Genomic DNA, 72,089 nt, shown 5'->3' with positions numbered 1-72,089 from the left:
TAAAAATATGTTAATAACCGTTTTTATTACAAGTTGGTATAATATTTGCACGCCTCCGTTTTTACTACTCAAAATCCTACTTGGATGACTAATGGCTATGATCTGATGGACTAGATGTCATCATAATATCACGAAAGTACAGATAATGACTCAATTCAAATAATGGATAACTTCCTCTAATAAAACTATTAAAAGTAAACCTATTTTGGTAATAAACTTCGTATCTTAAAATTAAACTTATATTAACTGATTAAATCTGAAACTATAAATCAAAAAATGTCCCACAAGACGTTAGGTCCCGCGACAGCTTACCTGTAACACAAAAAATCGTTAGTACCGTTTCGCAGAAATCAAATATACGTATTTGTAATTACTATTAACTGACAGAACTAATAACGACTGATAAGAAATATTGTAAGATTTCCTCGATAAAAGTTTAGGATCAGAAAATGTTAACGTTATTAGTCAGTTTTACAAACCCATTTAATAGAATAATTGAGTAAATTAACCGTAGCTTTACATTTTGCGCAAAGTGTACTGGACGGATTGTTATGGAATTTGGTACGTGGTTAGAATATAACCTGGAAAACACATAGGGTATTTTTGAACCTTCCCATTAAAAATTCCCGCAGAAACGAAGCCCCGAGGCGCAGCAAGTTATAAATATATTTTATTATTTTTACACAAAAATGAATCGTCACTTCTATGATTTATTTATTTGACATAATCAAGAAATAGAAACAAGTATACAAGTGTATTGAACTCTCATGAGAGGTTGATTAATTGTTTGTCTTTTCCAAATGCTATGAAGACGATTAGGTGAAACGAGTCAAGATACCGTGATGTGAAAGCGTGTTAATATTACAGTTTATCGTAAAAACATATAACGTATAAATATACCTTTCATACAATAAAAATCTCACTCATCTGGGCGTGTTCCTGGATGTAAACCTGATGGTTCAACTAGGATCAGCTACCAACGTGGGAACCTCTCAATGTTTTTTTTTATACATTTATTATTACTATCATCTAAGAGAAATCATTTATTTATTTAAAATAATAATGAGTATAAAATATATCTTCAACATTTTGAATATTCTTGTGACGCGTCAGAATAACATTTTAAGGATAGGCTACCATTATGGTCAAGATAGCGGAACCACGCCCACTGGCAATACAAGTGCCCAGCGTAACAGGGAAAAAAACCTGCACTTCCATTTAAAGTAATAAAGACAATGTAGCTCATTAAGTTTGGATCTCATCCTACGCAATCGCTTCGCTCGTTTGGACTTGTGATGCCTGAGCTAATTCTAATAAAATATAAAGAACCTACAAGAATTAATAAAACCTGTATAACTAGTCCTAGAAAAGGAAACCTTGGCTAGTATGTGACAGGCACAGGCCAAAAAAAATAGCTGTTCTACTCATTCGGCCTGCATGATGGAAAATGTTCACACATTTTCATGTCTATGCATATAATATACATTAATATATTTGAAAGTATTAATAAATTTATAAAATTTATAAATACTTTCAAACGGACATAGGTATGCAATACAATAGTATTGCATACCTATGTCCTTTCCTATCATGAAATTACAGACATATAATACCTGTAATTTCATGATATCAACGAATCAAACAGTATGCATAGGTACTGTAAATCGTATATATAAATTAGAATGAACAGTAAACAAAGCAATGGGACCTGATACATACACACTCCCGCCTTCTGACCACGATGTCACAAACTGGCCAGTAGAAGTTATTTACTTTCTCTCATTTACTAGAAAAGAGGTTTCCAAACGGCTGAACTCACATTTACAAACATAGCTAGGAATACTCTCGATGAAATTATCTTTTTAATAAAAAAAAAACTATATCAAATTCGTGCAGAAACACAGATACAGACACGTTAAACATATTACTCATAATTCTTCACCTATCGTCGGGGATTAAAATATACACATCACATTGAATCTATAAAATATATGTCTCTTTTCAAATGAAATTATAGAAACAGAGGCGAAACCTTGGATAGAGACATTTACCATTTTGCCTAATAAGGACAAAGCCTTCGGGCCCACTCGGGTTGTTTTAATACGTGTAATTGCCGTCTTATTAAGAACTGTACCGCTCCACCCACGTCGGTTAGCCGGCTAATTTGTGGTGTTTGTTCTCTGTGTGCTCATTTATTGTTGTATGAAACTGCTCAACTCATGTCGTACATGACAAGATTTCAATTTAAGAAATACTAAATCTATTTAAAAGTAAATCTTTTAAAAAATAAATGCTTTCATATAAAATCACGATCCCAGGAGTGTCGCCCGCGTTTGCGTTGGTAGGTAGGAATCAATTGTCTGGCCACGCCGTTTTTGACTGGGCCTGGCAGATGGGACATACCCAAAATTTGCTATCGTGATGTCGTCATATAAGACATGAGGACGGTCTGACGACGACCATTTAAAGTGGGGAAGAAACAGTAGGAAATCAGATAAGTGATAATCACGATCGGCTGTTAGAAATAATTATCTAATTGTCCCATTCTCCATTTGACGTCTCGACGACAAAATCTTATTCCAGCGATTGTAAAAGATTTACCTAGAAATGATGTCATCCCATCTTAGCTAAGAGACAACTCTATGTAAAGGTCGGTAGATGGTCACAAGCGAATCTAATTACGCAGCCAACCGTACTATTACGCAAAAACCAGGTTAGATGGCCTGTTGTGGGCTTTCGCACTATAAACAAGTGCTAATATTTGTAACAAGATATTAATCTATTACTACACAACTATTAGGTAACGTTTTGATTTTGATATGAGTCTACATGCAATAGGTAGTTATTTGATGCATAATAATACAGACGAAATAAATGAATGTTAACTAATCGAAATCGGTAGTTATCTTAAAGATTATTTTGCGTATTATAATATCCTACTTTACGCCTTATACCTTTACTTTAAATAAAAATCTTAATATCTTCTGGTTATATAACAACTACATTTTGTACATTAAAACTTGGACTAATGCTTGGAATATTTTTTATGACATTGGAAGCGGATCCCAGATTGGAACGTCGCTGTTTCAACACAAAAACGTACAAAACAACAATCGTGACACACATCGTAACTCAAAGTGCACCAATCTAAGACCGAAAACCAGTATAAAAGCATCGATCACCAAGTGGTCTATTTATTAAGGCGGCGGCATGTCGGATCAGTGTTGTGAGTTATGCAGCCGACGTGTGCGTCGTTTTGTGTCATTACCTGCGGACGCGACCCACGGACGACGGACGACCGAGTCGTCGCTGTCACTCGCTTCCACACTGGCGTTTTAACCGCTCGAAAAACGCAGCGGGGCAACTGCTTTTCAGTTGTTTTCAAGGTGCAAATTGACGACATCTGTAGCCTAATATCTTGTTGGTTACATTGGAGGTTTCGGGTTCGATATCCGGACAATTCTATTTGCTGTGCTGACATTATAATGACTACATAATAATATACGTTTACTGATAAATTCATGCAAACTTTCTGGTGCTCATGTCAATATTATCAACACAGTTTCAAATCAAAATAAATAAAGGATAACACGACCGTTACAACCCGCTCGCGTTTTGTCAGCGTTTATATGCGTCAGTGCGTTGATTCTGAATTTGTCTTATTGGGCAATGAGAATGATATGCAGCAACAAAAGAGTTCCAAGAAGCACCCGTCCCGACTTGTTCCATTGACTCACACGTTTAATAATAACCACGTTTCCTTTTACAGTCATTTTCGTAAGTTAAACTTGCGTTCGGTCAAGAATTTCGATATTATTCTGATTGTCTAGGTTTTGTTCTAATAAATTGACTTTTTGTATTGCACATCTTAAAAAGATACAACTTCGTTGTATTGTATTGCACATCTTAAAAAGATACGACTCACAAAAATATTATTTAGTGAACGTAACATTCAACACTCTTTATTTACTATTTTGATCACAAATATTAAAATTATACTTTTTGCTTGCATTCATAATTAAAGCTCCTTCTTCGTATCTAATATCGCATTTTGTAATTTTTGTATGTTTCTACATATTTCAATGCGATAAAATATCCAACTTTCAAATGTTTAGTACCGATATGTAACCTCAAGGGTCTGATGGTTCACGGTGAACCAGACGTATGAGTTTTTAGTATATCAAAACAGGTTTTATCTGATCTAAATCGAGTCACATGTCCGTTTGACCAAAAGCAATCAGTCATTTTATGTTTAAGTGGTGTTGGCTTGTAATTTAAGTTATACATATTTAAATAACTGACTGACAACATAAATGTTAAAATATAAATTACCTAACCAAAGACCTACTGTTACTTTATGTTCTACTTTTTTGGCAGTTTGAAGGGCACTCTCATCGCGCGTCGTCATCGAGCGTCTTTCCGGTTTTCTACATAGTTATGGAGCGTCGGAGCCCAGGGTCCACGTTTCTACTTTTTTCCTTCGCTTCATACAGTTTGCCAGGGGTTTGTTTATCATGCACTACTTTCTTATAGGCTAGGTCAGTCTAGTAATAGCCAATCTGTGGACTCTCACCGCATGCGGTGAAAGTGTGTTGCGTAAGCATGCCCTACCGTGTATACACCGCAAATCTGGCAATTGACATCATCAAGAGTAGGTATATACTCCTAAGGAATGGACATAACGAATTTCGTAACCCTCAGCCGTCAATAGGCTGCGGTGACCACTTCCCATCAGGTGGACCAGATGACTGTTTGCTAGTTCTGTAGTATAATAAAAAAATACGTGCCTTCCGGCGCTCGTAATAATAACATTTTTGGTCATACCCATACAATTATCGACTTTACGAAAAGTACTTACCAGTCCTTGTTTAATAAATTACAATGTACTTGTCATGCTAATATTTTAAATAGATAACCGAAAAATTGCACTTTAATAATTCTGTAATTATAAAAGTACAATTTTTTATATTCTACTAAGCTAGTTAACAAGCATGTGGTCTACCTGATGGGATATGGTCACTGTAGCTTGTGGATGTCAATTGAAAGCACACACATAAATTTTGTTGCCAAAATACATTTTTATAATTAACACATACTTATATTATGGGTTAAGAAATGCATTGACCAGCAAGTCCAATCCAAGAAATCATTGAGCAATTATCAGGCAAGTGTGTCCGAGGTCAGTACCGAGATATGTGTGGTTTTAATAATACCTCTTGAGCGTGAACGTTATTGTAATACATGACAGAAATAACAGGTCGATTAAAAGACAAAGACAGGTAATACGATACAACAAGTGTGGTCATTGATAATACTCATAATATAAAATGCCTTAAGCGTTTACTATAACTATGATAATATTTATAGATATCGTTATTTTTTATTAAGGCGTGTGGTGCCCGTCCAAGAATAGGTATAAGTCGTCTAAAAAATAAAAATCTTTAGAGTTGATAGGTAGGTACAACAGTATTCCCGAAGAGGAATGATGTGTGGCAGTTGGTTTGTCGTAACATTACAGCTGAATTTTAATTTATTTAACATAAACATTTTAAAAAGAAGGTCATGTTTAAGTTACATTAGGACATCTTATTGAAGAATAGACTCAGCTCTCAAAGATGATTCATTTGTGCGTTATTGTCTGTTTGTATATGATGCAATTGTAAAGATACTCATTATTGTGTTTATTGCCTTGATTATATACCAAAAATTTAAATACATATTACCTTCGAAAATCTGGGTGCAGTATGACTTAAAATTCAACTACTTTTTCTTCATGTTTATTCATAAACGAGAAACAAACATAAAAACATCGTTGCTGGTGGCGACCTCTGTGCGGCGAACAAGGCTGTTCCGCGCATCTCTGCAACATGCCATGAGTAAATACATAAATAACCAATTTTAAGTCATTTATCTTTTTTCCTTATTTTTTCTTTACAATATCTTTTTCCTTCCAACCAGTCTTTGTTGAGATATAAGATTTTGGTAATTACAACGTCGACGTTTTGTGGCTGAGGAAGAAACCGGGATAATGCTCAGTAATGATTTAACTTAAATAATTCTGATGAAAGAGAGAGAGAAAAAGATAAAGTAACCTGTTAGTCAGACTTCAATTGACATGGTATTGTGTTAGAGAATTTTCATCAATCCACAGTTGAAATGAACTAACAATTTAAATAAAAAATATATATTCACCCACAATAAACCAACAAAAAAAGTAAACGGCAGCAATGAATTCTATAATTAATAAAGAAGAAGGCGTAGTTCATTTTCAAAATCACAATGCACAAGCAAGTCTATAAATAAATTTGCTGGTTGTAACTTTTCATTATATAATGAATTCTTTATAAAACCTGTGTTTACTCATGCGTGGTGTCAGGAAGAAGGAAAGATTGCAGTCGCTTCAGCCTTGAGAAACCGGCAATAGTGATGCGCTTGACACCGCTTCTTTATTTGGGTAAAGGCATGGACTAAAGACCTCATGAGTTATCAACAATGGACAATATTTTTATAACAAAATTAGGTTTGTAACATTACAAACCATGTGAGGACAACCTCAAAAACCTTTGCAAATTTGATTGCCTCATATTCGCCGTCAGATTACCACGTAGAAAAATGTGATAGACTGATATTTTTTTATTGTTTTCAGTTTTTCAAAATAGAACAACTTCAAACCATTCTAATTAACAAGGCTGAAAGCAATAAAAAAATCAGTCAATTAAATTTTTCTACGTGGTAATCTGACGGCGAATATGAGGCAATCAAATTTGCAAAGGTTTTCGGTAGGTATTAGTTATATGCAGTTGACAACTTATAACATACAGAAGAAACAAAACCAGAAGATCATCATCATAGGCAGCGAAAGGTTTTGTTCTCAAAAATATTTTCCTCAATCTAACAATGAATAGAATAAAACATCTACAGATGTTTCGAAGCCCGATATAATTGCGACCGTTACTCAAATCATCGCCACCTATTTTTATTTGTCAATACTTATTTACTGTTGGTGGAAGGTGATTGTAATCTGATACCCGTCGAAATCTTTGGAGCATGACGACTACCGCTTTTTGTACAAAGACCGGGCAATAAATATTAAAACGCTTAATCGCAATGGGAACACAGCGTGAAAATTACATTTATATAGATGTTTATACATAGCGAAACAGTACAGTAAAAATTATTTAAAAAACACAATGCGTTGGTCGTGCCCATGCAACTACTGCAAAAATTGTTATTGGTAGTACAATTAGTAAACTCGATATGAAGATAAATGTTAATTACTAATTCTAGAACAGACATAATATTTAGCCAGAATTTGTTCCATACTCACTCATATAGAAAAGAAATATATTCAAGAAATCGTCAATGTTTACTCACTTCTTTTACTGCCGTGTATAGAGGACCAAGCAGGGTGAGAGGATATACAGTTGACTGTCCTATTAATGCACAATGCACAGTAAAATCAAAATTCTAGATACTCACACTCTCACAGGTACGTTAAGAAGGGACAATGCTCTATTTGAATATGCGTAACAGTGGCTTTGTGTCGCTTTTAATAGCATGTTGAGATTTCTTCCTGGACAGCCTGTTCTACTAATTACACTAGATTTAAGTTCTTGCTTGTTTTATGCCATATACATTTCAACTCAATGAGTCTTCACTAATAGCTAATAATAAACAATCAAAACAAGTCACATATAAATTCTGATGACTAGATTCGATTGCAGCAGAAAACCATTTTCAAGTACATATTCTGTAGATTTTTTACAAGGCGCTGTCGAAAACAAAGATACACACACATCTGTTTTTCTTCCGTTGAAGAAAAAGATATGTGGGTGCTTTAATTATAACATAATACTTATACTGAAATACTGTGACGTGACATTCATTATTTATTTCGAAACTTGCATGAGCATAATGTATCGAAAATACATAAAAACTGACACGCAAGCTTCACACGGCCGGGCCATAAAATATATTGCGTACCTTAAATAAAATAAGGTATGTTGGCATGTTTCTCGTTATTATCGACGCGACGGGATTCGGGATTGGAGGAGTTTCGTACCCGGAGCAGACTATGTTACAGAGACCTAAAGTTTAATATTCTGTGAAGGTGCGGCGAGGTAGTCAAATGTAGTAAGATCATTGTTAGGGTCCCGTACTTCAAAAGAAGTTTTTCCTTACGTACCTCTATCACATAAATAATACTTAAACTACAATTTTATTAAGACTTCTTATTACTTACAACAAATTGCCCTAATCTGATAATAGTTTATACATTTTTAATTTCCGATGATACAAAATTTGACTCTTATACCTGCATATGAAAACATTTTGTCATTTAAGAATTATTTCAAAGTCTTGGGATATAATATTCGCCAATGATACGTCGAAGACAAATGGACAAATATTGTTGGGAACCCTTCAATGATTTAAACAGCATGGTTTTGTGGGTTTAGTACACAGCCTTCAAGCACAACTTGAATGCTTTCTTCGAAGTTGTCCCGTAAATTAATGAAGTGCGTTCGTAAAACCAAGTGAATGGACGCTGATGCGATCCCTCTTCATGACTGTCGAAGATATTTTCTGACGCCTCTGAATCATCTTTGTATTATTATTATAATTTTTACTGTTGCTTTATCTCCGACAGGCTCAAGACCAGGATTTTTTACTACTTCTACTTTTAACTACATCAACAGTCATAATATTAATGTCCCCACTTCTTTAGCCTTTATTTTTATATGGATAAGGACTATCCGTAAAGATGACATTTACATTTAGTCCATAACCCATGTCATAGTCATAGACAGGTATGACTCACTACTCAAATCCATACATCGGGTCAAAGTGATGGATCAAAGTCATAGACGATACACAAATATGACATTTGGATCCAATGCAGTTAGAATTTAAATACTGCAAATGCAGTCGCCTACCGTCACAATAGTCAAAAGCATAGAGGAGCTCAAAACAAAACATTTTAGGTCACCCATCCCCTGTTTAGATATGACATTGTTATAGTTTATACGATGCCAATTTTTGAATAGCACCGGCCTAGTATGTCACTTACTATATCATTGCGCTTTCTTCTCAGCAGTGGTCATTCCGAAATGCTAGTAGTTGGTAGCTTTGGTAAATATTATTTAATTTAGAATATAATTTAATACCTATGATGGTAAAGGCCTAATTTCTGAATAAAATATTTGATTTTGATTTTTGATCTTCTCAGTTTATGCTAATTTAATAATTTCTAAATTAAGCCTTTTTCAGTCGATAAGTATGATAAAACTGTTTAAAAACTCCACTCTGCTTCATGGCAACGCTATCACAGGCGGTGCCCTGGCAGCCTTCCAATAATTGTCACATTTTCTGCAAACCGAGTACAGGCTTTGACCTCAGCGTCTAAATTATATCGGAAAATTTTGATAGCATTTTCGCTTTTGGTTATCTCGTAAACCTGTTCGTTTGCTGTGTAGACAAAAGAAGTTCTGCTTATTCTTCTTTAATTCAAAGAGCATTTGTTTCTCATAAAAACATAGAAATACTGAAACATAGAAATAATGCCGATAAACATAGAATCAGTACATACACTAGATAATGGATAATCCTTACTGATGAATTAGTTTTTCTTGGCTTCTTTTTATCAGCAGTAATCATTCCGAAATGTCAGAAGTTTGTAGCATTATGAAATATTTTAATGACGTGAAAAAGCGCTTGATATGGTACTGATTTCTAAATAAATGCTGCGACTTTGACCTCTTTTCAACTATGCTCCTCTATGAATTAATAAATTTATTTATTTTCAGACAATAAAGGTATCATGTGAGTTATCACTTGCCAAACATCTCACATTTATTTATATAACTAGCTGCACCACGAGGTTTCGATGGGAATTTCGAGATAAAAGTACTCTATTTGTTATTCCAGTCATAACAATCAATCCAATAAGTTTTGCGTGAAAGAGTAACAAACATACACACATACATCCTAACAAATTTCCGCATTCACTTACTCAAACAATCACTAGTTGACTGGAAGAGACCACTTAAAAGGATAAATCCGCCATTTTATATTTACGTTCTTGTTATGAATGTTTAATGTGTTCTTTGTACAATAGATATTGCCTACAAACTTTTAATCCGGCAACGAAGTCTGAGCCGCAGCTAAAAATTATAACCACATTACATCTATGCAATATCACACCTAAATGGAATCCATGTAATGTAGTAATATTCCCTTCGTATTCCCAGCTCCAACAATATTTACTACAAGTATGTACCCCTACATATAGGCATGAAATCGGCCACGATTATTGCTTGCATCGAGGTAAGTGTGTGGGTGAATATTATTGGCAGGTCTCCGAGACGCGACAAACATATAATTCCGCCATTCAATGGCAGACATCCTGTTGCTCTTATATTCGTCTTGAAGTAGTGATGATCCATTGGTTAAAACGCTTGTGATTATAGGTTCGAATACTGTTTGCAGCACATGAGTTTGTACTGTATATCCAATAATATCCATCTGACATTTTAAACGAGATTCTTTTGGCATTTCTTCTCTGCAGTGGTCGTTAGGGAATTCTAGTCGTTTTGATAAATATTCTTTAATTCGGAATATGCCGTGAAAAAGTACCTGTAAAGGTGTAATAAAATCCGAAGCCATGCTTTGACTTTTGACTTTCGAGTAAACTTTTATAGACCGCAGCACTTGCTTCCGGTGAAAGAAATCACTAGGAGAAAATCTGTAACCAGTGATTTAATAAATTATGTGTCTACAACTACTAGCCACTAGATTATGGTAGTTGCAACAATCATGTCAGATATATTTAGGCAACATAAATAAACTCTCACATTTTTAAGAGTAACACATTCAATAAGAAAATATCACGTCAGCTTTCTATGCCAGAGTAGGTAGCAATAGGAGTTTACAAATGGAGTCTACTGTAATAAGATTTTCCTAATTATTGTTATATCTGAAAATTGTGTTCATTAAGCATTGTTTTCTTGAGAGGCCAATCCAGATTTGTACGCATAATGTATGGGTGGCCTTAAAGCGCTCTGGATGCAGGAAGGCTCCACAAATAAAATATGTGACTCGAAGGCGACGGCGAGGTGCCGGCGAGATGAGGCTGCGAAGGGCGGGACAGAGACGAACGATGTTTTACCTAAACGTTAGACAAGGATAGAAAAGCACGCTTGGCTATCTGGAGAAACGCGAGCACCTCATTTAATCGGTACGCTTCGTTCTGTAGAATAGGGGAAAATTTGCGATGTTACAGATCCTTTAACATGTGGTGTTAAATCGATATTGTTATTGCCTACAATACTGTGTAGGCAGTGGCGACAAAAACGTTAGGATAAGTTTATGATTATAGCTATATTATATTCTTGTATAAGTATGCCTGAATATAATTAGTGTCGAGTGGATTCGTTTAGAGAATTTTAAAAACCAATACACACACAATAAATATTACTCATAGTCAAAAACATGCAAGTACTCAGTTTATATCTTTGACAACCTCTTGATAGCTGTCAAATCATGTCCAAGCTGGCTTACTTTTTGAAGTAAAACATCAAAAATTGATATCAATTTAGGAAATGTTAAGTTTGAATTTACTTGCCGTGAGGTTAATGTTTTACACGAAAGTAAAAAAATATATATAAACTGTTATAAATGTAGGTCTGTTTGTATAAGATCAAACAAAACTTCAGAAAATACCAAATCAAAAAGTTTTGACATACATTAGGACAGGTACTTAAATAGATAGACATAGACATGGTGTTTTAAAATTAAAACGACTGGGTCATAGGAAATTTCATAATTAATAACTAGAGAAATATGTGACTATTTTCCATATTCTATAGTTTAAACGCTTACAAACAAAAGTAACTTATTGCTAGCCGGCGCGGGCGGCTCAGCACAGGTTACATGTTGTCATAAACTCACACTCGGCCCGGTATTATCCGGCTAAATAGGGATACCAGAGAGGATACCAAATCACCGTGGAAAGCCCGCCAATTCACAGCGGTTGGATTGCACTTGATGTTGTGTTGTGTGCTAAGTCGGAGACCGTGTGATCTTCAGTAGTTATGTTGACAACATTTTCTTATTATATTTTATTTTATGAGTTAAACTTCCCGCTATCTATTCATTTAAATAAACCTTGGAATGGGCAAAATGCAATACTCACAAATTAGACTAAATATGCATAGTACTTATGGTTAGATAAATGGTAGTAAGTTAGTTTGGGGTTGGTTTAATTGGCACCGACTGTATGTATGAGAATGTGACTTTAGCTGATGTCACAGATCTTTATTACAACCATAAAATGCGAAATTGTAATAATAAACATACAAATGTACGAGTATTTTTTTAAGTATCCATCGTCACCAATATTAATATAGATTCCGTCAACTAGTGGCGATGCTATAAATTAGGACGGTCGCCTGGTCTATTTATTACAAGCGCTATAAATAAACGCAATTATAAATGCGAACAAAGATGTTCATCAACTGGTTGATGCACTGCGCATATATTTGCAAAGAGTAACATAGTCACTAGTTTAACGCCTTGGGAACAAAATAAAAAGACATCTGTTGCCTTAACCATACATTTTATAAAGTAAAATCTTATTGACAATTTAATTCTTCCTCTAGCTACGACCACAAACCAAGAATATTTAAATAACAAAGAGAAGACAATATACTAAGCGCCACATTTAATACAGACTGATAAAAAAGCAAAAGCTGAGTGCGGCGAATAAAGTAAATTATATCTTTTTGTCGAATTTGGTTAAGAAGATTCCAAGGAACCGATGGTTTATTCTGCTTTGTGAACCTGGCTGATATTACACGGGTGAACAAAATGTAATCAAGTACAAGAAAAAGAAAAAATCTTTTTTTCAGAGATTACAATAGTACGAGTAGCATACCTTTAATTATTTATTAATTTTATTTCTATCAAGGGCGGTATGCCACTTTGCAAACTTCTCGTCTATGATCTTCAGGACTCTGACTTTAGGACGGAATATCGGATCTGACTTTTTGCGAACGATCTGCAAACATGTTCGATGCACCGCAGAATCGAGGAAGCCTCAAGACGTCTTTACAGTTTTAAGAGCTCAGCGCGTCGGTAACAGATCCTAACTCGCGATTCTGTTCGTTCCCTGGATCCACCCGGGTCACAACGTTCCCTCGGGCAGCAAACCAGTTCCAACATTTCAATATCACCGATATACGCCTTATATGCAACCCGTTTATTTGCCGCGAATATTTATCACACTCCAAGCTGCTAGTTGGCTTTATAAAATAAAATATTCGCTGCGTAAATCAATATACTTTCTGGAACGAATTAAAATACTTATTATAAATGATGATGATATCACTATTAATGTGAATACATGACAATGCTGTATAGTCTACGTAGTAGTTTAAATGTCAGTTCCTACTAATTGCAAATAATTACATTGTTTTACGAATGTTTCCAAACCTCAAAATAAGTAGTTATTTATGATTAAATTACGCATGTGTATAGGTAATAAATAAAGTATTACACTATTAAATAGAAAAGAAATGTATAAATGCCATATACAATCAAAAAGGTAAACCATATAAACATGACATTAGACAATAATTTTCTGAATTATTTATTGGATACAAAGACCACAAAATTTGAACAGCTCAAGGATTTTAGAAGTTATTAAACACTTATTTGATCAAATTCCAAACCAGTTTGTGATTGTTAACGTTAATCTCAACGGTACTCTAATAGTTTAACTCTATCTTCCTGATAACTGTTTCTCAGTTTTTATAATAAGTAATAAACTAATCGTTTGTGGTCAAACCGTAGCGTTTTATTGTTCCCATCGGAATTCGAACTCGTGACCTCTGTATTCTTAAACAACTGCACCGTTAGGCTTAAGGTAGGCGATCTTGTTTTCCGTCTATGGCAATTTACGGAGATTTTGTATTTACTATTTGAAGAGCTTAATAAAGTAAGGATATGTAAATTGTTGAAGCTATGGTGGTCAAATGGTTAAGACCGATTTATCGAAAGGTCCCGGGTTCTAATCCAACTTGTGGCATTGTTTTGTTGTCTGATTCATGTATAGTAATTCTCATAGATCACAACTTGCTTGGATACCTGCACACTGGTTGACAGCTTAAGTTCACTAGTATGTATGCGATAATTTGCTTAGGTAACGTAATTGTTTTATACCAAATTGTGCATTTATGCATTCACATACATGGGTAGGTATATATTTATACTAGTTATAATATTTAAAACTATTTTAGTAAATTATTGTTATTATTATTTAAGTATTATAACGAATATATCTAGATTTTTTAAAGCATGAATGTACAACTTGGTATAAAACAATTAGTTACCTAACTCATCAGCAATTTAAGATTCGGAAAAAAGATACAATTTTAAACTTATATTTACGTAGGTACGTCAACAATTATGAATTAAATTTTTAATTCTGAATTCTATTTATATGATGCAATTCTCATTGCATATATTTTCTCATAGATTCATATCACCAGAAACTATATGCATCCGATCTCATGTAAAACTAGTCAGTTCACAGACAAATGTTAACCACAAATCACAATGGTGTTCAACCGATTCCATAATAGTGAATAAACACTGCGATGAGTTATCGACGATCTCAGGTCGTCGGCCCCGGTACCGTTCCACTTGCTTCGCGACGAAACTAGTGCCGTGGAGCTCAGAAACTGTGCGTACTACGTTTTGGAGGCGGCATGTAGTTATCCAAATAAAACTTCTTCTCACTCACCACACATATGAGACCACACGGTCAGCATAGTATATTGATTTACTCCATTTAGCTCTGTCACTTCCATTAATCTTTGTTACTTTACACTTAACTTTAATTTCCATATTTTCTTTGACGTAATCAATCTATCTCTTCTTTGATTTTTCTCTATTTCTGATACCTTTAACTTCCATTTTCCATCAAAACGTTTGAAATTAAATATTTGAAATTGTAAAAGTTAATCAAGTATTTCATTTGGGTATTTACATTGGAAAGAAAGAACATAGGTTATAATATTTAGCGTTAAAATGAAAATTGGAATAGATAACACAGCATAGCAGTAGAAGGTAAATGCAAAAGTTATACATAAATAAAAGACGTTGTAAACTATTATGCTTATGAGTATTTGATAAGATAATTATGAAGTTAAAATTGGATTGGAAAGAAAGAGTTAATGAAGGAGATGACAGTAACAGCAACAAAGGAACCCACAAACATAATGAACTCATAACATTGTCATCAGTGTCCAATGATATACACGTCCTTAGATAACATACTAAATTTTCATTATTAACTTCAAGGAGGAAAAACACGTTACCGATCGTTTTTCAAAGTATTATTCGTAATAATGCCGTATCCACGCGACCTCGTACTTTCTAAATCCTAGCTTAGACGAATTCCAACGTGACTACTCCGCTAATCAAATTTTGTAACTGAGGTATTGTAACCATTACATTTTTTCAGACAGTACAGCATCAATTATGTATTACCGTTAAGTAGCTATGTCTGCGATTTCACTCACGATAAATTGCCAGAAAAACAACTCTTTTGAGTGCCGATTCCGGTGCTCATCGTATAAATGATTGAATAAATCAGATTTTAGAGATAAATGTAATTTATTACTTGTTCGGTGTACATAACAGTGAATAAAATAATTAATGAACGTAAAGTTCTAAGTTAACTAACATATATGCCACTAAAATCTGCAAGATATTAAAAAACGAATAAGTTGTTTAAATAAAAAAATATGAATTTATTCCAATTAACTTTTTTAGCGTCTCTTTGAAAATCTTGACGATTTTTTCTTTATAGACACTAGCTTCAAGTTAGCAATAAAATAAATTGAAAACTATTAAAGATGCGAAGTCAAACAACTCTGTGGATAACTTGCTAAAAATAAACAACATAAATAATTTCATAAAAGAACCAAGGTATTGCACGAGCTAATTAGTAAGATAACTAGGAAATTGTAGATTGCATTGACGACAATAATTGTTTATGAGCACATCATCTGCTATTGATTTTAAATCAGACGGTGAAACAAGCACATTTATTAAAACAGATAGAGGTTTTAACAAATGTTTAATTTACTTAAAGTTGTATAAAATGTTGATTTGTCTATACTTTTTTTAAATAATGATAAAAATAAATAATTTTAACATTTGAACAGTTTCAATTTCAGAATCACTCGTTCAAAGTCGTAAACTAGAGACAACCTTAAATGGTTCGTCCTATCGTCCACTCAGGTTCATATTAGACGAGACGAATATGGCGTGCAGAAGACGGGACGAAACGAAAAACGCAATGCATCTGACGATATATTGGTGTAAAATGCAAATAATTATGCATGAATCTCTTTATAATATCATGCACATTACATATCAAAGGTAGACAGACCATGGTACATAGGTCGTTTGCATAGGAACCCCACTCTTATCCATTTCTGCTGCCAAATAGCAGAGCTTGCATTGTTTTGTTTCAGTTTGTAAGATGAGACTAATTACAGAGTACTGCGATGACAAAAGATCGCAGGCCACAGAGAGAGCGGCTTGCCTGTTTGCCTGCTTGGGAGTATGAAAAACTGCTGCTGATTTCACTCCTGTCAGAAAGTGCAAACTAGTGCTGGCTTGATGTTGAAGAAGCATATGCGAGTCACTGGTCTAGACGCCGAAAATTTTGAAAAGTGGGGAAGAATAAGTAGGAAATTGGACCGTGTACTTCGACGTTCTGCATGAAGCAATGCACTGAAATGATCTCTCATGAGAGAGAGGGAGAGAGATACCACTGGTCTAATGTGAACTAGTGTAGAGGAGTATAACCGTGACGCCCGGGGTTTGATTGAGGATTGATTTCCGCGTTCTGAGTTGTGAGGCCGAGGACGGATCTGATTGCTTAACCGTAAACTTACGACCATACAAATCTTCTCAAATGTTTCAGCTATAATTTTAATTTTATGCCTTTATGTGTGGATTGACGATCGTCAAAGTAAACTGGAATAGAACATTTAAAAAAATAGGAATATAATGATGAGATTTTCGTAACATAACTTCAATCTTTTCGTTTCTTCTTATTTTATGGGTACAAACGATATTATTTTAGCCGATTTACACAGTCACAATGATTGTCTATAAGATTGAAGAAATTTGACCTAGCCCTTTTCTGATCAAGGTTCTTCAATTCGTTCGTTCGTTCAAATCATCTTGAAAAAAATGTCACCACTATTTTCAACGATAAAAAGCAACAAACATTGACTGAACTTAATACCTATCTAGCATTATTCTGATAGTAAGAAAAATAAAATGAAATCTTTCCATATAACTGTCAAAGTCACGAATCTAGTAAGACAAACTAACTGTGCCCCACAATGGGTGCATTGTACATCTAATAGTCGGTATTACCAGCAAAAAACTTTGAACGTTAGCAAATAAAGTAATCAAATAATCCCCCGCAGTCGGAGAGGCTGTCATTCGCTTTACCTCCTTTTTTCTGCACATATAAAGGAAGTGGACAGTGTCACGCTTTCTCAATTCGATGCCATTGTCCATCAGTTATGATATAAATTAAAGATGGCTGCAAACACGACACATCATATCTTATAGCGTATTCTAGGAAAATTTAATATTTTGTTGTAATTATTGGCAATTTTTTTTGTAAATTTTTGTAGAATGATAAATATACCCCAAAAGATCATGTAACAATAAGAATCGCATAAATTAACACATAAGGCACTACACATATAATAATGTGTTTTTTTTATACGATCGAATTTCAGTCTGTAAATCTTGTTTCATTTTTATGTACGGATCATTTCAAGGTAGTAACAAAAGCTTATAAAACAAAAACTTAGTTAATGTCGACATCTAAGAAACCATCTAACGCCCAAAACACTTAACAATTGGCACCAGTAAAACTTTCAAAAGATTTGTTATTCAACCACTTCTTTTGTGTAGACGAACAAGACGCAAGTACTACTTTATAATTAATACTTTTAAAGTTGACGCGTCTACAGGGCCATTCATTATTTGGACACAAGGATTATGTGTCCACTTAGAAATCCGAGTCCGTATATTACACTTGAGAATATAAAGGAATAGGCTTTATTAGCGCAGGCTAATAAGGCCTATTCCTTTATATTCTCAAGTGTCATATTAGCCTATAATGACATAATTATTTACAGCTATCCCTAAACGCTCTATGATGCTTTTAAATATATAATCTGTGATGCTCACTACGCGCACTTGTGCATGCACAAATGTATTTTAAGACTCTTTATTTCAGTTCCATGATGCAAATATTATTTGGGAAATGAAAATAGTATTTCATAACGAAAAATGTATATGCTTGGAATTAGACTGCTGAACAATGTCTGAAACTACCAGAAGCCTTAGCTTAGGAAAAGAGTTGGCAGGAGAGACAATGGAAAGTGGATAGAGTAAATGGAGGATCAAGGTACAAAATTTACCGATGACATAACCCTTATTAGACCTTCGTGAGAATTACTCGACACTGAAAGTAATGGTGTGTACATGAGGGTGAACAATGGTTGAAAAAGAGGACAATTTTATAATGCTTTCAATTATTTTATAGCATCATTTATTCATTCCATGGCTGTTTAGCACAAGATAACGCAAGAACGCATGAAAAATCGCGAATATAAGCCCTGGAGTGCTGAATTTGAATATAAGCGTTTTTTTTGTTACAAGGTATCAAATATTGCACAATTTCTGTCGTAATTTATTGGAAATAATTATCGAACCTTACAACTTTATCGCGTGTAAACTATTCTAGCCTTATCATAGCAATCATTACGACTTACGACACAATAATTTACGAACTTAACAGAATAAATTAAAGGCCAATTATTGGTATCGCTGAGTCCTAACAATGGCTATACTAGCCATAAACGTCACGTTGTTTGGCATGTCAGGGTAGATCTGTTAACGAGAAGAAAACGCCTAGTGTAGAACTTCCGTCAAAGATTATGTTGTCACAGAGGGGATTGGAAAAGGTACACCCTTCCATAAATGACGACATCAGCAGGTCTACCATCAACTTTTACAGAACGATTCCAAAGCAACTAAACAGTTCAATTTAAGCACCTAAAATGAATCGCATTCATACTAAAAATTAAGTAAGATGGTACGAATTTGCGATGCGGTTCAGTTTAGGTCGTAAAGTGGATCGCGTTAAGGATGATGGTAAGCCCCCAGGCATAGTTGGGACTGAAAAAATATTTTATGTACATTTACTGTATTCCCATTTTTCTTTCTTTAAAACTATTTTGCTCCCAGATCGCCTTATATCATGCCTACGGTGATATCTACGCTACTTAATCGCGCTAGTTGGTGTGGTAGGGCGACGCGCGCGCAGGTCGCCCGGGGGTCATCGACCGGCCCGTTACACGGTTACGTAACAAACGTAGCTTACGGCAGCGTAGCCTTCAATCGCGCATACAACCCCGTAGTGTGACCTCGTCATTCAATAAATACAACTTTTAAAAAATTGTGTAATTTTTCCTAAATAGTTTATTTTAAGTATTTTTCAATTGTTTTACGTGCGGTTTGTTTAATTGCCATGCAGCTAAGCGGGCCTTCGAGTTTCGCATCTGTTGACTCTGTCTGCCCCATAGAGAATATAGACGTGACACTTTATGATTCTATTGTTTTCCCATTAAAACGTACTTTATAGGAAACTTAAAATTAAAAATATGAACTCTCTGTTTATTTATGGCGTCAAAATTATTATTAAAAAAATATATGTATTTGTATATTCTATTGCGGTTATGGATGATTAATAATAAAAAAGCAGTAACTATTTTACGCAATGTTCAAATCAATGCAATCGAATTATTATGTAACTTTGCTACTCAAAAAGTTATAAATTCACAGTGCTCTAATATTTAATGGTGTTAACATTAATACAATCATCAATTTTATGTGTGGTTTAAATTTTAAACGGAAGTGGTTGTATAACTATAAAGTCAATTCACAGGTATTTATATTGTATTACAACAATTTAAATTCACACATTTCGCTCGCACAAAAGATGTATAATGGTAATTATTAAAATTATAACATCTTTGTTAGAGTTAGAGCTACTTAATTAGCAATGAACGATATAAATCTAATCTTGTTTTATTACGCTAATGCCGGCTAAACGAGTATTATGTTTAACTATATCATACAACAAACATTTCAACGGTTAGTTATCGCATAAATTAATCGGTGTTCAACTTTTAATCGGATCATTCAAACTGTTGAATAATAGTTACTTGATTTAAGTAACTATAAAATTACTTTTACGAGGCATTGTGGGTTTATGTGGTTCCGTTTGTATGTAGTCACTGCTGGACTCAAAATACAGACTAGTTTACTTTAATTGTGCAAATAAGGAACTCATTCTCATTCATGTGGCGCAGTGGTAAAGTGCTTGCCTCTGAACCGAGAGGTCCCGAGTTCGATCCCAGGTCAGGTCATGATGGAAAATGATCTCTTTCTGATTGGCTTTATGGGTCTTGGATGTTTATCTATATATGTATTTGTTATGAAATATAGTATCGTTGAGTTAGTATCCCATAACACAAGTCTCGAACTTACTTTGGGGCTAGCTCAATCTGTGTAATTTGTCGTAATATATTTATTTATTTTTATTCTAACGGAAAAACTAATATTTTCCATGAATTTTCACAAGTGAAACCGCGGAAAAGCATATAGTACGAACGGGCGTTGAACATGCATCACTCGTCCCTCTTATTAAGACACCACGGACCAGCTCAAACTATTATGAGGATCAATATCGGATACAATGGGATTGTAAAGGGGGCTCATATTTTGATATTCACAAAAAAACTAACTCTTCCACAGCGCCTAAACAACCAATCTGTATTGTTTCACCTTGACTTAAAGCCGATTATCCTTTGACAGGATATTTGTTGTGAACATTGTCTGGAAAAAAACCCTTTTTTATCAATCGGAAAATGTAACCTTAAACCTTTGAGGTAGAGTGCAAATTTACATGGATGGTTGGGAAGAAAGCTTTTACATCTAGTAACGTGTATTGATTGAAGTGGCTCCCGTTAGATTTTACATAATATCTGTCTTTCATCGAGGGTGGGAGTACATACGAATACATGTTTATGCTCTGTCTCTTTATGGGTATTTTGAACTCGCAGATTTTCAAGCAATATATCAAAATAAATACGCATTTATGCATTGTAATCTTTAAAAGATACGATAAGCCTCTTTTTATCGAGATCATTCTGCCTTCTTTACTTTGATAAATAAAAATATCAAAATATAGTTATAATGGTATATATTTTGGTGGACACAAGCCTGCTCTTGTACCACTTATACATACATTCTTTTTAGCCTTGTCGAATGTCTAAAGTTTTATTTCACGTAGACGTACATACCCTATTAGAAAAATATCTATTCCAAGAAATTATTTTTGATGAACTCGGTGGCGCAGTGGTAAAGTTCTTGCCACTGAACCGAGAGGTCCCTGGTTCGATCCCAGGTCAGGTCATGATGGAAAATGTTATTTTTCTTATTGGCCCGGGTCTTGGATATTTATCTATATATGTGTTTGTTATAAAATATAGTATCGTTGAGTTAGTATCCCATAACACAAGTTTCGAACTTACTTTGGGGCTAGCTCAATCTGTGTGATTTGTCCTAATATTTATTTATTTATTATTTTTATAAAATACATCAGAAAAGCTAGCAATTTTTCGTATAAAGATACTCGAACCTGAGATCAAGCTGACGCAAGAAGCATCAAAATAAATCACACATCATTGAAAATCATTCTCAACTTACTAACAACAAAACGCGTTCAAAAAGGGGGTGACCAGTAAACATACGTGATATACCTACGTACAACTAGTAATATGAGCTGTGAGGGAGCCACCGTCGAATTTGCCTCGTATTTTTTATTGCCCCTTTATTTATTACAGAGAAGATTGAAAGGGGCTCCATTGTGGACGCGAGATGATGGCGACGAGCCCTCAATAGTCGTGTGTGCAAAATAATGAGAATGCAAAATAGACATCATAAACTTAAAGAGATCTGGGTCTGGATCATATATCTTATATGTCGAGGGAAAAGAAAAAAATAGGTCAATTATTTTGAAATCAAATCTTTAAAGGAATTATTTTGAGAAATAAGCCTATTAATTAAGACGTCTGTGACTGTGTTCGAAAGGACACAGGTTCTAATCTTACTCGTGATGAGAAATCACAGCATTTCCCTGAAAGATAATTGTTTCTGTTTCCGATATAGAAAACCATCGTGAGGAAACCTGCACATTGGATGAATATTTAGTTCGCTTGTGTGTATGCGAATAATGTATATTTAGAACTTCATGTAAATGTATATTTACAACTATATACATTTACATGAAGTTCTAAATATACATTTACATGAAGTCCCTTAAAGGCATCTGTCATGACATATACATGTCATGACAGATGACATAAACATGTCATGACAGATGCCTTTAAGTGACTTCAAAGAAAGAAGAATCAAATGCTAATTTAAATTTAAGAGAGTGGAAATTTAAAAGAATATTTGATTTATAGTGAAGCACACTTTCTATTCGATTCCTATACTCGTAAATAATAGCTGCAACCATCGATCGCATGAATTGATTATACTACTCGTTTTACCTTTCCATAAAAGCAGTGTTCTTCCACAATTTATTTCTGAGGGTGGCCCCCATAAAGTTCACATGTGCAATAACGACTCGGCTAGTTTAACCGATATTGCACGTCGATATGAAATTTCGATATATTCCGGCGCGACCACGCAACTTGCAGTCAATCTATTCCGTGTATTGATAGTGCTATCCCTTTTAAAATTATTGTAACAAAATCAAGTAGTTCAAAATAAATATTTTTACGCGTCGTACGAAACTATACAAAATCAAATGAAAAATTGGTATCTTATTTATTTATTAAATCAAAATAAATATCGCTTACATTATGCGATAGAGTACCTACTAGGAAGCTGGCGTGGCACTTATGATGGCCAAAGTGAAATATGCAATAATTATGTACAGATATATTGTGATAGTGATTGTTTAGATATATGAAAATAAATATCATTGACACTCCATTGAGATGTCTTCATTTGGTAATAGAAAACTAAGTAATAAACGCTCATATAATATTGCAATATTGAATCTTAGTCTCAAATTATTTTATATGAATATTTCAATAAAATTTATTATGCTCCTTGGAATAATATTAGCAAACATGATAATGTATTTGCTGCATCGGCAGTGTTCGCGCGTAGAGCCGGCAGGTTCCAAACGCCAATACCGATCCTCTCAAATGAAATATGGAGGCAATGCGTCCAAAGATTATTTAGGCACAGAACATCAACATTCAGGCATCATTTCAGTTAGTTTAAACCGGACTAAAATTATAATCATCTCTCCTCTCACAGGTAGCAGTAAGCATTCGTAATTTAGGTATATCTATATATAAAATATAAACAACAATTGAGGCAGGTTTTGGCTTGGTCTTATTTTATTGAATAGTTTTAAAATTTGTAAGATTTATTGTGGCTATCTGTATTTTTACGCTAATGAGACTTGCAATACCACAAACGACACGCTAGCAATATCTTCAAGAGCCTGTCTTCGACAAATAAAATGTAATATATTTTTTGTATTTACGTCAAATTTTAAATTTGATTAAACCATGATACATTTCTTATTAGATCGAAACAAAACAATGATCGAGATGAATAAGCATAACAACAAGAAATTTCGGCGTATAAATAAACAAGTGACGTTGACTTTCTTCACTCACAGAGTTGAAATATTAGGCATTTCAACACACAGAAGCTTAAGCTTCTGAATTGTCTCATCTTTGTGATGTATAACTGGATTAGCGTCCGGCATGGCGTATCAGCCGATATATCGTTCCGATTGAGCTTTCGGAGTATCATTCGCGGAATGATTCCTCCCGACTCCGGCCCTCCGACCCTCCGAGGGCGACGGTCATATTTGTGGGTGTTTACGCTTGCGAATTGTATCGAATATAGTTTTCAGGTATCGATTCTGTGTTGATATGCGATTTTGGTTGTTAAGCACTGCGTAAAAAATGTTATTTTAAACGAATTAAGAAGCGGAATTAATTAAATATAATTGCTACATTGAAACGAATTTGAATTTATTGACAAATAAGTTTTAGGCCAACTTTTTTGGAAATGTATGAACGTAACAGTGAGCATTTGTTAGCCAGTATTTGATATTAAGGCAGCCCTACTATTTTAGAATCTCAATTTTACAAATAAACCTACTAAGCAGCTAAACGTAACTCCATGGCTCTGCCTGGCCCGCAAACGATAAATACGTGATATCTGTAATATGAGTTTTCTTCGAATTAAATTCGAGACACTTCAACAAAATCACGAATGTTCGTTTTATTTTACAAAGAGCACATCACACAGAGATAGAGGGACACAATTCATCAAGAAGTGGCATCTATAACCACCACTTACAAGTTCATGCAGGCCAACCTGATGTGCAGTTAGCTGTACAGTAACAAAGAGGCAGAGAAACACGGTTCGTCAATAAGTCGCCGGTCCGAGTTGGTAATTGACGGGGGTGGCGTCGCGTAGGGTTGCCGCTTTATAAAAATAATATAACGTCAATCGATAGATACATCGTTGTTACAAAATATCCATTCAAAATTTGTTTTGAATATTGGAACCGTATTCTTTATTGACGTTTGATTGGCGTATTGGTATGGTGCGGTTATGAGATAAATGGATAATATCTATTTTTGTTCTTCGTAAGATAGGTTACAGTTGCCTTTCCCTGAGGCTTCGCCCGCACAATATTCAATTGTTTAAAGTAAATGCTGAGCAATGGCTTAATAAATGTATTTTATCAATATCATAGCATTCATAGCAATTCTGTTTTTCAATGTTAGCTTTAGCAAAAAATACATAGTTATTCATTCTCATTTTTTTTGATATAGTGAAATAATTTGAATCAACCAATCAAATAAATGGTTGGATATCGATTAAGTAATTACCTTGTTTGGAATAAAACAATATTAAACTGAGCAGTCGATACGTCTCACTCCGACTGGATCGGTAATCATAGGAGGAGGGGAACGTCTGCCCTAGGGTTACCTCTAAAACTAATGTACCTAAGACTATTTTTAGACTTTTGCGTTTTATTATTAATAACTAGCTTTTGCCCAATGCCCATGGCTTTGCCTGCGTAAAATTACCACGGGAACATAAATATGTCCGGGATGTCAAGTAACCTATGTCTTTCTCCGTACTTCAAACTATATCTAAGCAAAATTTCCACTTTTTCTATCTATAAAAATGTTTAATAAGAAAAAGTTTTAGGAGACTGAAATACATTGTTTTCAATTGAATTAAGTTAGACTTTTTGACTTGGTAAGTATAGGTTGTTATAAATAAAAAAATCAAGGAAAATACTTGTACTTACTTATAATAGAATATTTTTTTATAATAATAGGTATGGCTGAAAGCATTTGATAAATAAATAATAAGAAATGTCGCTAAGTCATAATCAGTCTTGTGTATGATTTAACTTGATAGCTGCCTGTCACGATATTCCTAAGTAACATTTATAATAAAAATATATAAAAGAGGTATTCTTAAATAATTCAAACTATTTAATAACACTAACATTGGCAAAGCTTTATGATTTTATTAGCAAAATGAACCGCAAAATGGAAATCCATCAAAAACTTGGCGTTTGGCAACCCTACAGCAGCGTGGGGCAGTTACACAGCTTCTTCCCCTAAAACATTGTCATCTGAATTTGTGCCCGGAGTAAATAAGAGTCCCGGGGAGCGCTCTAATGGCGGCAGATTTATAGATTTTCTCTGGATGCCCCGTCGCGCCAGGATTAAATTATACTAGCCGTATTGGAACCGGTATTAGCAATTCTATTTGTTTCGCACTCCGTTTCCAGATTTCGATGGTTAGCTTTAGTTTCAGCCTCTTAGTGGCTTCAAGTGAACAGTAATAGGGTTGCAAGTTATGTTCATTCACCAATTAATCCATCAATTTTCCCGTGCATTTGCGATGCAGTGCTTGCTCGCTTTTGAATCTTGCGATTCAAAAGCGAAGCAAACGGGGCTTTTTTTAATGTGCATATAACTATTAGCCATTGGCTATTTTAACACAGATAAATGCTAATAATAACACTTCTGAATATCACCGGAAGTCAAGTAAAACGTGAAAAACAAAAACGTAGTCTAGATGTTGTTTAGCTTAATTAGATATGAGACGAAACTCAAAAAAAAAATCATTTGCTTTGAATTTGAAAGTTAGCTATATCAAAAATTATATCGTACAATAAATATTGTTCAAATTTAATCTCAAATTCAATCTGAAAAAACTACGAATTAGCCAAGGAAAAGACCAACTTTCAACAAGTAAGTCCAAACTAAGCATATTCGCAAGTAATTCTCGAAGCAACCTTTAATATAATCTCTCGTGTTTTAATAACAGTTTTCTTCAGTGTTCCCCTCTCTCAACCCTCGGGGGCAGCCGGAGGGTTGCCCTCCTCCTGATTTTTAAATCGCAGACGGGTTAAGTCGCGGGCGTAGTAAGTCTCCCTATTTTATACAATCTTTATGTTTTTATCTGCGTAATTTTACGTCGGGAACAAATAGAAAATTGGTCCTGATGGAGATCGGTATCGCTTTTTTTCTTTTCTCTTTCTATTGAGATTTTGTCGTTGAGTTCGCTTAGTGATTTGGCTATGAAAATTGGTTTAAAGTGGATTTTCAAATATAATAGGTATTATTTTATTTAGTCATTATTTTAGGTATTAAAAGATTAGGTCAACACCTAATTTTTTTTATACCCCAAAAGTTATCATGATTGATTTATTAGAAATTACCTACTGAGTTTTGTCAGTCAGTATTATTATTAAAATCAACAAAAGTTGAAAATGGATAGGAATATTTTTATTATTTATAGATAAAAAAATATTTTATTAAGCATATTAAGTGCATTATTAATTCCTATTTTAAACATACGTATATTTATATACGTATATGTCAAAATAGAGCAAGATTTAAAAGCCAATACCTTCGAATGCCCAGACCCACAAAAATTTACATTATATCCCAGACACAGTTCACTAGAAGCTCTCAGGTTTTCCTCGTCTCCCCCGCAATATTACCTTTTGTTTTCCGCCTTCATAAAATAAGGTCGGTATTTCTATTGGAAAATCGGAAAATTGATGATATTTCTTGAGTCACTTTAAAACCTTCATTTTACAATTAATTAGTTAAACGTAATACATTATAAAAAATATCTATTTAAATAACGTAATAACAAGATTTGTCAAAAATTATGAAAAAGTAATTTTTCAGAAATAAATAAGTAATGAAGGACTTTTAGAAACAACAAGTATTTTATTTACTGCGCGCGTCGAAAAAGCGTCTGTCTTGGTAATTGAATGATTTTCTTGAAATTCTGCTGAGTTCAGAATAAAGGACTTGCTACATCTTTTATTATAAATAATTACCCATTAGAAGAGTTTTTGTAAGTCAAAACTTTCAGTTAATTGATTTTTAGACACATATTTTTATCAGATGAAAATAAAATTAATGTAAATTTCATGCGCTAAAATACTAAATGATTTCATAGTTTCATTCTACTACTGGGAGTATTATATGATCTGTGATTATATCTGTTACTCTTGTTGTTAATATACATAAAGGCAGGATAATCTAGGATCGTAAATGTACTACAAATCCCACAAAAATAGGCGGAAATAATGAATTCTAACTCAAGCAAAACACCTGAAAGCAACCTCGTTAAATAACTTCTCACACAAAACAATGTTAAGGGTAACTAGATGATGAATTATTGACAAATGCCATTACAGCTACTAGTATCTTTAATTTCCTTTATCATTGATTCTGAACTGACCTTCTTTTTAAAACATTTATTGAGCACGAATATCCAAGTCTACATTTATAAGTAAAAGCCGTAAACGTTATTGATTTTGAGCGAGTCATCGGTATTTTTCAAGGTTTACGAAGTAGACCAAACGTATGATTCGTGGTGAATTCCACAGCGGAACGACTCGCCGTAAGGAGAAATTCCACCATCAGCACTTGACGGTTGGCGCTCAAATATAGTCTGTATTCAGTTTTCACGCTTCTTCCTGCGCTGTATTAAATTATGGAATAAGCTTCCCACAGTGGTGTTCCCTAATAGTTTCGACATTGAGACTTTCAAAAAAGATTCTTTCAAGATGAGAATTCTATCGCTTTCTCAGAATGCTATCAGTGAACCGAATCTGCAGTCGAAATATTTTAAGAAAATGATATATTGGGCAAACTGCCCGGGAATTGGACGGATTGCGTGATGGTAAGCGAACAAAACAACATAGTCCATGGTGAACCCACGCGATAGGAGTCACAAATGAGTTGTCAATTTCAGTAAAATGCAAAAATGACAAAAACTGCGTTTTGTGCCACAAGCTACAACTACAGAGAGGTCATGATGTTTCTTCTCAAACAGTTGGGCGTAAACCCATATCTGGATATTGCATTGAATGCGTGACAAAAATCATGTACTGTAAACCGTTGAGTAGTCGTCAGGTCATGCTCGTCATATAATAATTAATCGTCATGGAAATTAAAGTGACATAGAAAATATCTACTCTGTAAGACAAGAAAAGGTTAGGTAAATTCAAAAAGTAATTTACAAGATTCCATTACAGGCAAACTAAATGAATTAAAATGTTACTACATTAAAGAGTAAAATGCTGGCCAGTTTGCATGAACATCTGTAGTTCCTTACATTTTGGGGTCACATGCATGGCGTTTACTCGTAACTTAATTGAAATGTCGGGGCAGTAGGTCACTTGTCACTTTAGTGGATTGTTACATAACATTTATTTTCTACAATAAGTAAGTACAAGTAGTAAGTTGTGGCAAAAATAGAACATCTATTTTGCTTAGCTGTTACCCGCGACTTCGTTCGGGGGGACTCTATGACTCTAGTGAATTTTAAATACGAAAGTGAGGAATTTGTTGCCACACCAGCTGGACGGATTTTTTTAAAGAGTACATATGATCCGTCGTCATCGATAATTAGGCCGAAACTGTTACCGCCTTCACTACCTGGAGGTACTCCCAGCTTTTGTTATAGCAGATTATTAGCAGTTTTATCTGTCAGATTATAATATATTATTTTATCTGAAAGTAGTGAAACATGCTCTTAGTCGAAAAGTGAATCATAGGATATAAAAGTACATATACCATGTTCGAACAAATCGGCAGAACTGAAGGGAAATTAATTACATTGAAAATTTTCAATCATTCTTTCCCAAATAAAGCCTAATATAAATTAGGTGGATTGGCACTAGGTATCTGGCTAAAACCTGACCGAATGATAGTTAATTAATAAAATGTATTACATGGAAATCAATACATGCATTTGCAGTATTTGAGCCAAAAAACACAATTGATTTGCCAAAATTGTTGGCAACGGGAATACTTCTCCCCGAAAATTGTATTAAACGAATAATAAATGAATAGGATACATGATAAAATCACAAAAGTGTAAAAAAATATATTTATAATTATACTTTTATCTAGATAAAATAACTATTTCAGATAGTTTTGATAATTTATAGACTGAAACAATGCTGCTGGATCGTTATACGAATATTTAAAGTTGGTTGGAAAGTCAATTAAAAAAATATATAAAAATAAACTCTTCATAAAAACCTAAAATGAGAATAAAGAAGTCAGTCAAGTCAGTCAGTCAACATAAACGCAATATTCAAGGTAGCTGTCGAACAAACATAGCTATTTTCGCTAAGATATTACACAATCGTAACGTCACGTTAGAGTATAATTTAGTATGAAGCGTTTTTTGGACGAGACCAAAAATGTGTAATTTTATTTTTGTCATGTCTTTGAAAGTTTTGTCATTATCACAGTAATTTTTTACTGGTCTTTCTAATAATATAAGGGACTTCGAAAACGTCAAAATAAAAATTTGTTATCCACCCTATTGAGACAGAGTTTTATCATCAAAGCAGATTATTTTCTTCAAGTAGTAATAATAGATTTTAACCAGACACAACGATTTCAATAGTAGTTGAGTTATTTTATTTATATAGACATGTCGCCACGAGCATTGTTAGTAGCGGTATAGAGGTCATTTCAAGTACATCAGAGTCGGCAGGGGTATGTCATATCTTAGAAGAAGAACAACATTAGGTATAGCCAAGCAATTAATTTATTGAATAGAAAAAAATCTGTTTAAACTGACAAAGACAGTGTTTCTGCGACAAAAATACATAAATCAAAACAAGCCATCGTTTTACAATCTCATGTCGCTATTACATCGAAGTACAGACACATTAATCATTTACAAATACGTTAATCGGCCAGAGGATCCTCCGACCAGACTCCCGCCGTATTGTGAATAGGTACTCCACTGACAGTGGACAAATAACAAAACTGGGTTAATCTTTTACCTCCCGCCGCCACTGGGGTGGAGGAGCCCCCCCTCCTCACCTCCCTTTCGCATCGCACTGAAACTGAAAGGGAGAGAAAATGTCAATTCACATTCCATAAGAGCCTATGCCCAAAGTTAGGTCAGACAACCTGCTCTCTGTCCTGGCATATATTGGGCACAAATTGTGTTGTTCCCATGATTTTTTACCTTAGGAATTCAAAAAAGATTTGTGCAAATATCACAATGTCGACTTACTTCATGTAAAAATTGGGTCGTTTTTTCAGTAAATATTGAGAAATTCTAGATTTTTAGTATTATATATTCATGTATTTGTTCCATCACGTCTGTGTTGAGAGATGAAAATGTCATGAAAATTCCATCCTTGTTTGACATATAGGCGTTGATAGAGACTGCGAAGTGACTTAAAGATATAGCTACTTAGTTTACTTTGTCCCTGGAAGGTCTTAGCAGTAAAATTTTCGTACGATTGTTACTGAATTTTTATTCACCTTGAAGCGTCCAGACGATTGCTATATCACTCGACTTTCAAAGTTATTTCAAGTCGTATAATTACATACTTGCTCTTTTTATTAATGAAGGTAAAGATTTGAGGGCTCGAAATTAATATTCGATTAGAGCAATTTTCTATGTCTTTTGAAATATTAGTTGTTTTATTGAACTTTGGAAATTAATTTTAATACGTAATTATTGTTTTTATTTTTATTACTTGATCTTATTGGATTTTCTTGACAATCATAACGAATTGGCTTTGTTATCTAACGCATAATCTTCCAAAGGCGCATAAAGTACATAGAGACTAACATCTTTTGTTCTACGACTTTTGTCTAAACGTAATAAATATTTTTTTTTTTCTATTTTTTTAGTTTTAATGTCGTTTCTATAAAATGTTACCTCTATGTTCGATTCCGCTACATAACGCTACTGTACTGTCTCGTGTTAAGTAAAGAAGTTTTTACCCAACAAGTTTTGCGTTTGATACCTGTAGCCCTGTATACAATCTACTATAATGCAGATATCTTCACGATATTTTCCGGCAACAAGTGGTAGTTTATGAGAAAATCATACATGATTCGGATGGGTATACAAACATAAAGGCATGAATGTAGTATCCGAACTTAGGATCTTTCGGACATAGACACCGTAATTGACGAACGTTTTAACCTCGATCACAACCGTTTCATCGATTAGTCAATTGATTGAACAATAACAAAAAAAAACATGAAATAATTAAAAACTCAAGATATTACAAAATGTATTTTAATAAACATTAAAAATAATTGACTTATATAAAAAATACATCTATATCAGACAATGCTTATGTCACTCATAATCCTGCTAAGCTGGACATTTATTTTAAGCGATGACGATCTCAGACATTTAATATAGCCAACACCACACAACACAATGCTAACCCAAACAAAACTATGCGATACGCGCCCAATCATTACAGAACCTCAATTCTAATGACCCATTTGTATCCACTTATTTCTTTTTTCACCGTTAACACAAATTAAGAAGTGATCAAATAAGAATCGCCCTAAGAGTGGGTTGCACCAGTCAACTTTGACGTTAACTTTAAACCGTCGTTCAGATACAATGGCATTGTTACGTTTTTCTGCGCAGGCAAAGCTAACGTTAACTTTACACCGCTTTCTCCAGAACGAGCTACATCTGTACTACTCATTATTTTGTTCTCTCCCGAATTTAATCAAATTATAGGTTGAAACGTATTATAATATTTCAATACGTTAACCGATATACTGTTTGTGGAATTTTAAGTTTTTACTCTCCGTTTCGGTTTCGACTTGTAATTTTGAGGGTCTAGACGGAATAAAAAATCGTTATTTTTTGCTAAATTAATCTTCTTCATTGTCTCAACCCTTTCTTTTGATTACTGGCCGAGATTTACTTTTTTTTGCATTCAAAATTTGAATTTTAATAATCATCAATAGTACTTATTTTTTAAAATTACGCAAGTTAAGCTGATTTAGGAGCTTACACTGTTACACTTACTTAAAACTCGCTCATAATAAAGGCAAAACACGTGGCGTGTGGTCCCGCCCTAGAATAGGACTACTCCAAATACGTGGATGTCGTACGAGGCGACTAGGGGACACCTGCCTTAATATCTGATAGGCAACAATAGCATCCCTAAAGAGTCAAGTTGATGTCAGGCAGGTAGCCGGTTATAACAGTTAAGCCAAATCGTCAAAATTGTATAGTTGTTTTTTTACGCGAACCCTGGGCTTCGCGTCGTCATGGCTCCGAATGTAACAGGGAACACGCGAGGATGAGATCTCTCTCATCTATATCTCGATAAGGCCAATAATGCGTACGCGTATACATACCAGTGGCGTTGATTATATGAAATTCTACGAGCAAAAAACGCGTCAGTGTGTCATACAATATTTTCAGTTTCATACAATACAACGTCACTGGATCGTATACCTCATGCATTTGAGCTCCTTTTACCATTTATATGGAAAAAGTCTTATTTAAGGTTTAGGAAAATATCGACGGGATATGCAGTTAATATGTAATTCACAAATAGTACATAATTTCAAAAGCGACAATCGAATTCATCAACATTCCCAAGGGAGCAGTGTGTGCCCTTAATTATGACGAAGATGAAGATAACCTAGTAGAAGAACAGAAAAATGATAATCTCAGTATTAAAATAACAGAATGTACCTACACGGGCTCTGGCAAGCATAGTCCTGCTGGCTCGCCGCCAACGGTGCATGGAATTGGTTTTACCACACCGATACCGCGCATAGGATATCGGAGCTTGATATGTACATGCACTGCCACATGTTTCACCAAACATATCTAGAAATCAAATTGAAACTATTGTTAAAATATATATGTGTGATAAATATGTAAATTGTAGGACTAATTCTTATTCTATTTGTTTTACCTAAACACTTCATTGCACACAGTAAATGTAATGGAAGAAAGAACAGGTCTTTAGTGGCGGATTTATGCTTCATTTTCGATTATTGGATATACTTCAATCAGTCAATCAACATTTATTTGCAAGATTACAGTGGAAACAATTGGAGTATCTTAACTTAAGGAAATATGTGTCCTATCTAATAGTAGTAAAAAGTATCAATTTGCGTTTCCTTTTCCAATTTACATCCTTCAAAGAGTCATATGGTTTTTTAAAGTTAGTATGTTTTTAATAATAGCGACCGGCCCCGTCTTCGCTCGGGTGCAATATTATGTATGTTATGAGGTACTTGTAAACCTACCTTTTAAATCACTCCATCTATTAAAAAATCCCCATCAAAATTCGTTACGTGGTTTTAAAGATTTAAGCATACATAGGGATAGACAAACAGCGGAAAGCGACTTTGTTTTATACTATGTAGTGATTGTATCCTTCTTCATAAATAAAGAGTCCATCAGTAACAACATTCTTAAAGTATGTGAATAGAAGCAATTCTCCAAACTAATCTGGCGGCAGGCCAGGTCTAAGGTTACGACAACGTTGGAGTCGTAGATAAGAGTTCCAACTATAACTCGAACCATGTAATAACTTATAAATTTATTTGGACTTGTTTTTGGTTCATGGTTTGTAAACCAAAATTTTTGGCCCGCTTTTGTTCCTTGTAAATAAAAAAAAAATTTTTTTGTAAAATTTTCGGCGGCATCTTATGTCAAAGTCATTGTCAAGGTTGACTGTGCAACTCACACTTAACTGAATGAATATTGTTTAAGATAACAACCAGTTCAATCATGGTTAGTACTGAGTTACAAATAAATGGACTACGACGGACAAAACAAATATTTTACGTTACGTTTAGCATGGACATGGGTTTTTGTCAGGCGTTAAATGCCACATAAGATCTCTCTGGCGACAATAAAAGCTTGTGACAAAAATTACATTTTTGTAAAAAACTTGTGTATATTTGAAGTAAAAAATTTCCAATATTCCACACGATGACAGATAGTGCAGTAAAAAATAATATTATTTGTTGCTACTGTGACATAATGTAGGTACTTCGTGCATAATTGTAAAAAAAAAGAAAACCTTGCATCTTAATTCCATTTGACTTTTAGCTTTGTCCTAGGAAAATTAATGAACACTAGTAATGGATGCACCCGAGAGCTACGGAAAGAGATTCCGGACAGCCCGGCAAAATCAATTTGAGGTCAGTGCATTGGCGAATGTCCAGCGTGGATTCGTATACAGTATCATATCTACGTCAATCACCATGTGAAATATTAATTAATATATTGATCGCTGTACTGTTTCCTTTCACAATACATTTCTTACGGGTTTGTTCCATTCTGAATGGTTCCTATAAGTATTTATTTATGGATGATTCTCACTAGTTCCATTGAACTATTTTCCGATGGAACTAGTGAAAATGATTCTTATTTATTATTTATCATTTCTTAGAAACATCTCCAGACTATAATATTAATACCAAACAAATCTTTCATCTTTATTTTCACTAAATGTTACTGTAAGAATATTGCGTGATGTGTAATTATATAAATATATCGATACATATTTATTCGTCATGCAATATCGATAAATTGCGGCAGTAAGTTAACTTTTTGCCTCGGTTCCGAAGAATCTCACTTTCCCGTGAGGCATGTCTGTCATTCAAAACAGAATTTGGTGCATGCGAGCGTGCCTTATGCATTGTTCAGCTTCTTCGGAAGCCACGGGCAATCCTATTTCAACCAATCTTTCGTTATACTTAATGCAAATACTAATCGATCGATTTAGTTATTAGATTCAGCGTGAGAAAGAAATTTTAGAAATTGGAAAAATGTATGATGACAAAGAAATGTCCAAATTATTTTGCAAGCTCTGTTTTTGAAATTTGATTTAAAATACTAGTACATATTATATAATGACATTGTTTACGTTAGATACGAGGGATAGTTTACGTTGGAGTTAAAGATTATCTCGCTTTAAATGTTCAATAAAGAAATACCGAATTGTTCTTTGTTATTTCCCTTCATTTTCTATAAAATTCAAGTTTTAATTTGTTGTTAATGTTGTATATTCATTTTCAGCTACATCAGAGACCGAGGCACGCCAGGAGTTAATATGGACATAAAGGCTTTCACGTATGCACGAGTTCCTTACGCGGTCAAGCTTCGTGGTACCACACATCCAGCGGAGCATTGTCATCTCCGTGGCAAGGTTACATCAGTGTTGTCGTTAATTATAAATCAGTTGTTTCCTTGAAATCAAACATGCACGTTTGTTATTTAAAAAAAAAATGAGGCGCGAGCGTGTGCTTTACTTGTTAGCTGTTTCGGAAGCCACGGGCAAACGAATTAATTGACAATTATATGCAAATTTATAATGCGATCAAATCGCTTGAATTATATGCATGCATGGGAAATATTAAAATGTAGAGAGATGAGAAATAGTGCAAAATAACAAAAATCACTAATGTACCGACCAAATAAAAATCAGATAATTACTTTTTTGTTATATATTTTTTTATATAATTTGGCAAAAATAGATACAATAATAGATGATATTTTTATTGCAGATAAAGAGTGTGACATTATAGACTGTGTAAGTATAAATTAGTTATAAATTGTTAGCTGAAATAAATTATAACATTTTAAGTTTTCATGTCGATATTATTTTAAGTATATGAATCGAATACTTACAAAATTAACAGTTTAAAATATCGAGCGCCATCTGTAGGATACCAAGTTAAACACGTGTTTTCTCAGACAGGCAATGTTCTCTAAATGCTGTTCCAAGTAAATTACCAGTGTAGAAGCTAGAAGTACTTTCAGTTTAATCTAGGGTAACTTATTGGCTTTCATATTCTTTCTTAGGAAAATGTATTATGGTTATGGTATAAAAAGTAATAGTAATTACTTATAGTGTTACCACTGTTAAATTTGGGTGTAAAGAATTCAATAAAAATATCGAACGGAAATTGGTTTATCGATCAAACCGTTTATGAAATTTGGGATAGTTTCGATATTTAGATCTATATACAGAGCGTTATAAATATTGAATTTTAAACTTCAAGCTTTTACATTACCTATCATTATGCATACCTTAATATAATTAGCATATATTTAGTTACCACAAACATACATGGGTACGCAAATAATGCATGCAGAACAAATTTTTTGGTGTTACGGAACCCATCGTGAGCGAGTCCGACTTGCTCTTGGTCTGTTTTTATTTTATTCTGCCAAGCAAACTGGCATGCGGTCCGCTGTATGGCAAGTGGTTACCGCAGCTTAAGTACGACTATGACACCAATGTACTTTTTTAATCTACTCATTAGTCACACGATATTTCACTATGTGCCGTTACAATATTCAATAAAATCTTAGGAAATGCTTTATTTTCCTGGTAAAATTTTTTTTGTTCTAATAAAATGTTGACTTGTCTTATTGAAAACATTATATGCATTGATTTTTTGTGTATCTTTAAGTTTTTGTTTTAAACAATGATGTCGGCGATTGAAATCAATATGTGTTAGTGAACTCATGTTTGCAAATCCGATTACTTGCGAAGATTTTCCTCAAATGACGAATGATAAATTTGACACGCCGGAACGGGGTGCGTAGGACGTTTGACCAGATCAGGATGAGCAACGAATTTGTCACAAATTAATATGTATTTGTTACTAATCCCTGTAAGTCATTATTTATGTTGATTTTAGTTTTTAAAATGTAAGGTTGAGGCGATATGATTTGGTTAATGCAATATTCATCAATCAACAATATGCATACGTACACTGGAAATGGTTCGTAGTATCCTGTAGTTAGTACTGGTATTTTTTGAAGTCTTTTGTTTGAGTAAATTTAGAATGACATTTTAGAAGTATATTGTAGCTCACATTACTGAGCAACGAGCATTGTTCGCTACCTAGAAAACACTATAGCTTTTTTGAGACCGTAAACAATTTTCCATCAAAATTGATCAACTTAAATCAGTACTTTGTAATAAGAGTCATAAATTACAACCACGTGCTCGGCTCATAAAAATGTGATACTTCGCTATCGGTTTTAGCCAATAAAAAGCGAGCGTTTACTTCAATCGGTACTTGGGCGATACTTGTGCGCATTTATAACCCGATATACACCGCGAACATCGATTGAAACCGTTCCAGTACTTTACGACTTTATTTCTGGCCGGCGTGTTTTCTTTGACTGCGTCAGTTAGCTTGCGACTGAGCGTGCAATGTAGGGTTGACACTTTAAAATTCAGGTAGTCCTAACAGATATAATTTGGATACACTGTAATGACATCGCCATTGATGATGGTGTTAAAATAGAGGCATTACTACTACACTTGGTCAAATGTATTTATTTATTTATTCACGAACAACTTTTACATTGTGTTTGAAATTCATTATAACTAAATCATATATACACAAAAACAATTTCTATTTATGAAATATTCAATAAAACATAATTAATCAATAAACTTCAATATAAAATTAAAATGCAATTTAAATTTACAAATTGTCATGTCGAAAAAAGACAGTCTAGACATCTGCATTAGTTTTTGGATCAACCATCTTATTTACGTTTTCTCTTTCTTGTGATTTTGCAGTTCGTCATAGTTATTTAAAAAATATAATTACCTGCCCGCCCATATTGTCACTGTAAATTTGAAGTCAATTGAAATGTTGGATATCGCGTCATTACATTCTAAGATTCCTAAGGTCAATCAAAGAAGTTCTGTTTCTGAATCAGTAACACACACCAAAGAATCATATCGATAACATTAGTACCATTTCTAACACAAAGAAATACCTTAGCGTCGCTAGATCACATTTTCTTAATTACCTCAAAATTTGCATTCGCTGTTTACCAATACGTTATCTAAGTTAATCTAATCAATTTTTACTTAGTCTACGTACCTACATCTGCAGAAATCTGAACAATCGACAGCCCTAAATCTACGTGTATCGGATAAATATTAATAAAGCGCGGCCTCGTTTCGTGGAAGTCGGGAGGATCTTATTATAACCGCAATAGCACCTATAATTAGCAGGTCCAAATTACTCTGGTGCGCGTACGCCGCTGATGTTACGGACTCACTGGATTTTTCAATTAATTCCGCGTCTAACTGTTTACCAAGCTTATCAATATGCACGTTTTTTTCGTGATCTATAGGAAAGGTAGCAGCCTGTTGTAACATGAGGCTTATACAACCTCAATTTGACGATACAATTTTAGCAGCCAAGATAATATTTTCTAGGGTTCTCTAAATCTCCGTGGTGTCTTATTCTCTAAAGGTAAGCGCTTAGCAACAAACATTTGGAAACGTGAGAATTTAAGCTAGAACTAGTTACGGGAAATTCATTAAACACACATATCCTGAGAAATGGAAATTTTCTTGAAATCGTGACTATGATTAGACAGATACCGAGTAAGAACATTAGTTTGCATTTTATCCTTGTACGAAGCGAGTAAAAACAAAAGAGTGAGTCAGAGAAGGCAACGACCGGCGCTCCAGGGTGATCTTTCGAAATTCCCGAATAATTGTCGACGCGTAAGCGTAAGGTGGCGACGAAAATAAAGGCAGCAATCCACTCACAAAATGACACTGAGTCATTTTAGCTAAACTGCAAACTTCTAAGGTTTGGAATCCCCTTCCCACGTCGATATTTCCTGAATCTTACAATTTAGTGAGGCAATATTGCAGGCAAGAATGACCAGGCGTTTGTGGAGATTGCGTTCAGCGAGCACCCTAGAGTTCATCTTCGTATTCCCATAAAATAATCACATAAAACGCAGTCAGATTATAAATTTTAAAAAAATCTGTTCGGAATTGTCAATTTAATTGTCTATTTGTCTCAGTTTGTTAAAGTCCCGTCACGTTCACCAGGTATTTTCTATTAAAAACACAGGTTGGAATAGACTAGGTTTAGTACTTATAAGGATTTACAGACTAAATACTTATTAAAAATCCAGCAAAGATATAAATGCATATAAATGTAAAAATTATAGATATGCAATCTAATATCAAGAAATTAATAACCACTTTAAAACGGAATACTCTGAATAGCCTATCTAATTATAGTTTGACAATGTTTAACAGATTTTCCGGACAAATAATAACAATCCGTGATGAATATTACGCAGTAGTGGAATCAAGGCCTAAAATGGCGACGAAAATATCGTACGTACGAGACGAACAGAGATCGTTCCCCTACGTCGAAACAAATACACAATTTTATTTATAATATTGATAAATTGGTTTATTTATGCATGGATTGAAGAGCGTAAGATGCTGATTTAGATATTTGTTTGTTTTACCGTTTGGAGCTAGGCCAATCTAACAGTTAATACAAATTGGAAATTGATTAGCAATATTAAGTAGTACATGAATGATTGCTAAAAGTTTTTTTTTATATCTTCATGGTTTACATATATAATATGTAGATAGAACTCCTCCAACAACATTTCTAAACTAATTCATTACAGTATATTTGTACTTTTTTAACATGACATTAATTGAGGTGTTGGACTGTATTTGGAGGCTAATACAGCGACGGCTACACAACGTGTGTCATAAAAGAAAAACGACAAAAGAGTCACATTAAACTCCCTTATGGAGTTTTATGTTAACATGAGTGTGTGCATCTAGATATTATGTAGGACGAGGCGTTTTAGCAATAAATATGAAAGTATAATGTCGGGGAGCATGATACCGCTTTGAATGCTAAACCCGTACTGAACTACAAACACAGGCCGCGAAGGGTGTGGTGGGGGGATGCACACAGTCAACTAACCGTGGGAAAAGCTTGCGTATACGGTGTGAACTGTAAAACATAAAGCGTTCATTTGTTATTTTGATGCGAATTCTTTCGCACTTACTCGTCGATGCATCATAAAATATCTCATTTATCGACTTATGATGCATGCGTTTTATGGTTACATTTTACTGATTAACGTTTACATTCTTAAATACCCATAAGACATATATCCATTACAACATCAATTTCCTTATAAAATAAACTAATAATGCCCAAAATAACCCGTCTTAACCTTATAACAGCAGACTTAAATTTCGGCTTAATCTCATACGAGCGGCCAATCAAATCACATCGTATATTGACCGCTCCTCTTGAGGTGGATATTCATTTGGATAATGATATTCTGCGAATTACTCTGTGTTTATAACCATAGCGGCTCACTTCGCAGTGTGTCCGAATCGAGGTTACACACATACTCAGTATAAACCACAGTATGCCTTCACGTGGCAACAAGGTACACATGGTTACTGCAACACGCCCAGTCGATATTGGTCTCCGAAATGAGATCTGTTTTCTCCATTTTCTTATTACTGCCATGTCGCATAGAGAGGAGGTGGGGCTCCACTTACGATGGATACAGAAGCGTGCGGCAGACGTCATTCGCACACATAGATACGAGACGCTCACATACCAAAATGACCGTGGCATTCCATCGGTATCCACACATACATTTGCGCCGCGTACCTTATTAAAACGAGACGCGAATCGACGACTTATCGGGCAATTAGTCGTGGCTGACGTCAAATGTTGCAGCGTGAGAGTATTCTGTTCAGTGTACATTGACTGCTTGAAATTGCAACTTATATCGCTGTATAAGTAATGATATCACATTACATAGGGTTGCACTTGGTAATGTGAGAATTTTGGTATTTAAAATTATTTCTAAAATATACTTGTAAAATTCCACATAACTTTCAATGTACATAGAATAAGATATACACAGTAAACAATATTAATTTCAAAGCCATAGCCACAATCACAAACCCTAAAACGTAGGCGGAAAATCAAAACCGTCAATGTAAGTTGGCTTTACCGATGCCGCTACTACGAGATTTTCCATAGTAACCTTGGTAGAGGCGATTCGAAGTTGGCACGCGCGAAACGACGATCGCACTGCGCAAGCGCTGATAACTCCGTCGCGAATTATTCACGTGCTGTCAAGTTATGAATTATTATTCTGTTAACAACGCTGCCATTTGAAACAAAACGTTATATGCGCCTGTTAATTAGTTATCGGATTAAAATTGAGATGGTAGTGCAGATTACAACTAGATACATAAGTTCAGGAGACAAATTAGCATATCTTTAAATTTCGTATATATATATACCTAAATACTAAGTAGTTACGTAAACAACTTTCCGTCTACGGTGAATGCTCAGATTTGAGACAGAGAAGATTGAAGAAATGTGTTGAGACTGAGATTAAGTAGTTGGAATTAATGTTGGTTAATGAATACAATGACTACTCAAGTCTTATCCATCCGTTGTTTGACATATAGGTTATTGAACAGATTAATCGACTTATATAAAAAAATAATAATTTTAGATAAAAAGGTGAAGTATGCACAATAATAAATAAAATAAACATAAAGCACACGGAAGTAAGCTAGTTTAATTTATCGCCGTCCAACTCACCTCTTAAAGCGCAAAATTTAATGTCAACACCATTAGATAAGCATCGGCTTATTATTACTTTTGTAATTTATTACTCCACGACACGATATTTAAATATCATAAAATCAATTTGTATCAAACACCTAAGTGTTGTTTATAAATTATTGTTTTGCATTATGTATAAGTTGTCACGTCTCGGAAAAAATATCAGTATGCAACTACTGGTCTAGTCGGTTTCTTGTTCAATAAATTAAAAATGCGCCCGCGCTGTCGGCTAATAGAAACATAAAATTATGCTTATTGGTCATGTGGACGCCCACCAAATTGTTATTGGTGGCAGATGAAGGCATCACTATAATAAATGGCCGGAAAAAATGCATTGCTGTGCAAATCACTTCAGGTTTGTCTCCAGCGCTAAATCATGTAAGAAATGTAAACTTTTATTAGATAGGATTTTTAGTGATCAACTCATGTAAAATTTAGTTTAAGCTAGGTAGGTATAATTATTAACTTGCATTGTAGGTATATAGAGATACGAAAAAAAGTTTAAACTGACGTACGAGGGGAGGTCAAAAAGTTCGCGGAATAAGGGGGAAGCGGGTTGAAATTAAACACCAAACTATTTTTTCTTTTCAATATATTCTCCCTTAACTCTAATACATTTTTCAGATCTCTCAAATAACTTATTTATATCATCGAAAAAAAATGATTTATCTTCGGTGTCAAAATAGGCCGAAATTGCCGACTTCACTTCTTCATCGTCGCCAAATTTTTTCCACGCAGCTCTTTTTTCATTTTTGGAAATAGATAATAGTCACTGGGTGCCAGGTCTGGACTGTAGGGTGGGTGGTTCAATTGTTCGAAGCCGCATCGGTGAATGGCAGCCGTCGCAACATGGCACGTGTGAACGGGTGCGTTGTCGTGCAGAAGGAGCACACCTTTTGACAACTTTCCTCTTCTTTTTTCCTTAATAGCTTCTTTTAATATTTCCGGTAAAGAAGCGTAGTACTGTCCCATTATAGTCACACCACGTTCTTTGTAATCGATCAATAAAATGCCTTCTGTATCCCAAAAGACAGTCGACATGATCTTGCCAGCCGATTGTGTCACTTTGTACTTCTTTGGAGGAGGTGTGCCTTTTTTATGCCACTGTATCGACTCTTGCTTCGACTCAGGTTCATAGTGGTGAACCCAGGTTTCATCACCAGTAACAATCCGGGCCATAATTTCTTCCTTTTTCTCTCCACAGAGCTCCAAAAACTGTAGAGAACACTCGACACGTTCACGTTTTTGAAGTGGCGTGAGCATTCTCGGAACCCATCTTGCACTGACCTTAGTCATGCCAAGATGATCATGTAGAATATTCAAAATACTGGTTTCGGATACTCCAATCATTGCTACAAGCTGCTTCTTCTTCAACCGGGCATCTTCCAATACAAGTTTTTCTACTTTTTCGACGATTTCCGAAGTGGTGGCCTCAATTGGCCGTCCGGAGCGTGGGTCATCTTCAATGGACTCTCTTCCTTGTTTGAAAAGACTATGCCACTTGTAAACCATGGTTTTTCCAGGGGCAGAGTCCCCGTAAACAGCCTACAGCTCTTGAGAAATAATCTGAGCGGATTTTCCTTGCTTGGTAAGGAACTTAATAACGGCGCGGTGTTAAATTTTCTCCATACTGGCTGATTTCTTCCCGATTCAGTTGTTTACAGGTCCATAACACAAAAGTTAATGAGCCGATTACGTTCAAACTTGATATATATACTCTTAATGAGATGCTCAACTAGTAACTACCTGGACGAGTAAACCTACCCCCACCAACCCCTCCATTCCGCGAACTTATTGACCTCCCCTCGTATAAACTTTTTTTCGTTTCTGTGAAATAATAAATCTTTGAGAAACTATCTCTGCTTTCCAAAAAACAAAAAACTTTTGTAAAAAAAATTACTAATAAATATACACTAAGTAGGTACAATATAACACGAAACATTTATAGCTGTGAAAGATATATACGCTTAATTAATTAATCAACAGTAAAATAATCCTGTCAAATTGTAAATAATACCTGCAATTAAAGTCAATAACTTATTTATCACCACTATATCAAAACCAATAAATAAATTATTCAAATTGGTGCAAATATTTACCATTAATTTTATATTGGTGTTAACAATAAACAGATGATGTTGAATACTGTCATAAATTTTCTTTGGTATAATATACTCGTAAATATGGGGGTCACAGTTCTTCGTTTTTATAGTATATTTTATATATATTTATAGTGTATTTCAATAATTATTTTACTCAGATTTATTTACTTTGAAAATGAGTGAAACTACGACAACTGAACTTTCTAATAATGAATATAATATCATATAGGCACATTAGGAGTGGGTTGCTACAGTCAAATTTGACTTTAACTTTAATCTAAGATTTTAATTTCTCTAGTCTTTATACCTAAGTCAAAGATAAACAAATCTAGGAAGTTCTTTTTATATTTTTGTCATTAGGTACTCTAGCAGTTAATGACAAAAAGTTGTGTTTTAGTTTAAAAAATAATAAAATAGATAAGTTAAAAATTAATGGCGAAAGTGTTATCACTATATTTATATAATATTTCACTCTTACATTTTATTTGTGACTGACATAACACTAACTGATAATAACTACGCGAGGGATTTATTTTATCTTAAATCAGAAATCGCTTTTAAAAGTCTTATTGTATCTGTGCACTTAGACGTGAAACGTAAACGCCTGAAACGTAAAACTAAAACTTAATAACCCCGTTTTTCAAAAAAAGTAGAGCATACTTTAAGCTAAAGATTTTGTCACTATCACTTAGTGAATTAGTTTAGTCACATTTAGAAAGTACCTACCCATTAGAAAGTAATTTCACATTTAAAGGCATCCAAAACAAAGAACATTGTACTTTAAGTGTACAAAAAAAATAGTTTTGTGAGATTTCTGGTCCAATGAAGGAGTTGAATAAATTAACATTAATTACTACAATTATTATAATTTACAATTAGATTTTAAAAATGCAAGTAACTGTAGAGGTAATGTGGTGTATATAATAGATCTCATGTTTGTTTACGCATAGTAAATTCTTACAATAGCGCATGTTTACAAACAGAAAACTGGTTTCCCTAAATATATTCAAGATTCCAGCATTATATTACTCCTAACGCCATCTAGCGAAAGCGTTGGGTAACTGGTATGATCTTGACCGCTGAAACCCGACTGAAACGCTTGAGCCGCTTGACTGAATGTTTACCTGCAAAACTTCATGCTTATTTTATTTTCAAATGTATTACAGATTTGTACCTTAGCACACTAATGAGACAAATTTTTCGTATTATTATGAAGTTAGTAGTTATTAAATTATGTTGTAGTCAATTAAGTAACACTAATTTAGTGACAATTGACAATGGCATATCTATATGCCATTTAATTTTTCTAAATTTTCTAAAATTTGAAAACTATTTTTTTACAAAATTGACCAAGAGTGGCTATTATTTGATATGAAATTCCAATAATTTATATAGTATTTATAAATCAAAAACTGGATTTTTAAAAACTAAATTTAACCACATTTTTAAAATCTAAATAATTAGTGATTGATAACTACGAAATAATCAGAGACGTGACGAAAAAATCAACATAAAACACTTAATCTACGTGTCTGCCATGTTAAAATTTAAGTTACAAAGGACACTCAATATTAAACTTTGGACAACAGTATGAGGTATTCTGTTTTCCTATAGCTTGTTAGGAAGGCTTCGCTTGGAAATTCTCAATGTTTCGAGTCCAAAGTCCAGCCTCCAGTCTCCGAGCCAGCCCCTCGTAAACTCTCCGTGGCGACACAAGCATTGCTAACTTCAGAATCTAGTAGAAATGCCACGAAAACAATCTTAATTTTGTAAAGCGGTTTGGCTTAGACTCAAAAACTGGTTTATCTATTTTATTATTGTAACATTCTACTGAAAATGTACTACTAAGACTACTCTGTTCCTGCAATTGAACAATACATTTATTAATGAAAATAATTTGGTATGTTTAAAATAAATAGCGAATTCAAAAACTGAATTACCTTTAAAAACAGAGACAGAAGAGTGAAGGATCAATTTAATTGCTTGGAAACAAATAAGCTCAAATTTCGTGCTACCTAGGTACTATTGAAGCCTTCAAAGATCTATGGGACTCCACAATGAGGCTCGGTCACATCGCTGTAGGCTTCAGCCGGTTTCCTGGGCTAAATAGCTAACTATACATATAGGAAAGTTCCTCGTCCTATGTCTAAATATAGCCCGGTCAACGATGCTCATGAAATCTAGATAGGACCGCTAAAAAGTCACTCGACCTATGAAAATATATTTTACATAAACACATGATAATTTTATTTGCGCATTCACGTAGTCCTGTAAATTTTATTGGACAAGTTTTCGAGATTACGTGATCAAAAAGAGAATGAATGCTTTTCGTTTTTTTTATTATAAATATTATTTAATTGTGGTATCATTTACAAAGATATATAGTCAGTTAAAAAATATAGTAGTATATCAAAATTATTTCTTTTTAACTGTTATAACTAACCACTGTTATCAGATTTTATTCAAGTCGCCTAAAGGCATCTGACATAACCTTTACATTCGACATACATACTGATTAACTAAATAGTTAACCACTTCTAATATCAAAACAATACCCAAAGTTAAAATAGACACAAATTATTTGTTGAAAAGCGAGATACAAGAACAAAGACCGTAAACATTTGAAGATTTCTAAGTAGATTAAACAGGTATATGCAAGGACACACAAACATATAGACACGCATAGAAGCTGAAGGCGCGGACAGTACGCCGTTTATCGACGCAGTCGCGGCTGCCTTGGTATGTGCGCCGATTAACTCAGATCTATAAAGAGATGATTTATTTATAATCTCTAAATATATTTATTTATATGTTGATACACATGTTGCTCTTTCTTTTATTTATTTTTTTTATTTCCTCAATAATACAGTACTTAACTCGTGTATGGTATATGGACTGTAAGGTAACCCACCTTACAGTCAGTATTGGTTCAATTGAGATTAAACTAGAGATACATTGATAGAATAAATAATAATTAACTTAGAGAAGTATCTCCAGTTTAACAGCTGGCATCTATTTTCTTTTACTCCAAACCTTCACTCTAGACTACGTAACGTATAACGTCGAATAATACCAAATTACGTCAAAAAGATATATGAACAACAAGTTAGCTTATATAGAAGAAAAATAATAATTATATCTATTTTGATTAAAATTGGACACAGCTTGTTAAAATACCTATACCAGATGCTTAGCATCACTGGTACTATTGTCATTAAAGATAGTTTAAAAAAATAATCTTACCATCTGTGGTTCCTTAGTTACCTAACGAATAAAAAAACATTTGTCACACCGAAATATTCTTCAGTCACACTCACGCTAACTATGTCAGATACAACTGGACAGATCTCGATGCGATAGCGGGCGAGATGTCGACTGCACTGTAGCAGCCTCTAACCTCTCCCGGAGTCATTGAACGTCTTAGGATACGCAGCATGGGTGGACTTAAATATGTATTTAATTTCTTATAAAAAAAATAGTTTTTGCTTTTATGTAAGTAGGTCGTCCGATAAACCCAATATGCTTTGTCTACGAAACCAACAAGGTTAGGATTCTCAAATCCTTGTCTATGAACCCAACAAGATCTCAAATCCTAATCCTTATTTCCTGGGTTGATGTCCGACCGATTTCGGTCTCATAGCGACAACTTCGTGTGCTCGCCAATCCCAATAACATAACCCACATGGATTATGTAGCTAATCTTATTCTGAATACAACATGATAGCTAAAAATGAACTTACTCTTGCTTCGTTAGCATTAGTAATTTCAGCTTTTTTGTGTACAATGATACTATTGTTTCTCTCATCGAGTATTGAGAGGCTAATCCGGGCTAAGTTTGTTCTGGAACATATTTTTTATGTGAGGATGTCCTGCTCGAGGGCGTATAGGAATGAGTGACCGCCTGACCGCCTCACCAAAGAATTTTGCAGTGTCAGTCTATTTTACACTAGTTATTAGAAAATAAAATAAAATCTGCTTATCTCGTCATTGATCGCATATTGCATATTTTCTGCATATCAATAAATTCATATAACAATAAAACCAGATGTGAGTCAATTAGAATTCAATACTCGTGAAAGTTGTTATTGTTTGCACAATGCGTTATGTCATAATATAGTCTTACATTAAGAGCTGAAGATTAGGCAATCATTCTCAGCCAATAAAGAACATATACTTGACAACCCATATCTTAAGGCGTAAATAAATTAATATGTTTACTTATGTACCTAATAGAATTAATTTAATGGCAATTTTCTCATTTAAAAATAATTTTGTTATTAAACATTTTATTTTAGAATTTTAATTGTAACGTGTATGTAATTATCATAATTATGTTTTCATTATGTGCACAAGTGTACCATTTTTAATCCGTAATTACCACAAGTAATTTAGCCACCATATTATTCTTAATTGAAATGAACATAATATCTGTAGGAAATTACTCCATGGGATTCACTATTTCGTCGATTGATATTTACCATTGTATCCCCAATCGCATAGATGTCTCAACACACCTAATTTTCCATTCAGTTCCCAAAATACCATCACGAGGAGTCGGTATCTGGGCATTGTGAGTCAGATCTCGCGAGTACGAGACAATTTCACCTGACCTCTACGGTTCATTGACTGCGACGTGCATAGACATACGCATGTCTAGCGGACCGGTGCCGGCGCAATTCACGAGCGGAAAGTATTCTATTAAAACAGAGCGCTCAAGGATAATAGGATATAGTTAGCTTAGGCTCTCACAAACGCAATTTGTGAGAGCCTAAATGTTGGTGAAGTTTAGGCAAGTGATAGTTTTCACATTGAATGATGAATCTTACTTTACGTTACGTATATTTATCAGAATATGTCAGTATAGAAAATTGGTAAAGGAACAACTCAGCGACGATATGCTGATCACAGCAGGGATGACACAGTTATATTACTAACTTTAAAATAAATCATTTCTTGAATGGTCTGTGATATATTCAGACTTTTAAATTTGGTAGTGGTGTGGAATTTTGAAGATTGGCGTTGTTTTAGCAATACTTTTAAAAAAATTGTATGTGATCTATTAAAATATGAATGTTGACACATAAAACCAACAAGAAGAGGAAAAGCAGACAGATTTTCGCCATTTTATGTTTGGTCCAAAGGTTTCACGGGAAGAGATTCCATGGCATTAAGTTCACTTATTGCTAAGGATTTGTAAGTTGTGCAATAAAATTAAAATAAATATCTAGGCGCTTGTAACTTACGCCTGAGAGTCACAGCATCTAAGCGAGAGCCTACTGCGTATACAGTGCCCTGGTGTAAAAAGGAGACATAGTGTAAGGAAATTTATCTCCACGCGTGGGCGTGATAGCGCCAGCTAGTTGGGAGCGTATTGTTTCTGTTCTAACTCAAGATAGCTTTTAAATGCGTAGTTTGGTCAAGCTTTGTTAATAATTTTGAGTTGTTACTGAGGTTGAAGTTGTATATTAGAAATGATAATGTTTTGTTCTAGATTTCAAATAAAATTCAACAAAAAAAAAAAAACAAATTGTAGTTTTTGCATCGGAAAAACTGGCTGAATTATATTAGAAGAATTCAAAAAAAGCAAGTAATTGTCTCATTCATAAATATATAAACAACTTACAAGTAATTCCACAAGCTTTCTCCTTACATAATGAATACTGGCTTCGTTGACGAAATCAGTGCAGCATAACAACAAAGATGTCTTCTTTGTTGTTATGCAATTACTTAAAATAAAGAGGCTCAAGATGTGAAATGTACAGTCAGTGGCAGAAAACCTGAACTCCTGGTATTAAATTAATATGGAGAACTAGGTTTATATCTGCCCTCCATGATTATTAATTGACAGGTGTACGTACATTTACTTTTAAGAAGTGTATTGTGAATTATGCTAGCTGGACTAGAAGACCCTACATAATGATGTATCGTTAAACGTCAGAATCATTTGTACAAGCTGAATTTATTTTTACGGTAAAGCTAAATCGAAAAATTTCGTTGAAATATATTAAAAAATAATCATGATTAATGTAATCAGATTACTTGTGACAATGTCTAAAAGTAATCATGATTATTTTTTAAAAATGGAATTGGGTCCGAAATATTAATCTAGAATATAACGACTGAAAATCAACTTCTGTACTTTTGTTTTGTTGATGTATTGGATAATGCATAAGTACATAAGCCTAAACATTTGTTGAATGATAGAACCTTATTACTGTCAGCTAATGCACAAGTTATAAGTCAGGATAACCCGGAAAACCTTTTGATATTCTAGTACTTACAAGTGACATTTACAACACAATAAATGATACTTTTATGGCATCTTCAACCTTTCGTTCAACAATGAATAAAGACATAACGTCTGTCGTTAAGACATGTAAATTAATAGAAAATGTACATTAATTATATTTTCGTCTACATCGTCAGCCTTCATGTCTTACTTTAAATAATTCTCCTACTTTCTGTGCAAACCCCTCATGCCATATATTTGGGCGAAAGAATTCGTCGAAACGAATCGTATTCGACATACATTGTTAGCTTTACCTTGCTTTGATACAAAATTTAGATAAGCAGTCAGCAATGTAGTTAGCATGAGTTCACCGTTTTCACCGAAAATGTGGAGCAGACATTGGTGAATATCATGGGTTAAGTAACACCGTAAAATAAGTAATTGTGTTTTTTTTTAAATTCTAATAACAAATCTGAAACTGTGTGAAATATTTGTCATACTAAGTATAATATTATCGCAATAAAAATAAAAGACTATTTTATTAAAAGGAGAACGGTTTTCCTTGTTTCTACTGATAATTAAAATCTGCGAGCATTAATTATTCACCAATCACAAAAAAGTGGATCTATGGCGAGTAAAATGTACACAAAAATAAAAGGCAAGGTTTTACGGAGTGAAATCTACGTGGAAATATCAGCGCGGCTCGTTCTGTGATGACGAGAGCTAGTGATGTACACACGTGTCGATAAAATATATTATGGTCGATAAAGCACTGTCATCTAAGCGATTTTCTATTGCTACTTTAAGCTAAAAACCGACAAATCCTTTCTTCTCCATTCACTCGGTCTTCGACACCCTTAGTTGTCAGACAGATTTCGAGTAATATATGAATCTGTCGGCACATATTCTTGACGACATCAAGCCATCACTTTTTGAATTTGCCGCTTCTTCCAGACGATATCGCCATTAAATCAAAATTCAAATTACAAAGTACCTACTTGAAGTTAATCCTTTTAATTTTAAATCGTTTTACACTTGAAGCTTACCCATTGTGTCATTGACGCACATATCTTACCTCAGTGTGATCATACGTGATCAGACTGTACAATCATTATGTGTCAACCTTCAAACAGACCTTGTTCTTATGAACTCATTTGTTACTTTTTGGTCACTGAACATGATTCCTATCATATCTTCTAGGCATTTCATTTTATTAAAACAAAATGTATAAACACAGAGTCAATCGATCAATATTGGGTTTAGTTTTATATAGTAGCCAATGTTGTATGTGCCGTCCATAATGTTCTATTTCCGGCAGCGGTCATATATATCTACTATCCATACTTATATATAACATATTTATATATACTTATATATATTATAAATGCTATCTGTCTGAATGTCTGTTCCGCTTTCACGGCATACCCATGGAATCGATTTTGATGAAATTTGTTATGCTTGTAGTTAAAGATTTTTAACTACATTTATACCAAATGGCGTTAAAAAAAATGTAGCCAATGTTTGAATGGGGGCGTTCATACATAGGCTACTTTTTTTTCAACTCCCAAATGGCTATAATGGGGGGGTGAAAGTTTGTATAAAAATCATATCTATTCCGCTTTCGGAAAGAAATTCACGCGGGCGAAGTCGCGGGCAAAAGCTTATATGTATTATGACGTTCCTAGTTCATATGATGTATGTATATTATAGACAAAATATAGATAGATTTATTTACATTAATATTTTACTATTATATTTCTACTCACATTAGTAATGGTTTGGAAGCTATTGTGGCAATCAGTATAATAAAGTTGATGTCATATTACATTGCAACCACATTGACATCTTGATTGTATCGCTAATCATTGCTAGCCTTGCTCTCAATTCCTTAATTGAATTGACACTTATTCTTTTAAAGTTGTTTATTAATCTAAAGGACTTTTGTCACCATTTGTAAAAAACATAACAAAATAGACTACTTTTAGGCCCTTGTATTAATACCAAATTATTTATTTTGTATACTTACTAAAATATTCATTACACCGCGTTGCTATTACGTATTCACTTTTTTAAGATTTGATATTTTTATTTAACGGATTTTCAAACTCTACTTCCCCTCACTAGAGGTTGAGTTCTCCGTTGTTGCTTTTTTCCCATTTACGAGTTTCACGGCGACCGTTGCCTGAAACTTACACGTACCCAGAATATAAATGCCAGATATTCCCCTCTCTTTTATACCTTACCATGTAGACACTCTCCAGCTCCCTTTTCCCACAAATAAAAATGTGTAGCCACCTCAATGTTCAAATAGAAATTGCAATATCCATTTTCGCAATACGTTTGAAAATAAGCTTTCCTACAAAAAGGTTACGTTTCATTTTGAGTTAATTCTAGTTAAAAATTTAAGCCAGTTTAAGCGTGGGAGAGGAAAATGTTGTCTTTTTCGAACCAGTTGCATTTAAAATCATCCGTCCTTCTTGCTGGCCGTTGTGCGGGGTATCTAAAATCATCTGGACCAAGTAAAGCGATTACTTCAGCGGCAACTTTGTGCAAATGTGCAAAGTTATTAAGTCTGCCATTTACATCGCCAAATTTGTAGCGGCTTAAATGAGATATTTGATATTCCTTGATGATATCATTTTCTTCAAACCTTATTCGAAATTAAAACGTATCTTTTTTATTAGCAAGAAGGAAATCAATTGCTCTCAATGAACAATAAAAATATATCAAAAATAAAAAGTCTTCGTCTACTTAGTTTTATTGTAAACTTGCAATGTTTTACCCATGTACTATACATACTTTACTCACAATAGTGGTACACTATAACTAATCACTATTTGACAGCAAAAAGTAAAATATAATCAAATTTTTATATACAATTTTAGTATTTGCAAGCTTAAATTTATAGTTTTCTGACTCAAATGCAAAACTCTGATGTAAAGGCTAAAAATTCTAAAATAATTTTCTACGGAGAGAAGACATAATAATTATATGTATTTGTTATTGAAAATCATCTGAACGGCTACTTGGGTCCAATTGCAGCGACTGTGTGCATCCAGGAATGCCGGGACATCGGCCCCCGACCGGTTCTGTGTACTTTATGATAGTACTGAGAGAGCTTGACTCCACATTGGTCGAGTTAACTCGCCAGCACATCGTTTAATACCACTACAAATTACTGTTATTTTAGATCTTCATAAAACTTTAGTTTTTAGACTAATATTGACACGCGTGAAACTAAATAATTTTAAGTAGCTTGAAAAATTAGAAACTGTATTGTTACTACTAATAAATATTTTTCTTTTCCTAACCACGATTGACTGGAAGAACTCCTTCTATAGGTTAGGTCCACTGTCGTTATCACCATTTCTGTTTTTTATTGGTTTCTTATGTGTTTCCTAAGCAGTCGTTTTTTTTACCATACGACGGGATCATCAAAAATACTAAAATATCAAACACTTGACCAGTATGAAATGGTATGCGGCTTGAATCATATATCCGAAATAAGAAATTTCTCTCACGATGCAGCCGCTTACAACAATGGTTTTAGAGTGAAGACAAAAACATCATAGATGCTTACATAAAATTAGAAATAACATGCACATGCTAATAATATAGTATGCACTCTTGTACAAACTAAGAAATCTCACAGCTTAGGTATATCGAAATTTTGTTCAACTAAGAAAACAACAATTTTATTAAATGACCGTATCATTGGTTGGCAGAATCAGCAAAGATCAACTAAACTTTTTCCCCCAAAGATGATAGTATAATGACATCCTCCGGACTTGTAAATCATACTGGTTTTGGTTTTAGGAGATTGGCGAAATACCTCCAACGTTTAATGTGCGTTATGAGGGGTTTATGAGTTGTGGCATAATGTTAAGGTGCGCTCATAACCATTCATTTTGCATCACGGTTAGGGACAAGGATATGAATAACAAATTACATTATTATGCGAACATGTGAACGGTTTAGGCTTCAGCTGAAATTCGTACCTACATTTTGAGGATAATTAACATTGAAGCAGCATTCGGCTTCTATGTAGTTCATATTGGGACTGTACTATTGGAACTCGGGGGATTTCATCTTTGGCTGATTAGCTTTGAGACTCGTTTTTGCTGATTAATTTTGTAAAAGAGATTATATGCTACAAAGCATATTTTAGACATAAATTAGCAGCGGCAACGAAATTGTTGTATATACACTATTCGATCCATCACTTTTTTCGTAAAATGCAGCCATTGTTACTAACTACTCGTATAGGACACATCATGTATTGTTAAATAGACAAATAAGAAAATATAATGTCACAGAAAAAATATAAAATTGTGATTGTTTAAATTTTATTCCGCCTTTATCATCAACATCATGTATATCATAATTGGAGGAAAATTTTTCAATTAACTTCAGGATTTAGGCAAAAAGTAAATATTCTGGCATCACTTTTCATTCATCTCTCCAAACCAAACCAGCTTAGAAGCCATTATCTCCAGAAAATAGAGATGAAAAACTCGTATCACGTAATCCAGCGTGCGATTTCCGTGGTAATGCCCACTCTAATTCGATTAATGGGCACTGCATACGTTCCGTATATAATTTACCTAGCTGAATGCATTGCTCAAGTACTAGGGAATCAATACCTATGACTATATTAGCTTGCTGTTAACTAGATAATGCTTTACGAATGTGTGTTGAATCATTTATACATTTCGCATACTGCTGTAGTTACACTATAGGAATACATTTTGTATATATTGATAAAATGTTATAAATCGTAAGTCTGCTATGTGACAGAAGTACAAACAAATTAAAACAAATTATTACTTAAATAAGTAGATAGAGAAAAATTAAATAGACCGTACTTCGGACTACTTAATTTTATCAAAATTCTATGATTTCTATATAAAACTTGTAAACATTAATATAAAATGATAATTTGGTAACTAAAGATTTATAAAAGAAGGCCTAAATCATAGAACTTGATTTTTTCTATGGTTGTCAATCATACGAAAATCTTACATGTGATATTCCAGTTAAAAGTAAGCGTAGTTTGTTTTTAAACTAAAAAAAAAAAATACAAGATAATTTATTTAAAGCATCATAGAATTAAGTAGGTAGTGGTAGGTAGTTACTTAACCGGTGGATTCAAGTGGAAGTAGGGGGAAAAGAAAGACAAGGTTATCGATGATTTATTTCTCGGACGAGGCAAACACTATAGGTATATTTCTTGTATAGGTAATGGCGACAACACTCAATCACAATAATGTACACAATGGCCAGGGAATCTAGTTTATGATATAGCTGCATCAATTATGCCTAAGCATATCCTAATTACTGTAATGGTATTAGCTCCGAAGGTGGGGGGTGAAGGGTCAAGGGGAGGCATTCACGTGTTCTGAAACCCTGATGCCAATGTGTGTTGTCCATACGTAATTGTACTGAAACGGGAAAGCACATTTTCTATCCCTTTTCATCGTTGTGTACGTCAGTAGATAGAAAAGAGACAGGACATGTTTGCTGTAGCTTTCAGGCAGTGAAAATGCGTTGTTAAACGTACTACGATTGTGCCAAGAAGATTAAAACCAATATACAATCGGAGAAATATTATGCCAAGATAGAAAGAATAAATTGGATTTCAAAACTATGGTAACTCATAAAATTATACTTCGACACGAATTTATTATAAAATGTTTTTATAATATGAATAAAATCAACATTTAGCAACCAATTGTTTAGGTTTTGCTTTCTTATTTTTATCATGAAAACTTCAGTATTTTCGAGATTATTGATTAATTATTAGACCTTTGTTAACTAGAATGTCAATTCAATAGCCGTCATCGAGATCCAAGCAGAGTAACTTGACACGCGTATTGTACTTATACCAATATGATTAAACTACATTCCAAAAAGTAACCTTGATATCATAGAAAGTAGGAAAGCAGACCAATGATAACGATTGTATAAAACAAATTATCACCAAGGTATCGGCTATCTCAATACCAGATTTCATAAAAAATGTTTCAGCCGTTTGAACGTATCGAAATAACAATCATACATACTCACTTGTAGCAAACATGAGTATGTATGCTTGCTAGTGGGATCACTAGCGTTGTATTCGAAACGACTCCATAACACAGTAATCTGTAATTATGTCGCCGTTAACAGGACAGTAATGGTTCTTATCACTGAAATGGATTTTAATGCATTCGTAATTTTTCCTTCCTTTTGTTTCGGTGTGTATATGATACACGTCATTAAACATATATTGTAGTTATGTCAATTAATTTCACCCGTTTTGTTATAGCAAATGGTATTCGTAAATTCACATTGGTAAAAGAAAATTATCTATACCTTAATTTTATCGTAGAACGAGTACAAGAACATTTAGTAAGAGACGACGACAGAAAAATAAAAAAAACACAAGAGTTCTATCACATACTTACTGAAAAACTACTTAACAATACTGACAGGCTGTAGGTTTATATAATGTAGCAAATTTAACACAGTTTATTGTGACGTCACATTATGTGTTCTCAGCGTAATTAAGCAAAGAAGGCGTCAGAAGACTGGGGCCATGTCGCCAAGAACGTTCCAGTTCTCATTTCCATGTAAATGAGGGTGGAAGATATTATACGTTGGTTGTCGGTAGACGTCTTCGATTACGTCACATCTACTTCCTAGCTCTCTTTTGAAATAGGCCGGGTTATACAGTTTTCGAATTATATGCTTATTGGTAGTAATGAAATCGTTATGACTATCATCTCGTACGAAATCCATAGGAGGATATAAAGGCATAATATTCTAGGGAGGAACCACACGCCACATATAAAATAATCGATACTTCCATACTCTTGTTATAAATTCAGATGTCAGTCTATCACGATTTCTCAACTAAACCGCTAGGCTCATTTTGACAAAATGGATATACCTAGTTAATTATCTGAGGTCCTCAAGGTAAGTGACCTCTAGTCATTATATTGCCATTGATTGTGTCATTCGATAAGGGAAAACAGTAAAAACAATGGGCCCAGAGGGTGATTGAATGTAATGTTACATTTGAGATTTACGTTTTATTTCTAAATAAATAATTAAACCATCATTATATTATATTTTTTAATCCAAAGACGTAAATAAATAAAAAACATCTCAACTTAAACTCTCATGCGAGATTCTTTATTCCCATTAGAAGTACAATTTGTCCATCAGGTACTTACTAATCTTATTCCTTCTGATATTATTACTACACTTGTAGTAGTCGTATCACAACAGCATAATGAATTACGTTACTACGTTTAAATGCTAATCTTCCATTCCAATATAGTATAACCTAAATTATAATTTACTTAGGAATTTTTCCTCTCATTCTCAATTTCGTCTATGGCTTTCAGAATACTCATTTTCAATTTTCGTTTCTCTTTGGACGTAAAATCTTTAATATCAGGTAATATGCTTCTGAAAAACTGCATGTCTTCATTTTCTTCATCTGTATCATCATCATCTCGTTTCCTTTTTTTGGTTTTTGTATTATTTGTGTCGTTTGATGTTGTAGCTTCATCTTTTTCAGTATTATTTTGTAGTACAACTGGTTTGATGTCAACATCTACTTCAGCCCAAGTTGAACTGTCATTCTCATCTAGCATAGATTGATCGTAGCAATCTTCAAAAACTATTTGTGCTTCTGACGCATTGGAAATTACGCTAAAACGAAAAATAATATTAATTATTACGTATTACGTTTTTATTTTTTTAAAATAGGATATCCCTTCTAAGTGTTGAAGATAGATTTAAAGATGTGCCTCACGGCTTCGTTTTGTGGTAATTTCGAGATTCTCGACAACCTAACCATCCTCAAATATATAACTATCACACACATAAAGAATGTTACAAATCCGAGAAGTAGTTTCAGAGTTTAGCGCGTTCAAACAAACACACAAACTCTTCAGCTTTGTTATGACATGTTTCAAACATGTCGGGGTCTTCCTACTTAAAAAGGAAACAAAAAAAAAATATCCTACCCTTAATAGATTTTGTACAACCTTTTTACAAACGTCAAAATGAAAAAATCGAAAAAAAAAAAACTTACCCTTTCGGTTTAATGAATGGGTCTAAAAATTGCAAGGTTTTATGTAAATAATAGTCCTTAAACGGCTTAGAGCCGAATTTACTTTTGAATACTCTATTTTTATATCTGTTATAAGAAGACCGTATTCCCTTCCATTTCATTTTCAATTCTTCAACTGGAAATAAATTAACATGTTTAAAAATAATTACAAATATGTAAATGCAATTGCATAACTTATATTAGTTTCACACACTACGGTTATAGTTAGAAATATTACTATCTATGCTGCAATAGGAACTAGCGCGAATTATATATCACTTTTATAAGTGAGACCCTAATCAAAATTTTATACTATGCTTCCATGGATATTTTGGCATAAAAATATAATCTATTTAGTAGATTTAATAAAAATATCACGCATTCAGTTTTTCTTAGTTCACAGTGTATTAGTGTGTTAGCCACTCCTTGCCACTAGATGGCGTTAGGTAGTCGTAAAAGTCATGTCAGATGCCTTTAAGCGTCTTGAACAAAAACCGACACCAGTGCTAGCAATAACACACACTATAAAAAAGAAAGAATAAAAAGTAAATAGAAAAATAGGAGATAATAAATCGAACCTGTGCACTCTTCATGAAGCTCATTCCTAACGCAATCGGCTACCTTTTCCCATGCGTTCTCGGCACACCATCTCCTGTAAGTGTCAGAGCTATGATCGTAAAGTTCTGGAAACCTCTGGACGATCTTACAAAACTCCATTATTACTCTTCTGTCGTCCTTCATAGTGATTTTCTGTTGGAAATAAAACAAATGATTGAGGTAACAAAATAAGGTTATCTACTGAACAAGCAAACGAACCAATTGATGGGAAGTGGCCACCGCAGTTTATGTGTTAACACGCAAATGATAAGCATTTTGGCAATATTATGACTATTAGTGAGGTAACGGCACTGCAGCTGCAAATATTCAACAGTTCATCTCGCACGCTTATTAGGTTTATTCCGGACAGATACATATATACGCCCAGTTTATGCCCGGGCAAGAACGTTATGCGCAAGGTTATGGTGTAAAAAACTCAGCCGGCAAAGAGCTCGCAACATGTATAAGTATCATGCATATACACAATTTAACTAATACAATTCGAATTGCAAATTAAATAAAAATAAACTCACGTGATAATTTTGAAATTGAAAGCGCGATAATACTCTGTGACCTTCCGTCCAAAGAACTCGTCGCACACTGATGCGCCACAGCGTTGCGTATCCTTGCAGTCGATTATGTGTGACAGGGACCACGCTACGCAACCACGCGTGTTTCCACGTCGATATCATTGGGAGTGAGCGAGACGGCACTAAGTAGCCGCGTTGCGCCACACGCCACATCCATGCCCTGTTGCCGCTTCGCCACTCAATCAGTCCAATGTTTGTTTATGTTTTGTATGAATTTATGATTCGAGAACAACACGTACCTTTTCAAGCGAAGGTATTACTTACTTAAGTAACACAGAAATTACTACATAGACAAAGTTAAATTCAGAACATCTGGATATAATTCAGTACAGTATTATTTTAAATCATCCAGAAGGAGTGTTACCCTGTGAATAAGTCTCATAGAAGCCTTTGATCAATATTTATTATCTGCGCGGATAAAATATGTGACGTCAATCAGCTATCGAAATAATTCGTAGCTCTGCTACGAATCTCATTTTTAATTTGCACGCAGTAACCATATATAGTCTTATTTTTAACACAATAAAGTTCAATTTCGATTGCTTTGAATTTAGGTGTATAATCGCGCCAAGTCTGCGTGACCCGTGACGTTCTCGTCAACTTGTCAACAGGTATTTTTACTGGCAGTTAGTTAAAGCTGGTGGTTTAACCAGCTTTAACTAACTGCAATTAAACATTCATATGTAATAGTGTAAAACAGAAAATTAAAAATTAAATCGTGGTGTTCGTGTAAACGTGGTCATTCTGATTTTTTAAAAGCATTTAATTTGAAGCTTTGATTTATTTTTAACTTTTAGAATTATATCTACTTAATAACCAACTTTTTGAGTACATCAAAATATCAAAATCAAATCATTAATTCAGAAATTGCACTTTCACAAGCACTCGTTCATGTATATTCGAAATTAATTAATATTTATTAAAGTCACAAACTAGTAGCATTTTAGTATGACCGTGTGGGTACTATTTAAATTGTAACTGAAGAAAATTATGATTTTGATAAAGGCTAGGGTTTGATGTTTGATTTGCAAATAAAAATGACATGACATCAAGAGCATCTCGAACATGTCAAGACTGCGTTTATACTAAATCCTGCCAAATTGAATGAAAACACTCTCAAGATAAATGAAAAGGCAGCATCAGTATGAAGTAGGAAATATCAAATTTCTGATGAGTGACGATAAAAATCATAATTTCTCATTAAACTCCTCATTGTCAACTGGCTCGTCCTTCACATATAACTCGTTTTAAATATCGCGTCCAAGAAGCTACACGAACCTCGTGCCCGACACGGCCGCACACATCTGCCGCGTCGCACGTGGCGTAACACCTTTTGTCTACATCCACCTTTTTTACCAATAAACCTATTTATAAACGGCACACTGGTCTAAAATTAAATTTGTTCTTATTCTGTGCAAGGTGGGCTTGGACTGTCTACATAAATGGTAGATGCGCGGTGTATATTTAAGAGATGAAAAAATATGCACAGTGAACAGCTTGTTGAAATTTCAATTTGTTTGTTCAATTTCTGACCATTAAGCGGTGAGGTTACCTGAGGTATCAAGGCGAATTCCTGGTTCGGCTGGTCGCCAATCTTATCGAAACGTTCTTGTAAATTGAATTAAATGGGCTAGCTTTATTTTTTAACCCAGTAAAACAAACTCTGTAGAATGAAGGATATAGTTTTAATGTGTTTATTTGTTCTCTCTCTCTCTCATGTACAAAATCAGTATTGAAGCCGTGAATAGAATCTCGAACACTTATTTCTTATATAAAAACAAAGTCCTCTGTCACGTCTGTCTGTTCGCGATAATCTCAAAAACTACTGCACGAATTACCATGCGGTTTTTACTGTGGAAGGTTTAGGTGTATGATTTATTAACTTTTTACCCGAGCCGAAGTCAGGACTGGCGGACCGCTTGTAGTATAATATTCAAAATATTTTGTAAGTCAATACCACAATCTAGTTACCTGTACTTACTGCCAACGCTTACCATGATTCACATTGCGTGTTGCCAGTCTGCTGTCACCCTAAACGATAACTCGTTCACATTACAACATGTGTCAGCCGTATTTTATCCCAGCCCAAAATTGAAAATTGATTATTCAATGTCATACAACATAATGATATCAATAACAATACATTTTTTTATTAATTAAGACCATGTACCACTTAACGCGATGCTCGTGCATGAAAATTATTCATTCATTCAGTATTTATGCACTGTGGTGCCCTTTTTAGGACGTTAATAACTGCAGTTTAACCTGACGATAAACATTTTCATCATTTATGTAAATATTTCGTGTAAAGAGCATTTTTTTGTATAGCGAAATGTGTAGTAAATTTCAGTTTACCTTGACGACCTAAGTACCTAGTTTTTGTCAAAACTTATATTATTACCTTGATATGATGCCCTATTACTAAGAAGGTTTGGACTAGCAAAACTAACAAACATTACCTTATATAATATAACACATACCGGGTATAACACAATATACACACATATCAGGTTAAACATTACCTTATATTATATAAGATTTTCTGTTTACCCTTGCAAAATATTATTATAACTATTTAAAACTGGTTTGAAATATTATTTGTCTTCGATTCTTAAGCCGTTTTATTTATATTTTTCACATTACTAACTCAGCATTACATGAATAAATATATCATAATAGAATTATGTTAGGTGAAGAATGCGACCGGAGATGACCAAGTATATAAATATACTGAATACTTAATAAGAACAAATGGACAGATCGACACAAGAGCCTTGAACTTTAAGTGGATGCATTGCCACTATTTAAATGCGTTTGCACAAAGGGAAAATTGTTATAATAATAAATTGAGTCTCGTCCCCTTCAATGTCGCAGCGCGCATTTCCACTGTCTAATAAAACAAATACACGTAATCCATAATTGAAAACTGAAAGTAATTTGAAATAGTAGTTTATACACCACGGTAGTAAAACGAAGTATTTTAGACGAGGCGTAGCTATAAGAATACATAAATTCTAAATAGCTAATTTCTCAAACTTTTTTGGTAATTATAGCGGCCCGTACCGGCTTCGCTCAGGTAAAACCATGAAACTCCTGAAAGTTTTGTCTGTCTCTGTGCCAAATTTCATCAAAATCGGTCTAGTAGTTATTGAGTTTATTCATTTCAATCAAAAATATAAATGTTTTATCTTTATAATATTAGTTTGGACACAGATTTATAATACTTCCATTAGTATGGGATTATTATGGAAGAATGGATGTCTGTATGGATGATGGAAGAACAGTACACGTTAATAAAAATAATAATTTTAAAATTTGTAAACAACTTTGTAAGCACTCTTAGGGTGGGTTACACCGTCAACTTGGACGTTACCTTTAAAGCGCGGAGAAAAATGCAAAGTTTCTACGCCATTTTAACGCAAAGTACGCCATTTTGTCCAAACGTCAGCGGCAAACGTCAATTTTGAGAGTGTCTCACTCACCCTCATTTTCCTTCATTTATTCAAAAACAAAGATAAGATCTTGTAATTAAAGATGCGGTTCAAAACAACACGGGTTCATGCGTGTAAACTTATAAACCTAAACCAAACCAACTTTCTATCATAAATCAACATGTTTATATTTGTTCTACAATTCACTGACGTTGATGGCTCAGTAGCCAAGATGGTGAACGATAAGATGGACCGGTTCGATTTCCTAGTCAAAGTGTGTTTAGAGACCTTTGCAACGGTAATGCCAAATTTCGCTGACCTTTATTAACTTCTAAGTCTTGACCCGTTGTGGAGGATGTTAACCTGTTGTTTTTATAAAACTAATATTGTAATTATATTCAATCAATTCTAATTAATTCATATATTTATTTAAGTCAAGTGTGAATTTATTTCAACGATCAACTATTTATTTATACACAAAATGACTAGAACTCGAATTTCCGAATGTAGCTTCAAAATCTGGTTCCAGAGCATCTACCCTAAAATCATTACTTGTTTTTGGTGACTCAGAATTAAATCTAGATAGTGAGAAAATACGTATTTTGAAAACATGTTACCTGTCAGAACTAAAGTCATATTTTAATATAATTCTTAAAAATTACCGAAAAGTGTAATGGAAACATTAATGAGAACAGAACGCATGCAGGTTGTATGCAGGTCTCAATAAGCTCGTCTTAGCGATTCGTCGGCAGGTGATTATGACAGGACAGGTGCCCTAAAATTACGACTAAACAACTCAATGCAGCTTTAGCGTGTAGATTATATGCTTCTGTCTTATTAACAATCATTAAATCGACCGATCGTAAGTTAATTTTAATTATTTGATGAAGGTTTCGTGAAACCAATCCGTACCGTATGCAAATGGATGACTGAATGTTATCAATTAGTTTTGGGTTATCGACGTTCTAGATTCTACTTCTCTGCATTATGAATCCACTGGTGAATGTTGCTTACTTCTCTTGATAAAATAATTTCTGGATCTCTTAATTTGTATACCAGATCATTTTAACTGATTTATGGCATATTGCATACATATTTCATGCAAATGAGAGCTTTAACATAATTTATATACCTACTTACAATATTAACATATTTATTTACTTACAATGTGGTCTTATTTTTCTCTATCACTACTTGAACAAAAAATATACTTAATGTAAATCTACAACGTGCGAGATCGGATAAATTTAGTACGTATGCAATTTTAAAGCAAAACGTAAAATATCTTCAACCTACCTAAAACGAATTGAACAAAACACAATCAACATAATCGCCTTAAAATAATGCAGACATATGTTCAACACCTTTCATAAACCGGTCGATCGAAGGACATCCGGTATTTTTATAAAAAAATCGGGATCGACATTCTCATCGGAACCGCCGAGTATCCGGTGCGCCGGCGCAAAATAAAAAAGATCATTTGTTAATCCGACTGGCGGCCGTGTTTAGTGGCGGCGTTTACCTAGTTAGCACCCATTTTGAGCTTTAGTGCTACCAATTAAATAACTTCTCAAAAATCCTAAATCATAGGTTTTATAGATGTACATACTAGGTACTTACATTGACTTCTGTAGCAAATATAAATAAATAATAGGTATATTTTACTTATATTATAATCAAAATTATTATCTAGTGTGTGATATGAAGAAGGCAATGGCAAACCACTCCATTAAGATGTCAGGAAAGTCGTACTGATTGTTTCATTCCATTTAATGACTTTTCTTTTCAATCATATTTTTCATGACCCTCAGCCATGAGGAATTATGATTAAAAAGAAAAGAAAGAGTACGCTTTTTTGAACTGCAACCTCATTCAATAACCCTGGTGTCAACTATACTGCTCTCTAATTCTCTTTAGTACGGTATGATGACCTCTAATCTACATACATACAAATGACTTCCACGCATGGACAACTACAATAACTCAAATGACTTACTAAACTAAGCTATGCACTTAGCTGAAATCTTCTGATCCTGACAATAAAGTTCAAACTGCTATGGTAAAGCATTTGTTTTTTGTTTAAAGCGATGTTTGGTAATAGGTAAGTGAAAGGCGGTGTATGTGAGAAAACGAACGCCTAACAATGCCATATTTTGCCGTCATCTGGCCTGATGATCGATCAGCATAATTTTTTTATTTCTTAGCGACCGTAGATTATTTCAACGTGAAATTTTCTTAATCGACTATGGTGAAATTGAAATTGTTTCGTATTCCGCGTCATTTGATTTAGATTAAAACGATATTTTGTACAAGAAAGTGGACTACAAACTACAACCTACCTGCTCAGATTTTTCGATTGTTTTGAAGTTCATGGCTAAAGATTTCAAACTCATTACAGTTGCATTAGTAGAAAATATCTCAAAAGATTATATGATTACGTCTTTGTCTTATCTCTGTAATTCTTGACTATATAAAACCTCTTAAGTATAATAATGGTATTCTTTATTTTTAGGTTCATTAATTTGCATTTATAGAACTTATTTCATCTTTTCAAGGTCCTCCATGGCTATCTCGCTTCCTCACATGTTTAATTAAATATTATTATTATTATTAATAATATTTTTCAAGTTTTATGACATCTTTTTCTGATTTTTTCTATACCAAATAGTATAGAACCTTTAAGCATTTGCTGACACAGGTTTCAACAAATATAAGTATTAACTAAAATACTAAGGCAAGAATCGAATGAAGACTATATTTGGGATTTTATTATAAAAATTACGATTTCATCAAGCAAATCAACCGGGCAATCTAAATCAAGAGTCCGGAACTAAAGTTTTCATTGTGACGTCAGTCCGCAGTCATGCGATACAGCACTTAAATGTTGTTGTTGACTTTCTGTGACATGACCTTTAAATCTACAGAATTCCTTCCTAGAATAATTTTAATACAATTATTTAAGTAATATTTGGTCATTTGTTTTGTTTTCATTTTAGTAATAACATCACTTCTGATTGTAAGGTTTAAAGGTACGTAACAATATTCATGTAAGAAATTTTGAAATCGAAGTAAACAATATTTTTTTCTGATTAATTTCTTATTTTCCTAGAGAAATTTATAGAAAGATATTGAAAATCTTCAGCGTGCTTTGATGCTGAAATCGTAATAGTGGTAGTATTAATAGATGCCTTTAAAATGCAAATCCGCGATAGAAATCTGTACGGAAATAGTCGCCATTCTGCGCGCGGCTGGTATTGTGCGAGCGTTACTCCGCGACTCGCCGGAACAAAGGGATATCCTACTTCCTCATTCATGGCGCAAAGATTATGTAGCCGAAGACTGTATGTTAGGTAATAATCGTCAAACCTCACAAGGTATACAAGAAAGCGTAACAGTTAAAATGTAGGTTTAGTCAACAGCATGTTAAGCCCACACTTAATCTTCACCAAAACATTTTTATCGATTTATTTTAATTAATAGCAAATAAAAAATATGAACAGGAAATAATTCTACACTAGTTGATTTTATTAAAAAGTATTATAGTTTTCTTATAGAACACAGTTTGCCACAATTTACAAAAAGGATACACAGTTTACAAAACGGTGGTCGTTAATATTCTCGTCAAATTTAATGGATGGAATGGATTACTATCTCGTAAAATCCTTTATATTTCCAGTATAGCATAATCTCGTGTACTATTTATTTAGATTTTCACTATAAATTAAAAGTAATTGATAAAAATGTAATGTTAGCGTTAATTGTGTTGATTGTCCTAGTCAACCATTGCAACTCACTCTTAGTCAAAGGTACTTGGTCTATTCGAAAGTATTCCTGACAGATTACTTGGAAAAAACCTTAACTTTCCCTCTGTTCTTCCTCCGTAATCTTTGACACGTCCTGACGCACCTACACGTATGTCCGTGTGGGGGGTGTGGGAAGAAGATCGAAAATAAAAACCCCTCGACGGGAGGCATCCCCAAACATATTACGGGAATGTTGGGTCGTTTTGGACACCCCGATTTTTTTGCAATAATCAACCGCGCTGTAGGTATCACTGTTTTATTAATAACAACAGACATAACACCGGCGATTAGTTTATTTATACAAACAACCCGCACGTGATTTAATTTGACAAAAATATTAATGTGCGTTGTAATATTCACTATCTAGCTAATCTAAACTATTGGTTTTTATTTCAAATATCCATTTTCTACTTGAAAGAGGTTAAAATTTAGATCATATTTGGTGATGACTTCAGTTTTCCCGAGAAGATCAATATTTTGTTCTACACTAAGGGTGGGTTGCACCGTCAACTTTGACGTTAAATTTAACGTGCGCAGAAATACGCAAAGCACACCATTTTGTCTAAACGTCAGTAGCACGCCGGTTAAAATCAACGTCAAAGTTGACGATGCTACTCACCTTTAATATTTTAATACAATTTGCCAGGAAAATATAGATTACATCATAATTGTAGCCAAGTTTATATAAAAAGGTCTACAGAAGTTAAAATTTTTAAAAACTGTAAAGAATTCCAATGCTATTAATATGTTCAAATTCCCACCAAAGTAAATAAGATGAAGATACCGTAAAAGAGTTTGCGAACCGTAGATTCGTTTGCTCGACCTCCAAAATGGCTTTTCTATTCAATTTTCGATAGAGATTTTTTACCAACCCGCAGTTTTGCGTACGGCGGAACCAATAAATCTCCTCTCGAGGTAAGGGCCGAATTAATCACTCGACGAGTCGGACGATCGATCCGACAATTGCATTTTTATGTCGCAGGAGAATCAAACTTAATATTTGAAGAAAAAGGTTGAAATTAAATTGTTTGTTCGATTTTTATTTACAATCGGGAAGGTGAAAATAAGAAGTGGGAATAAATAGTAAGGTTTTCTCCGCCGATACACTTGGAGCAGATTAAATGTATGGGATAGTCGGTAACATAAATTAGGGAAATGGCAACTAAACTATATAATACCGACCGTTGCCTCTTAGACTATTAACTTCAGCATGGTGTATGTGTTAAATATGTTAAAGTGTTATCTAAAAAAGTATTTTTATATTTTAATTTGCAGTTTCATATTTGGTTTCATCATGATTCCCATCAGAGTCAAAATATATAAAAAATTGGTTCCCTTCAAAGAGCTATACTTTTTTGGAATCTGGAAACAGACAGTGACCTATCGCTAGTAAGTTGATAATATTAAAATTTGACAATAATTGCTTATTTCGTTCTATAATAAAATTATTAATACATACACTATAAAGAAACAAATTAGTTAGCCATTATAATTTCTTTACTTACCACGCCAAATGAGACCGAAAAAAAAATTTTATAACCCTCTAATAAATTTCCAGCCAATTAGTTTTTACACCTACATTAACGCGTGAACTTTTAATAAATTAAAGTGAAAGCTAATTTTTCACAAGCCATAAACCAAAAAAACACTTGATTAAATTTCTGTACAGAGGCGAAATTTAAAAGCTGTGTTGTTTCCCGCCCATTAGGGTTAGGGCGGGCGGCCGCTGGGCGGGCATCGGGCACGAATTAATAAACAACCCGGCCAAGGCCAGGACTTGCGACCTTTAGGACTGTTCTCTTTACCTGTTCGTTAGACCACAAGAATCAAATACGATTTGAAACCCGAAATAACTATCACTCTGACCACTTTCTTGATTGACCAAGTTATAAAAAAAAGTTAAAGCATTTTTAAGTGAGTGTTTTTTGTCACGTTCTATCAATTTCAAATATTATAAAGTGCGATAGTGACAAAACTTATTTTAGCTTAAAATTTTGACTTTTTTTAATAACGAGTACAGTAGATACGCTAAACTACATGAAGCACAGTCTATCCTGGTATTCATGAAAATTGTTTAGATATATATTTTTTTCAGAACTTGTTTCTAGACAAACATAAAATTAACATAAATTTAAAAAATTAAAAGCTATTGAAAGCCGAATAGTTACATTAGGTACCGGAATAAAAAATAATAAAAATTGTATAATTTTATAGGTTATTTTACTCTGAGTAATAACATAGACCAGCCCTATTTACAAGCTGAAAAATAAAATCTACGTTTTCGTGAACGCTCACGCAAATTCCAAAATGAGAATGTATTACAGAATGATCATTACTGAAAAACAAATCCTCAATTCGCCATAAAACGTCGCACTGTAAATGGTGCTCCCGCGTAAGGAAACGTTGTCATTCAAAATCAGACCACGTGTACAATATTTCATCATCAGGAAGGGGGGTAGCACCCCAGGACTCCCCAGTCTACCCATCGCCCCCCACCCCCGCGCCCGGCCCAAAAAGTCTATCTGCACTTGACACGGGAGGAAACGGGACAGATTAACCGTAGAAGGGAACAAAGCTAAATATGTTTCAAGCTGATACTTACCCCTGTACAGTATATGGAAATTCTACAGATCAATTACGGTGTCCCACACGATACTTTACATTTATTGAAAGAGATTAGCATACTACATTGTCAATAACAATTCATTATTTGTTGTTATGATGTCCTCGAGGATTCTTTGGCACATATAAATGTTACTAAACTCAACAAATAATTTCAGCAAAAGCAAATTTTATTCAGCAAATTAATGTATTTACTTTTTCATTATACATATTACTGAGTCACTTTTATACAAACAATAATCTGACCATTCTTTATACTACACTTCGTATAGCTATATAATACTGAAAAAGGATAGAGGAATGAAATGATGGAACCATTTTCAGTTCTCGGTGAGATACCCTCACACCGCAATCTGGCTGTGTGTACACACGCACCCATTCATTGCTGACATAGATTAAAGAGATCATAGAGTGGACACTTCTGGATTTTTTTACATTTATAGCATTCAAATTAAAAGTTTTTTTTTTTCATTGAATTATTAATGTAGTTATTTGAATGAAGTCAATTTTATAGGTATATCGAAGTTTTTTACTTTAAATAATGAAATGAAAAATCAGAATTATTAAATTTATATGAAGTTTGAAGTAACCTTTATACATTTATCTACATATAGAGGACTAGCCTAGATTATACTCATCATACACTAAACTAGGGTTCCTATTTTGACACGAACCCATCTATTAGTAGGGTTTGCGCCCGAATTTTTGGAAAAAAACTGGGTAAATACTATACGTAAACCTATCTATGTAGATAACTAATAATATGAACTCCCTAATTCTTAATCTGAGATGCGAGACTACGAGACGAGTATATAAATAAAACTTGTAGGTAATTCTTGTGTACTATCATTAGTTTTTGATGCTGGCGTGAAAAGTTTGAGCAGTAATTTATATGACGGTTTAAATAATTACTGCCCGTTTTCGGCTCAATTTGGAGATGAAAGTGGTAGCGGTGACATTTATGCCAGTTACTTTTTGAATGTGGTTATGTTGTGACACCGACTTGCCATGCTTTGATTTAGTTCGTTATGTTTCGTTGTGAATATCGTTGTTAATCACAAGAAGTATTCCACTTTAGGCATCCGTATAATAACATCAAGGTATTGCACATACAGCACAGCAGCTATCAATATTTTTCATAAGTTCCATAGTTATTTGGAATACAAATATTTTGATATATAGTTTGACTCAAAAATCCACTCGGGTCATCAATAAATCCAAGTAATAGATTTTATTTTTGTTGCAAAAATATTACCTGTTATTTTTCTATATTATTTAATTCAAATTTACTTGTAGCGTTTATTATATTTCACACTTTTTGCTGAAATTATAAAATGTCTATCCTATATAATGCTACGGGATGCCGGCAACCGCAGGTTCGTCCGTAATTCAGCTTGTTACTCTCAACATTCGCTTTAGCTACCACGAATATTTTATTTAAGGCACTTTATGATAAGTTTTACAACGTATTTTTAATTTAGGTGCATATACTTTTGTAATTTTTTTTTATACCGAACTGCTTAAATGTTATTTACTTGTTTAATTATCATCAAAGATTTTATATTACATTTTTTTTAAATACATTTTTGTAAGTGCTGTTTGACTACCGCATTTTATAGCACAGCAGATGAGCGTGTAAGATGCCTGATAGTAAGAAATACTCCGTTAATGGGTTCCACCAATCAAATAAGAGCTTGTGATGCGTTGCTTGCTAGTCGGCTCTTAAAAGCCCCAATGTCGAATTATATAGGAAAATCCTTATTTCTTTCCTTGACCTCATAATCACGTATTTTATTAACCCTTTACAATGCTTTAGTCCGTAGAGTTTTGCTGCCATCGGCATCTATACATGGAAAATAGATTGCTTGTCAATAAAAATGTAAATTCGTCGCTTCAGCTCTCAGCTAATTCATTTCCCAATGGAAAATCGGGAACGTCACCGGAGATCGATTGCCCGTTCATTTCGACGACATCTTTTTTTGCATTTCATATTGACCAGACGCTCGGATAGTTTGCATACAGTGTAACGAAAGCTAGTACCCGACAACAAAGAGGATGAGTTATGGCTTCGAAAGTTTTGCTATCTTTGTATACGTTTGTTTGTTTTATTGCAATCAAAAAATATTTTCCACTTATAAAAAACCAAACTGGGATAAAAGTAAATTCAAATATTTGCGTCCGTAGATAGATACCACGGAGTGATCACTGCAATGATTGAAATGAAATTCGCAAATATTATTAGTTGATAACAGCAGTTATAAATAAACTTTTAAAAAATGTATTGTCGTCATAATAGAAACTTTATTTAATTCCTATTAGACTTTTATAATCTAGGTAAGTCATACATTGTTACCCGCTTAACGGTGACATGCGATATCAAATGCCGTATGCCGTCACGTACGACCCTTTACGACATAGGCCTCGCTCTTTTTGTGTGCTTCAGATATTAACGTCTTTCGCAATGATTTATAGAGGTCCTTCCCCATGAAAGAGGCGAAGGGCTTTCAGGGAACCCGATATGAATTCTAATATGGATTTGTGATAACTACATTTTTTTTTTTCAAAAAACAATTTCGCGTCAATTTTGTGTACAGGGGCGATGT

At 33.9% G+C, this 72,089-nt stretch overlaps 1 protein-coding gene and 1 long non-coding RNA gene across 2 annotated transcripts; both read right to left on the bottom strand.

Annotated features, from left to right (window-relative positions):
- Window positions 1–30,322: 30,322 nt before the first annotated feature.
- LOC128671497 (uncharacterized) lies at window positions 30,323–42,179 on the bottom strand. The gene is made up of 3 exons (XR_008404852.1): window positions 41,985–42,179; window positions 33,265–33,402; window positions 30,323–30,634 (listed from the first exon to the last, which is right to left on the bottom strand). It is a non-coding gene; the product is annotated as an uncharacterized LOC128671497 (long non-coding RNA).
- Window positions 42,180–57,488: 15,309 nt separating this feature from the next.
- Window positions 57,489–60,173, bottom strand: LOC128671250 (uncharacterized). Its single transcript, XM_053747580.2, has 4 exons — window positions 59,574–60,173; window positions 59,022–59,193; window positions 58,426–58,579; window positions 57,489–58,040 (listed from the first exon to the last, which is right to left on the bottom strand). The coding sequence occupies exons 1-4, from the start codon at window positions 59,781–59,783 to the stop codon at window positions 57,686–57,688; spliced, it is 891 nt and encodes a 296-aa protein (XP_053603555.1). The 5' UTR covers window positions 59,784–60,173; the 3' UTR covers window positions 57,489–57,685.
- Window positions 60,174–72,089: the final 11,916 nt, after the last annotated feature.

Source organism: Plodia interpunctella, chromosome 7, assembly GCF_027563975.2.
Source record: "Plodia interpunctella isolate USDA-ARS_2022_Savannah chromosome 7, ilPloInte3.2, whole genome shotgun sequence".
In the NCBI taxonomy this organism is placed as follows: Eukaryota; Metazoa; Arthropoda; class Insecta; order Lepidoptera; family Pyralidae; genus Plodia; species Plodia interpunctella.
The sequence above is the reverse complement of the archived record's forward strand: the minus strand, read 5'-3'. Positions and strand labels throughout refer to the sequence as shown.

What these genes read in the sequence shown, in the direction of transcription:
- LOC128671250 (XM_053747580.2), bottom strand. Translation starts at nt 59,783, where the DNA reads ATGTGGCGTGTGGCGCAACGCGGCTACTTAGTGCCGTCTCGCTCACTC. An exon ending in TTCAATTTCAAAATTATCAC is followed by an intron (nt 59,194 to 59,573) that starts GTGAGTTTATTT and finishes TATTTCCAACAG; the next exon opens with AAAATCACTATGAAGGACGA. An exon ending in CCATTCATTAAACCGAAAGG is followed by an intron (nt 58,041 to 58,425) that starts GTAAGTTTTTTT and finishes TTTTCGTTTTAG; the next exon opens with CGTAATTTCCAATGCGTCAG.